The sequence below is a fragment of the Mercenaria mercenaria genome, unplaced genomic scaffold (genome assembly GCF_021730395.1).
Source record: "Mercenaria mercenaria strain notata unplaced genomic scaffold, MADL_Memer_1 contig_3284, whole genome shotgun sequence".
Classification (NCBI taxonomy): Eukaryota; Metazoa; Mollusca; class Bivalvia; order Venerida; family Veneridae; genus Mercenaria; species Mercenaria mercenaria.
Window position 1 is genome coordinate 1 of NW_026461408.1, and position 64,540 is coordinate 64,540.

The window sequence follows — 64,540 nt, forward strand, 5'->3', positions numbered from 1 at the left end:
ATCTCATCAAGATGATGTGCAGAACTCATGTGTCAGCCATGACAGATGAATGTCAAGGTCACAACTTAGGGTCAAAGTTTTGAGCCTTCCATTTTGTGTCCGCATTGTATCTCCTAAATCCCTTGAAGGATCTTCATGAAACTTGGGTTAAATGATCATCTCATTAAGAGGATGTGCAGAACTTATGAGTCAGCCATATTGAGTCTAAGTCAAGGTCACAACTCGGGGTCAAAGGTTTGAGTCTTCCACTTTGTGTCCGCTCTGTATCTCCTAATCCTTTTGAATGATTCATATGAAACCTGGGTCAGTTATCACCTCATCAAGACGATGTGCATGAGTCAGTCATACAGGCTAAATGTCAAGGTCACACCTTAGGGTCTAAGGTTTGAGCCTTCAATTTCGTGTCCAGTCTGTATCTCCTAAAACCCTTCAAGGATTTTCATCAAACTTGGGTCTCATGATCACCTCATCAAGAACTCATGAGTCAGCCATGTCTATTCAAGGTCAATGTCACAACTCATGGTCAAAGGTTTGAGCTTTGTATCTTCTAAACCCCTTGAAAGATTTTCATTTAACTTCGGTCAAATAATCACTTCATCAGGATGATGTGCATATTTTATGAGTCAGCCATGTCTGTGCAAGGTCAAGGTCACATCTCAGGGTCAAAGGTTTACCCTTTCATCATCCATAACAATGGCGGGGGATTTAGCTGTCTTTCAGACTGTCTAGTCTTATTATCAACTTTACCTTTCTACTGATTCAGAAACAGTATTGCCTATTGGTTAAGGTCGCTGACTTTGAATTCTGCATGTGAAGAAGCCATCCAGTTTGCATACAGAAGGCTGGTGTCTTCATTCAGAATCAAAAAGGATGGAAAGTTGCCATAGATATAATAAGTACAGTTATGAAATAAATACATATAAGTACATAGACAATAGGAAAAATGGGTTAAATGTATATAAAATTTAGTAAATAACTATGTAGTTTACCGACGCAAGGAATATATCTGTCTTTTAGACATATCATGTTTATATTGGCAAGAAACATTATTTAAAGTATTGAATAGGAGAGAACGTGTTTGTACACAAATCCGTTGTAATTCTATTTTTAAACTGATAAGACAAAGATCGGGTGGGCAGACGCCGAGCGTCCATGTTTTTTTTGTTAACAGTGATGTTTTTCTAACGGCTTGAACTTTCTTAAAACACAAATGATATCATTAATTTTTTGAACAATGGAATGGGTATAAAACAACCACTTTATTGATAACTTCTAATTATTATTTTGAAATAAAATGGATTAATTATGAACGCTTAATTAACTTACAGTGTTTTTTTCTAAAAGTTTGGTGCATCGCTACGCCGCTATTAAAATCGTATGTCATTTGAAACGGTTATTCATTTTAAAAAGATATTTGAATAAGAAAATATGAAAATCGTAAGCATTTCAAAACTTTTTGAATTTGTAAAATCCATAAATTGACTAAAGTTATTAAAAATTAAAAATTCCGATCCCATATACAAACGATGTAATAATATTTTGTTTTGCCCACCACCAGATAAACAGGAGTTGATGCGTGACGTCAGGGCGATCTCTCCTATACCCAAGCTAATAACATTATCTGTCGCTCTAAATAAAGTAAACAGACCTGAAATTAATATCACTGCAGCACGGTATTTTCATAACAAATTCATTGTGTATAGCAAATCTTGCGCCTTATATTGTCAAAATGCCCTTTGTTTCAATCACCTTAAACTAGCTATGACCATTTTCAATTTTGAGAAAAGTCCTATCATCGTTTAAGAGTTTTCTATTTCCTTTCTCACTGACAAGATGCTTCCATGGCAGAATGGCTAGGTCATAGACTTATGTATTGCTCACGAGTGTAATCAAACAAGTATGATAGTAAACCAATTCCTACATTGTTTACATATGGCCTATACGTACAAGGTAGCAAAGATCAAGACTGAAATAGCCACTGCTAAAAGCAGCTGAAGTGCTGATTGCTTTTAAAGAAAAAATTATTGTAAAAGACATCGACAGTCTATTGGATGTATTTTCTGTCTTAATGTCATTGCCATCGTTTCAACCAAAGACAATTTACTTATTTCAGGTCTTAGCTGATATGTGACAGTCGACTACATGACTCTGCGACATGACCTTTTTTTAAACCCCATCGGTTCATTTACCGACGCAGGAAGTCATCTATTTCAACCTAATAATTGCTCTTTTGATTTACTAGATGAAGGCCGAATAGTTCTCTATTCATTGTTTAAGGTTCAAGTGTAATATCGTTCCGAAAACAAATTGGCACATTACTTAACCACAGTCATTCACTTTAGAAACTATGAAAACCGTAGACCCATTTTGCTAAAGTAATAGATATTTGACGAAATGGTCTACAGAAATAATAAAAGCATATGTGCTCACCGACGGGGGCATACAGAGACAATATAATGATTTTATGCAAGAATTAAATATATATGCAAAATAAGTTTTAAAGTTAATTTACATATTTTTATTACCAGTTTACAGTTTACAGTTTTATTTAGCAAATCAGCAAATCAATGCCTTTGGCAAATATAATATAGGAGAGCATTATCGAGGTACGACTGCCTAAAGATATACATATATTCAACACTCTTACATCAGCAAAACATAAAATATACTAGTGTTATTTAAAATAATATATATAATAAAAGGATGTACGTCTGCCATAAATCACATCAAAAGATAATAGGTAAGGGTAACCTCTCGGAAGCACAAAGCACTAAAAACACAGCCCCAGAGCCACGCATTTGCAAAGGCCCACAACAAAAAGAAGCTATATTGGAAAAAATATTGGAAAATTATTTCAGACTAATTGCTTAAAATACCCAACCAAGTACATATTAATTTATGCTAAATATAGAAAGAGGGGAAGGAAATGATAAGGGGCAAAATGGGGCAGGGGGAAACCCGAAGATGAAAGTTGAACAAGGACGCATAAGCAAAGGGAAAACCACGTTCCTTAATAACAGTCATACTACAACGTAAACCACAATAGAGCAAACACTCATGTACCAAAGATAAACACACAACCACACCCTACTAAATAACATAAATAAACGAACAAGCAGCACATAAGAAAACAGTAGGGCACCAAGCATACAAACGCACTCACACAAGTAGGAAAGAAAAACAAATCATATAACATCTTAGGATTTCGGCGGCAAAAACAAGGGGGAGCAACGAAAACTTACATAAAGTGGGAGGGGGTGGGGGCAAAAAGTAGCGTAATTGCAAGGGGAAAGGAGGGGTTAATAGGGGGAGTGAGGAAGAGGGAAAAACGCTTACAACAAACAATAAAACATACGCAAAAGACAATACAAGGGAGACAAAAATAAACAGTTGAAAATAGGGACACCGCCTTGGAAAGGTCAGCAACCTTTATAAAGGAAACTGAGTTTAAACGCGTTTAGGGCATGCCAACCTCGCACTTACCCTGTCTTCAACAAGTAAGACAACACAATATAAATAAAATCCAAGTGAAATGTTGCTATGGTCTTTGGAAGATATAAGTGATACACTATTATACTAAATACAGAATTTGACAGAAAGCGATAAGATTTGATAAGATATATAAATTAGCAGTATTGGTAAGAAAAAAAAATGAGAAAATACAGTAAGCAAAGTTTGCTAATAATTTCTTTAATGTCGAAAAATTAGTAAAATTAATTTTCAAATGAATCAAGCGCGAAAACATGTTTGGCATTAAGAAGTTCCAAATAAAGTCAATGGCGCCTAGTGTATTCTGTATGGCGTTTAGTGTATTCTGAAATATTAGAGTTCGATTATAATTAAAGTTTGAAGCTTATTTGAATCCTTCCTTTTGATTCTGCTATCACTGGTATCATAAGAGGTCTGATTAAGACCCCAGAGGGGGGTCTCGATCTCACGACTTCCGATTAGGCGACCCACATCTTAACAACTAGCCCAGTTGCAGTATTGGTGTTCTCGATAAATGTAGTTACCTCCAAACCTTAGATATACTTTTCAGTAGGCAAAATACAAACATTATCTTTATTTCAATTACAGGTATTAGATATGATAAATTATCACATCCATAAAGGAGAGGATCCAAATAAAATAAAGTCTACAGAAACAGAAAAAACAGTACTTCATTATGCCGCTGAACACCAATATAATACCGTCGCTGAAACGCTGCTAGAACAGGAAATGAACGGACTTGCTAAGGATATATCTAAAAAAACGGCTTTAGGTCTTGCAATAAGGAACAAGTCTGATGACACGAGTGCTGTCATTGCTAGAAATATGAAACCACTTGAGTAAGCCAAAACTGTTTAAATTTTTTCCTGTAATTTTCTTCAGATACACATCATGTTAACATCATGTTGTTATTACCACTGTAATACATAACTTTCTGTCATCTACACGTCTGAATCCTTTTAAACTGAAATTGCTGAACTTTCGATGTCCGTTTTGTCTGTCAACACTTTTCTTCTTTAAATGTCTTTATTCTTTTTAGAAAAATCCCTACAAACAAGATCGAACATTACAGTGTTGATATTTTAAGGATACCAGCACTATATTATGCGATGTTATGTTTAGGAAAAAGACATTTAATTTAGATTAAATAATCTTATCTCGAGCCCACGACGTCTTATATCGAGCGCATGACATCTTGTCTTGTGTGTTCGACATTTTATCTCGTGCGAGCATATAATCTTCTGCGCATAACAATTTATCTCTTCCCTTGAATAATGCACAAACGGGAACATAGGGTCTCCTCCATCATCAAAAGCTGGAAAGCCGCTATATGATTAAAATTGTGTCAGTGCGACGTAATTCTCAACATCCGTCTGTTTAATTTTTGCTGCTCCGCATTGGGAAAATGCTACATGCAGTGTGATGATATTTGTGAGCACAACCTTTGTCTAACCCCCTCAGTTAAGTGTGACATTTACCTTACAGACAGAGGTCCTATGTTCGCTCGCGAGAATTGATCTCACTGAGTAAAGCATAAAGTATTTTCAAAATATACGACGAAGTTAATATCTGAACAAAAATTAGCCGGACAGATGGACGGACGGACGGACGGACGCACGCATGCACGCACGTACGCACGCTTGCATGCACTCACGCATGGATAATTCCCTGTATCTATATGACACGAAAAATGTTGTTTCTTTGTCTTGAGTTTTTCAGTTATGTAACGGCGGGCAGTTGACCAAACCAGTCTTTCTGCATGCTGTACCAGTACAAACATGTTCTCCGCTAAGTAACTGCCAACTTCCCCTCATGAACCAGAGGTGGAGGACGAATGATTTCAGACACTGTTATCATATCGTCACGGAGAACGTACGCCTTGCTCAGGGCTCAAACTCACGAACCCGCGATCCGCATATCTGCGTTCTTACTACTGAGCGAAGCGAGCTGGCTCGAGATCCTTCTTTAACGTTCTCCAGCTTTTACATTCTTCAGCTATTAAAATTTTCAAACAATTTTCTTTTCGTAAAAAAAATAAAAAATTGGTATATTTTAAATGACTTTGATTGCTTACATGACGGCACATGTTTGCCAGATTAAACAAGATCTGGAAACAGAATTGTTATAAACTACATTCATGAAATATTTTTATCAAAACCAATTAAGAATTGAGGAAAATGAAGTACATTTAAAGGGGAATATTCAGTGCATTCCTGCCTTTTTTAAGTATAAAGAAAATTCTTACGAAACCATACTCGGTTGTATGTAAGAACGCACTTTGACGTCACATTTTGTTCGTCGGATAGGGGACAAAATCAGTGATTAAAAAGAATAGTAGATGGTAAAAGTTCTAATTTTTTTGAAATCTTATTAAACATAATTTTTTCTTGAATATATAAAATTTTGGGGAAAACATTTCGAGCGGTTTTTCCGTTAATAAAACAGTGTGCGATTTTTTCAATAAAACTAAAATTTTGAGAATGTCGTTTTTCTTCATTTTTTCCATCGTTTTGAAAACAAAAGTGACAAATGCCATCCAGCGCCATAGACCTTTGTATAACACACATAAAGATGTAACTTTCATTGCCGTAAATTGAAAAATAAACAAATGAGGAGAATATAAACCGATTTTTATCGCTTTTTAACGTGGCGCCAAAACAGACGTGCATGGTAATGTTTGCGACGTCATAGCTAAAAAGTTTCACTAGTAACCAAGAAAACAGTTACACATTCATGCCGAGGATAACTTCTACTTTAATATGATTCAAAATCATATGCAGGTTGTAAAAAAATTACAAAGTGCTATGCCACATTAATTGTTCTAAATGACCAGTTAGATTGTCAAAAATAAATCATTACTGAATAGAACTTTTACATTTCTGTGCAATGAATTGTGTTATTAAATGAGCTTAAACTGATTTTTTTTTTCATCTTTGTTTATATAATGTTCTACTTAAGTAGCCAGATATTTCTCCTGCTATTCTTGCATTAATGGTTTCAAGTTTGTTTTTTGCTCAGCAGAGGGCTTTTATATTTGGTATGTAGCATCATCTAATAGTCATCTACCAAGTTTGTTCAAATTATTCTCCTAGGGTCAAATATGGCCCTGTTCTGTGGATAACATATTTACATAGACTTATGCAGGGAAAACTTTGAAAATCTTTTTATCCAAAACCGCAAGGCATAGAGCCGCAATATTTGGCATGTGACATTATCTAATAATACTATAAAAAGATTGTTCAAATTATGTACCAGGGGTGAAAAGAGGCCCTGTCCCGGGATTCTAAGTTTTACATAGACTTATATAGGCAAAAAAATTGAAAAATCTTTTTTTCTGAAACCAAAAGACCTAGGCCTTTAATATTTGGTGTGTAGCATTGTCTTTTAGTTCCCTACCAAAATTGTTCAAATAATGCCCCTGGGATGAAAAGAGTCCCCGCCCCGGGAGTCTCGAGTTTCGCAAAGACTTAAATAGGAAAAAAAGTTAATATCATTTTGTCTGAAACCACAAAACCTAGGCCTTCGATGTTTTGTATGTAGCACTGCCTTGTGGTTTTCTACCACGATTGTTGAAATTATGCCCAGAAATTACAAATAGAAAGTTGTCGTATAACCTGCATTGTGTCAATGTGATGTAAGTCCTTTAAGAGTCTATGTAAACCATGTTATCCACATTAAAAAGAGGCCCCGCTCCTGGGGTCCCAAGTTTTACATGAACATATATAGGAATCGTTTTTAAATCTTCTTGTCTTAGACAGTAAGGCCTAGGCTACTATACTAATTTTTGGTATGTTGCATTTCCTAGTGGTCCTTTACCAAATTTGTTCAGATTATGTCTCTGAGCTAAAAAGATGCCCTGTCCTGGGGGTCCTAACGTTACATAGGAAATCTATCTTTTAAATCTTCTTGACTGAATGTTCAAGGTAAAGGCTTTTGATATTCAGTTTTTATATGAGTTATATAGGAAAAAATACTTCAAAAATTATCTGATCATATTTCCTAGACTGTTTAATTAGAGTTACCTTATGACCCCAAGTAATTGATTGGGGGATATTTGACTGTAAACTTGAAGTACAGACCTACATTCTTATTACTTTTTTTTAAGAAACAGCCTTGAAATTTGGATGCCATGACTGTACAGTTTCGCACACCGATCTTAAAACTGACTTTCAGTGACCATGAATGTGACCTATTGACCTACTTTCTTGTATTTTTTAAGATACAGTCTTGAAATTTGGACGACATCTACAGTTTGCACACCGATCTTAAAACTAATTTTCAGTGACCTTGGATGTAACCTACTGACTTACTTAGTTGTTTTCTAAGCTACAGCAAAAGGATTTGGACCACCTGTAGTATTTTTTACAGACTAATTTTGTATTATCTCTTGCATAATCTTTACCTAGATCCACTCTCCTAATTTTCCTGTTTTTAAAGTTCAAACAAACAACTCTACTCAGTTGAGCGATATAGGGCTATCATGGTCATCTTGTTAATATATGTAGAAAATTATTTACATATAACTGGATATTCAGTTGATATGTCAGTCACATCCCTTTAAAATGAAATATGATTACAAAAGAGGACCAATGGCGTTGAATCTGGGAGAATAAAGTGAAGTACCAAATTAATGTAAAACTCGGTAATGCTCAGCCAGAGTCATTTTTTGAAAAGGAAATGACAATATTTATACACAACAGCATGTATATATTCACTGGGTGATTTTGATTTCTTTTTCTGTGTGAAAAATATAACATCTAGTACTTAAACTGCATGTACGTTTTTCTCAGTTTGATTGATACCTTCCCTAGCACAATGGATTTCTAATTCATATAGACATCTGGGACTATGCTAGTTACAGTAAGAATGAAAGAGATATCAAATACAGAGAGTGTTTGAGGGAAAGGGTGGGGTAGAATTCGTCATATTTCGTACAGATATGCTTATTTATATCCAAATTTAGATACTAAACATGTTATACTAACAAGTTTATATGCTGAAATTTAGCTATTAACAATGCAATTCTTGTTTGTTTTAGGCTGCAGACAGTTTATTGAAGTCATATCCTACTATTATACTTAAATTAATTAAAAACTGCTAAATGAATGCTAATTCATATTGCTTTCCACAACAGTATCCCAATTAATGACACTTCCATATTTTATTTGTAGCAGGCTTCCAGTATTAGATTTTTGAAACGCTGTACTCTTACTTATTAAAAGTGTTCTAGTTGTAGTGACGATGTTTAATTGAAAGGAAAATCAACATCAACTCTAATTTTCTCACCATATTTGTGTTTCTTACATTATAATTTGCATTCATTGCAGCAGGATCCTTTGCTACACCATGTCAATTTTGATTTATAAATACAGTATCTTTGAGTAATTGATACTATGTTTAAGTTGAATGTCTTAAGCATGTATTTGGATAAATATACTATTTCTTTTAAAGAATGACCGCATTTTAACATTTAACAATTACATATTTAAAAAGACAATTTTCTACCTAATAACTGCATTTCAAATTTAGGGATTTCATGTATAAAACAAAATCAATATCTCATTAAAACTTTAAAGAAAACTTATGAATACAAGCCTTTACCATTTATAGATATAAGTTTCCGTGTCTTAGTCAGGAAAATAGGTTTATCTGAAGTCTAGATTGAATATATAAGGGTATACTTACTTAATGGCTGCCACATTGATGGCCGAAAAAATGTTTCCAATGTATCTCTTAAAATGTATTACATAAGCTTTCATAAAAACATAACTTTTCGAAATAAAGGGAAAAATTACAACTCACCACAGACTACAAGTTTAGGGCAATTTTCGTTCTACCACCAGACGACACTTTAAGAGTAATTTATAGTTTTACAAGCCGATCATTAGGAGAAACATAAAGTAACCTTCTATAAACAAAACAAATCCAAATAAACAAATAAAAGTGCATGACTGTTAAATTTTAGGATATCATTTATCAAAACTGATTATGGCAGTGTTATGCATTTTACACAGTATTACCAAGTGAGGCGGCAACACTCATTTGTTTCATACATAAAAAATGTTACTGATCATAAGATTTTTTTTTAAATTGTGATATTTTACAAGACAGTTTTGTTTTGTTACCTAAACATAAAATATCCTATTTCTACAAATGGGCCAAAATCCAACGTGTTAACAGAACTTCTACCTAATTTTAGTAAAACAAGGTAGTTAGAAACTGTCTAAATGAGCATATATAAAGGTTTTTAAACGCGCTTATTACTGTTATAGTTTTGCAAAGAAAATCCTTTATCAAACACGAGCAGGATTGATAATACCTGTACAGGCTAAACATCCCTCTAATCGCTTACAAAGGCGACTCTTGGATGTTGATTTGAAAATTCTTTGCTTATAAAATTAAGCATGTAACTTAATATCACTTAAGATAAGTTAATGTATTATTTATTGTATGTGTGCAAATTGTCTAACTTATTATTTCATACTACGATTAAAATTTTCTGTCCGGAAATAGGTATGTTCTGTTAATTAAACTAGAACTTGTATTTTATCATGAAAGCAGAAAAGGAAAAATTTTGTCACTCATTGTATATCAATTTAAGCGCTAGAGTCCTTTTTCAGTAAATTTATTTTCTTTCAGATTAAGAATATTGTTTGGTACAATGTGGGAGGGAGATCAGAATGAGAAGCAAGTGGGAAAAGAGTTCAACTTAAATGAGGAATTGCTTAAAAATGATTGCGATTTCACGGTAATGCTATTTTCTTTGTATACATATTTCACAAATAATTTGTCACTGTTAATATAAAGTTTTCAAAAAGATACGTGCTGTGGTAACATGAGCATTGTCATCTCAATAAGTTACATATAAAACATATGAGATGTTTGATTGTTTAGGAGACAATACGGGTTGTTTTCGATAGTCTGCAAAAGCCCTCAAAGAATGGTCCAGATCAGTACGATGTTAAACCTTTGATAGAAGATGACCAAGGTAGAATGCCAGATGCGTGTGATTTCAACTACAGTCATCAAACTGGTTTCCAAAACATAGCGGAAAAGGGTCTTAAGGTAAATTAAAGTGGAAAAATGTTTTCAAATAAACTAAACAGATATGAATACTAAACGAATTTGCGATTTCAAAATAACAGTTTAGAGGATAATAGTTTCAACACACATATAAAATCACGAATACGTTTCTGAAATTATGTACTTAGTAGTATTTATGTAGCGACAATACATTGAATGGACATAAGGAATGCAGCCAGTCGAGCCTTTCATCATCAGTATATGATTGTAAATTTGATTACAGAATGTTGTAAGTCATCCAATGTTTAGATTGTTGATCAACTATAAGTGGAAGACTTGGGCAAGAAGGAATATTGCGTGAGTTCAATACTTATATACATATTTGTATCGACGGCACTTAAACACGGATCAAGTGATAGTCAAGCATCCTCATTGAGCCTAAAAAAATGATAATAATAATAAACGTTTGCATATGGCAATAAGGACAATAGAATAAGGCCTAAAATTGTTTGTTTCCGGTATCCCGACCTACCCTAAATTTTGGGCCAGGCCCTAAATGTTTTTTATGGCCTTGGAGAAATTATTTACAACTTTTTAACAATGTGTTGCAAAACTGCGTTTTGCATGCTTTAAACATGGTCAGTGGCGTTAGAAATCAACTTACTGATGCTCTAAAGACATAACCCCTTATTTGTATTCATTTTGTGACACAAAAGTAATTTCCGAAAAGTCCCACTCAATAAAAGAATAAAAAAAAATTAAAAAAATACCGATCTACCTACTCTAGTTTTGTTGAGCATATTACCGGAAATAAACAATTTTTTGTTAGGCCTATTTTTTACAGTATGCTTTCTTGAGAAATGTATTCAGAAGAGATACGCTCTTGTCAATATCAGTTAATGGGTGAGACGGATGAGAAATGAACTAAAAAAAGAGAAACAAGCCATAAAAATACTCTAGCTAGGGTTAGATTAGCTCGTTCAGACTACTTTATTCATTTATACTATTTATAAACAGTAATGGATTTATAAGACTCCGCAAATATTATAACATTACCAGTTTCCTGAGAATACTGCAGAATTTTTATCTATTTTAAGGTAATGTTTTTGATAGTTCGATTTATGTTTTTTAACCATTTTGGTAAAATGGTTAGCCTGTGAAAGATGGTTAGAAATATCGATTCAACTTTTAATTTACATAAAAAAGTTTAACCATAAAACATTCTTAAGAGAGAATGGTTTATGTTTCATTCTGTTTTATTTCTTAATGGAAATGCTAGCGATAATGGTCACATTACCAATGGTTCGAAAATCAGCATTCAACCTGAACAAAATGTTTGATTATTTTAATCTTACTGAATGTCTTTTTCCTGATGTAAATTTGCAAATGACAATAAGCATGTTCCGATTGCAATAAGCGAGGCATGTCCAAGTTCGCAGCCCATATTAATTTGAAGGAATGAACTATATATTTACAACTACAGTAATAATTATATATCTTTGCAAGCGTTTGGCATAATTTGCGCTATTGTGATATTGTTTGTAACATATGAGAAACAAAATCTTCGAAAAGGTCATTTGAATGCATAAATGCAACTATGAAACAAAATAGCAGTCTCGGTTTCATTAGGCAGGTAATTTATTCGCCTGACCATTATAACCATAAATCGAGATGCCACAAAGTTCAAACAAAGTTCAAAGGTGCTGAGACTGACAACACAAAATATAATTTCTTGCGCAATTCAAATAGTTCGCCACGTTTATCAGTTTTGCTATAGAGTTGTATAAAGATTGTTAAACTAACCTGTTACAATAAATATGTTTGCTTTAACATGTTATTATAATGTTTTATTTTCTAACGGTAAATACTTGAAAGATAATATTAGCAAATATTATATAATAATGGCAAATTAATTCGCCCCTATGAATGAAATGTCTGTATGAATGGAACTTTTTCGTAACTCAACACTGTTGACCGTTTCGTTATTGGTTACGACTCCGGTCTATAAATAGCTAATCAAACAAACGCATGGTTCCGAGAAACAATTGTCGATATGAGTTATACTGCGCATTAGACGACCTGACATAGTATGGAAAATATGAAATATGACGTCATCAAAATGGCGACCAAGGTTGAAAATTTAACTTTGCGTAAATCATTATTTATTTATGTTACACAGCAAAATTTAATCTTATTCTCTCTGGTTTTCCATCATAGAATATGTGTTGTCAATGTAATAACACTATTGAAGTATATAAACAATTATATAATGTGAAATAATAAAAATATATCTTACCCCGCCCACTAGATTTCAACAGATTATTTTCTAGTTGAATATATTTGTTTGATATATGCTATTCTATCAAAATATACGAATATCATCATATTTCAATAGTGCTGTAGCTGTTTAAGTGTGCTTTATGTCTCTGCTACACATGAACACTGTACCTATTTGCTGACCCACCATTTGTATCGCGTTGAACTCCACAATGACTTTAAACATTCGTACTTGATCAAATGCAATGATTAGAACTCTTACCTTTCTTCTAAAGTCTCTTTCCTGAGAGATATGCTTTATCTTGATAGAAGACTTTCAAAAGTTAGGATTAATAGTTTCCATGGGATCTCAAAACTTTATTGAACAATAATGGAGCCTTTAAACAATAAACTTTCCATAGTCCATAGTTTGGATTGTTACCTTTATTTTAGAATATCTCGGTCATTTTAGTCCCGTTTGTGATCACAGAAGGAAACCTTTTATGATGGGTATCACGATTGTGTGATCGTCTGGCATTCTGAGAACTCCTGAATGTTCTGTGATAATTTTGTCAATTTTTAAGGGCTAGCACGACATTTAATAACATTTTTGGAGAATTTTCAAAACGGTTCTACGACAGAATTTTTGCTATCAAAAGTGTCTTTCTTGAAATCAGCTAGCAGAGAAAGAACATATGGCGACCATTTACAAAGTGTCTTGAAATATAGACAACCTAATTAGAGAACGGTTAGTATTAGCTAACTGATTCTAATGGGCAAAGGGTAGTCTACATAAATATATAACCCGTGTAAGAAGTATTTTAGTTCTATACTTCTTGATGTTTAATGTATAATACACCGGCTGCAACCTGTAAATGTTATTAGCTATAACCACGAACAGTTGCAGTAGGTTTGCGGATGTATACGTATATGTAAGAGTCAGGCACATATATTCTGTGACGAGTTGGGAACGCGACTGTCCTTGACAAATTGTCATTCTTCGTTTCTGCGGAAGGACCAACAATCATCCAACGCAGATATCATGCAATGTAATAGGTATGGAGTTCCAAATTGGTCTTGATTATCAGAAGTAACTGAGTACCAGCCTGAGGGATAAGTATCATTTTTCCCTAAAGAATTTAGCTGTAGAGGAAAGTTCTTGTATGTTAACCTTTTCGTCCAAAACCTGAATTGCTTGTCTGGAGCATGTATTCGTTTCGTCGATAATAGTTTGGCATATTTTGTGTTTATTGCCGGATTTAGCGTAAGATTTTTTCATCGCTGTTTGTAATTTTTCACCCCTCTTTCAACAGTTAGTATTTGCTATTGCCTGTCTTGACAAAAAAAAACAAACAATCTTTTTCTTTGCCCGAAGGGAGCATATTATTTTATGTCGCCGGTGTCCGTCTGTCCGTCTGTCCGTAAGCTATTCCGTGTCCGCTCTGTAACTCTTGAACCCCTTGAAGGATTTCGAAGAAATTGACACTAATGTTCACAAATATGACTCTTGTTTCATGTCCGCTCTGTAACTCTTGAACTGCTTGAAGGATTTTAAAGCCACTTGGCACAAATGTTCACCACATCGAGACGACATGCCAAGTGCATGTTTCGGGTGGCTAGTCTAGGTCACAATTATGGGTCACGTGTCATACATTCGGGCGTATATTGCTCCGCATTGTGGTGCTCTTGTTTCCTAAAAGAATCATTATAACACTTCTAGTTAATACTAGGGGCGTTTGTTTATTTTCAGTCATTTTTGACTCTATTGCTTTTGCAACAATAATCGTTTCTTATCTGATTTTAGCGCGATCCAATGTGTCCCTACTGACGCGGCTCTATCGCATTCTAGAATGGTAGAAAAGACTGTTGCATAAGCGCTAGGGCACATTTTACCACTGTATGTTTAATATATCATACCCGTACATAGTTTCCATATCGTGCAAAGTTGTGCTACTGGAGCTTAGAGTTGTTGTGACCAGACATTTGATACATATTTACAAGTAAAAAACAATACAGAGACGATATTAACGAACATATGTTAAAACATTGTCAAGAAAATGTTAGAAGCAAATTTATTGATGTTTTTCATACAGCGGCTTAAACATTTCTGAAATGATTGCAAATGCTCCACAGACATCATGTCGGTTTTCACTCAATGCTGTGTATATTTTACGGAAGAGAGATATTTCATGGTAAAAGGGTTTGGCGACGACACATCAATTTGAATGGGTCAATAGCGAAGACACATGAATGTCAGACTAACGGCAACGAAAAGTAGAAAGAAACTTATAAATGTGAAAGATAAATTATATATAGTTATACTCCTTTATTCTATAGTTATGTGTCCAGCTATGTTAAATGGCAAGAGAAGAGGTCACTAGAAAGAAAATAGTGCACTCATTCAGATAGATACATGTAGAATTATATTACAGTGTATTGATATACAATTTTGAAGGGTCGTCAGTACAAGTCCCTGCGAGATAATTGTGCTTTTGATTATAAGTTTGTCTAATCTATTATTACTGTTTTCAATTATGTAAGATTATTATTATTATACTATTATCAACAGGTTTCTATTTTTGATTTACATTTAATTACAGAGCAACATCGGAATTACTTCATCAAAGTTTTTCCTTTATTTTACGTCTCTTTAAAGATGTACTATGCTCACCTTGTACATAAATATTACATCATTGCATATTGATCAAAATCTAGAAAATTCCCATTAAACATCTTTACCTTGGCTAAATATATAAACTAACTGCAATCATAATGAAATGTCTGTAAAATAACAACATTTGTTTCAAACAAACTTCCAGAGTTTTAGTAGCGTAATATATTTACACATTAATTAGCATGTAGTATTTAAACCTTACATACCACCTTTCATACTCACAAACATGGTTATTTTATAAGGGCCTGTATAAAACGCAGACGAATAACGCAGACCATATAGTTATAGAGGGAAAACGCAGACGACTTTTTGGAAAACGCAGACAGGCTAATAAAACAATATTTAATTGCATGAAAGAGGTGTTTTTACAAAGGAAGTTCAACAAAATGATAATAATCGATAAAATTATTAATTCATTTGTTTATATATTAACCGAGAAAAGACATACAAAGATTCGAGGGAATTTTAAGGGGGCAATATGGACATGGACTTCGTTTTCTCCTGAAGCAACGTTGTATATTGTATTTCGAATGCAAAAATAAATAGAAATCTAGCGTTTATTTTAATAATTTAAAAAAAGAAAAACAAAACATGAAATATGAATTATTAATAACACAGGCCTATGTTTGAATGCACAAATATTAATCAAATGAACTTGCGGAAAATATATATAATTTCTAGTCAGTTTGTTATCGTCTGCGTTCTCCTTAAATAACTATATTGTCTGCGGTTTCTAACAACATAAAAACATCTACTTACTCACTTACTTACTTATATATGCATAGATTCTATCGTCAGCGTTTTCTCTATATAAATATTTTGTCTGCGTTTTCTAACTTACATGAAACATTGACTTACTAACTTATTTACTGATATATGCACATCATCTGTGTTTTCACTATGTAACTATTGTCTGCATTTTTAACTGACATAAAACATTTAGTTACTAACTAACTTACTTACTAACTTACTGATATATGCACTATATTGTCTGCGTTTTTTAAGTTACATAAAAACACTTACTTACTTACTGACTTACTTACTGATATATGTACATACTCTATCGTCTGCGTTTTCACTATGTAACTATATTGTCTGCGTTTTCTAACTTACATAAAAACATTTACTTACTTACTTACTTATATCATATATGTGCACATACTCTATCGTCTGCGTTTTCACTATGTAACTATATCGTCTGCGTTTTCTAACTTACATGAAACATTTACTTACTCACTTACTTACTTACTTACTTACTTATATATGCACATACTCTATCGTCTGCGTTTTCACTATGTAACTATATCGTCTGCGTTTTCTAACATACATAAAAACATTTACTTACTCACTCACTTACTCACTTACTCACTTACTTACTTATATATGCACATAGTCTAGGCCTATCGTCTGCGTTTTTACTATGTAACTATATTGTCTGCGTTTTTTAACTTACATAAAAAACATTTACTTACTCACTTACTTACTTACTAATATATGCACATACTCTATCGTCTGCGTTTTCACTATGTAACTATATCGTCTGCGTTTTCTAACATACATGAAAACATTTACTTACGCACTTACCTACTGACCTATATATGAACATACTCTATCGTCTGCGTTTTCCCTATATAACTATATTGTCTGCGTTTTCTAACATACATAAAAAACATTTACTTACTCACTCACTTACTTACTTACTTATATATGCACATAGTCTAGGCCTATCGTCTGCGTTTTCACTATGTACCTATATCGTCTGCGTTTTCTAACTTACATTAAACATTTACTTACTCACTTATTTACTTACCTATATATGAATATACTCTATCGTCTGCGTTTTCCCTATATAACTATTGTCTGCGTTTTCTAACATACATAAAAAAACATTTACTTACTCACTTACTTACTTATTTACTTACTTATATATGCACATACTCTATCGTCTGCGTTTTCACTATGTAACTATATCGTCTGCGTTTTCTAACATACATAAAAACATTTTCTTACTCACTCACTTACTTACTTACTTACTTATATATTCACATAGTCTTCGTCTGCGTTTTCCCTATATAACTATATTGTCTGCGTTCTCTAACATACATAAAAACATTTACTTACGCACTTGCCTACCTACCTATATATGAACATACTATCGTCTGCGTTTTCCCTATATAACTATATTGTCTGCGTTTTCTAACATACGACCGCCAAACTATATTGTCTGCGTTATATGGTGTCTGCGTTTTCACATACATACTACGACTCTGCCGTCTGCATTTTCTATAAATAAACGTATTTGTCTGCGTTTCCTAACTTATAATCGCCAATAATACAGTGTCTGCGTTTTCATCTCACATACGTAATTCAAACTTTTTTTGTCTGCGGACTATCAGCATTTTCTAAGTATCATCATCGTCATAATCATCATCGCCATAGTTAAAACATCATAACTATGACTTCTGCGTCCTTTGCATTGAAAATATCTGCTTATGTCATTAAAGCAAATGAAACACGTTGTAACTGCGAATTTGATCTTACCATTACATTTATGCACAATACAAAAAGAATGGGAAAAGAAACTGATTTTCTCTTAAATGCGCAGTCATCTTTTTTTATATTGTTGTTGTTGTTGTTGCAGGTGGTGGTGGTATATAATGTGATAGGATCAAATTTAAAAAAATCGGTAGCCCTTTCACGAAGCACAGAGCACCAAAAAAAAAAAAAAACCACACACATCCGGTACTTATCTGAAAATAAATGTCACACTTTTCTTGAATATCACATTTAAATATGTGCACAATTTTCAAAGTAATCGCATATCTATTTTAAAAGTGTTTTCTAATAAAATTTATTTATTCATGATTTTATAAAATCAACTGTCTCCTCTTCTCACTTATTGGTACAATATAAAGTAGACCGACTTTCCAATAAACAATGACTCCTGTTTATTTGGACCCTACTGTGAAAGTCATTGTCCCCCAAGATCTGAAAAAAGGTGCGAATGGCCTGAAGATAATGGGATTACGAAGAATAACATATAATAATTAGATGTATCCTACTAATTCATAATTGATTTTTTTAACAGAACAGAATCTATTTATTCCAGACTTATGCATACTCTGCGGAAAAATGTACAGAAGACACCAGTAAAGTTATTGAATAGTATAATAATCATTTTTAAAAAAAAGTAAAAACTTACTAGAAAAACGGAATATGAAGAAAAAAATTGTCCCGGCAGATATCTGATTTATCTGTAAAATAAATCTAGTACATTTGAAAAATATGTCATCCAAATTACTATATATTTATGGTATTGATCAAAGTCTGTTTTTCTTTCAATGATATTCAGATTAAGACTACCCACGTTTATATTAGCTAGAAGTGAAATGGTGAAATGAACTTTTACACTTTTTTTTGCGACGGGACGGTCGCTAATCGTTTCTGCTAAATTTCAAATTGGTAAAAAAGTAAAAACAAACAACCAAAGACTCAAATATAGATATATTATTTCAATAAGATAAATGGCAGTATGGCAGTTTGTTTTTGAAGTATAGTATGATTATTTGATACAAAACATAATTCAATAAATAAATATATAAATGATATGTAGAGTGGGTATCCTATAGACTATAGTATTCATTTTCCGCTTCTTTTTTATTTCTTTTTATTAATTTATTATTATTTTTGTCAAGTCAAAAAAGTCAAGCGCTATTACATTTTTAATCAGTCAAAACCTTTATTACTTTGATATTACCGGTATAGCTCTTTTATGGATCGAGACACAAGCGCGTGCCACTGTGTTTCCATCATCTCCGTTCTTTAATGAGGTGATAAAAGGATTAGCGCATTTTTGTGATTATATATGATCACGGCTACTGTTCATTCCATACGTTATTCATTATTATGTTATGTTTAAACAAAAAAATACGGAACACAAATGAATCCAAATCATACGAATCACTGACAAAATAATAATTTTTAAGCACGTGCGTACAAATATATGAATATTCAAGCCAATATCAAACGTTTTTTTTTTCTGTTATAAATGAAAACAGAAATGCATGACATATATATTTGCATTAATTATCAGGTTGCAAAACTTCACAAAAGCTTCGATAAAGAAAGTTACTCAATACGAGTTTGAAGTTATGAAAATAAGCCAATTATATATATTGTAATTACTGGGTGATCAAAGGCATCAATAATAATAATACAACAAGTTTGTTGCTTGATCTGTTAACATTCTACTATTGAATTTAATGACTTGGAAAAGAGATGTTCTGTTCTTCTGATCTGAAATGCAGTTAAGGAATAAATTATGATAAACATATTCTTCTTTTGAAATGACGGTCTAATTTATCAAGGAAGTTGTAAGAATTAAAGAAATGCTGAAATCTTTTATGTTTACCGCTAACTTATTGATTTAATTTCTTAATAACTCTACACAATATCGAGTATCTAATTAAAAAGCAAAAATAAGACCTATGTAAAATTGACGTTTATGCCAAATAAGTATAGAATACATTTTATATTTGTAGTTCTTTATTTTGGTAAATACCAATTCAAAATGTCTAATTTACTTTGATAGTAACGTGTTGAAATGCATTGCATCAGCTGCGTTATAGTTTCTCCTATATGTTGTATATTGTCTGCGTTTTCACACTACCCGTCTGCGTTTTCCCTCTATATCTATATTGTCTGCGTTATTCGTCTGCGTTTTAATCCGTGCCAGTTGTTGCCATTTTATAATTCTGATAGCGATAATTGTTCATAGATTCAAATATGAAATTTTGGCATAATATATCTTTAATATTGTAAAAATGACGTTCCTTTTATTCAGAATAACATAATGCTAATAATTATGTATGGGGACGATGTAAACTACAATAAACTTCACTTTCAGCAATAAAAACAAACAACTGTATCAATCATTTGATAACGATGACATATTCAATTCTTAAAAAATGGCTGCCATTTCGATGACGTCATAACTCGGTCCAGTCGCAGAATTCACACTGGCGACATGGCTTAGAATGAACTTCAGACATTACGGAACAGATTGGTATATGTCGCCATTAATCTTTTTTTTCCAATCGCACGGGACCTAAAGTATGGCTCTAAGCGAATACACTATAGGTTCACGTTCGTAAACAGGGGTTCACGTTCGTAAACGCAGGTTCACACCCAAAATTCATATTTGATTTTTTAATCCTATGTCGACAGTTAACCATGGTTTACATTTGACAAACTACGTTTCTAGAATAAACTATGAATTTCGGTCGTTATCCTAAGTGGTTTGATTGGATTACGTTTTCTGAACCTGACTCTTTTGTAAGATATTAGTTTGTGCGGTTTCAGGTTCCCAAGTGAGAATTTTGTGCCGTTTGTCTCACTGATTAGGTTATCCGTAATGAAGCAAACACAATGTATTTTTTCACAATCTGTTGTTTGTAATATCCTTCACAAGTTAATCAAGATGGTTCATCACAACAATTCTCTATGCTCGCCTTAGTTTAATATGGAAATGCCATAATATCTACGATTATGCAAACATCTTTCTCGCACAGATTTCATCCAGTGTTTTGTGGCAGCTAGCCTTTCTAACCAGCTTTGCAGTCTTCTATCGTATGTCCAGCCGCTAAATATAATTTACTACTCCCGCTGTCTTATAAAATAGTTTTATCTATACCATAAATATTCAGTAGAGCTGGTATTTCACTGATATTGGTTTAACTCATGACTCGGTATATTTGTTTTAAGTAATGTTTCTGTAATTAAACACAAACTACATTTACTAGATTACTTGCATATACACATATATAACATTTTTTTATTTATAGGCGGAATTTTGTTCTGCATATCCTGAGCTTGATCTCGTTGACAGTAACAGTTGCTCTTGCGGGGACCGCTTCTGATGTAAAGGCATACGACACAAGTTCACAGCGGGCACGTGCATTTTTTGAAGTGGTCTTATTTTGTTTTGTTATCAAAACTATTCTTCTTGAAATTTTCCAAGTTGTTAGGTAAGCTGATTTTTGTTAAACATGGTTCAGCAGTTATAACTGTAGACTATGTTTGTGATTTGCAAACGATCGATACAAATTCTTGATAGTGAATATGATACGATATTTAAGCTATTGTGCGCGTTTGAAATACATTACGTTACGGCTTTTAATTGGTTAACACCCACTTAGAATGAATAATAACCTTTGTCTGGTTTAGGTAAACGTAAAGCATGTTGCATATAAATTGAAACAGTCTTTGTTAAGATTATATATTATAGTTAAATGTGTATACGCCAATGACGCGTAATGTCATAACGTCAGTCATAGATTGCGTTCATTTTGATCAAAGGAAAGCAAATCAAAAATACACTTTATGGACTGTAATGTGTCCATACTGATGAAAAGGGTAAACTTACTGAGGGAACAGGTATTGAAATCGTATGGATTTGATATAAACGGGCTTTATATACCAAAGTTAATGCAGTGTTTTGTTGGCACAAGAATAAATAGACAAAGTAAAATATAGTTTTAATTTCTGCCATGCTTCGGTAGTACAAAACAGTGTACCCAGTCAGGACAGTCCCTAACACACGCAATGGAAACAGAAGACACGTGATGTATAAACAACACGTCTGAGGAGATATGAAAAATTGATCAAACCGTAAAGACATGCAGTGAATACTCTGCTAGGATGGTATATCAGGAATAAACGCCATATAAGGCGAACTACCAATATCAAATTAAAAATCTTCTCTTTTATTAAAAAAAACAACAACTTTGAAATCTGTTTATAACTTCGGCCTTTTAGCTAGGGGTCTAGATCTTTCATGCAACATAGTATTCACTTATTGCAAATGTTTGCACCAGTTCACTCAAATAATTGACTGGACACGAAAAATGATATAAAATCTCTGATCTCTAAATGAGATGTAGATAGTTGATGTTTAAAATGCACTTGACACGTAGTCTTTTTATAGGGAATATTTCGATCAACTTACTTGCATATCCATGCATGCATAAAAAGGTAAAGTGCGAATAAGAAAAGTAAGCTTGTAGTGTAGTTTTGTTATTTAAAATAGTGGTATAAGTCTTAAACGCGACACGTTGTCTTTTTTATTGAAAATATACAGTTATGTACATTTTTATGCATGAATAGATATATTTAACAGCGGAAAAGGAAAATGATTTTAAATCTTTGCCCTCTGTGCATGGCATATTAGCAAGGAGTCTGAATTTTATACTCGGCATGCAGTCTTGCTATGATGGCTATTGTGTCATTTCAAAATACGATGATAATCAACAAAGTTATGACCAAACACACGAACACACACACACGAACAGTGTTAACTCTCTATTCCTCCTTGATATAATGGCTTTTATTATATACCTATAAAAATTCTGTAAAAAACTGGATTGTATTTCACAATTAAATTTGAACAGACAGACATAAATCCCGTATTGTACCTTCCGTATTGTATGCTGCCGGGCTATTTTCATTAATATGCATGACCAGGCAAATTTCTATAAATAGCGCACATAAAAACTTCACTAAGTTCCATTTAATATCGATAAACATTGAAGATTTCGTTCAAGAACAAAACAAGAATCAAAATGGTAATGGTATATAATATAAGGGTCATTATAACAGTAGCTAGATCTGGGTCTTTGTATTCGGCTCTCGTGGATTTTGCAAGGTCGGATCACACTCGGCGCTTGCGCGCCTCGTGAGATCCGATCTGGCAAAATCCACTCGAGCCGAATACTGCATCCCAGATCAAGCTACTGTTATAATAACCCTATTGTATTGGGGGCGGGGGGTGAGGGCGGAATCTTAACATCAGCTGATTTGATCTTTCAAGACACCTCCTGTTTGCGTCCTGCTTCTTTTTTGCTTGCAACGGTAAGCTCCTAATTTATTAAACTCATTGCCACTATTTTAACTTGTTAAAACCTGGGGACATTCCACTAATGTACAATTCTTAAAACAAATATTTAGTATTCATGGCTCAGTTTAACTGATTCTGCTTTAATTTTCCTGTAATATTTACGGATTGTTATTTTCCTAAAGACATCCGGTATTAACTTAATTTTCGTATATTTTGAGATAGGAATCCTGCTGTCTTTCTAAAACGACTTTTGACTAGAGAATAAAGTTTTACTCAATTTCACTCGATAACTTCGGTTACTTCAAAAGTAGAAATATAACTATACGCACATTTCAGTATGACACAAAGATAGAGATGTTTTAATTTTGTTAGAAATTAGAATACATCTGTTGTCCACAAAACGAGCTTATTTGACTGAATTAATTAGAATAGCTTTTTAATATAAATACGGTGGTATTTTGTCCTAATCATCCTTTAAACTTGGTCGGGTAAAATAAAGCAGAGCTAGTTACAACATCCCACATAGTTGTTTAAGCGCCTCTTTGTGTGTAGACAAACGGGTTCCATCTTATATGTTCTATTTACTATCTACAGTAACTCGTTTACATATCAGAAATAACGTTAGTATACATGCGCGGCGGTCATTTTGGATTCAGTTTATATTATGATCTCAGTATGTTATTAATGGAAACGATCATTATAGACCTACTTTCAAATTGAGCTCATGTTTTATGATAGAAAATGAGATTCTCCCGAAAGTATACAGAGCTGACTTGTTTATTCAATTTAGGATGTGATCGCGGACATTGAAGGTCAGGTCTTCAGCCCTGGGCGGGGAGATTACTTGAAGTATAAGAAAAAATATATTCCATAAGAATCAGATTAAATAATACATATGTAATAAATATTTATTATATACATATATAATTTCTGTAAATATTCGGCTTGTATGTCACAATTAAAATATGAGCAGGCATAAAATATCTGTATTGTACCTTTTACATTCCGTATTGTACCTTCCGTATTGTATGCTGCCGGACTACTTTCATTAAAATGCACAACCTGAAACAGTTCTATAAATAGCGCACATAAAATCTTCACTCAGTTCCATTTTAATATCGATAAACATTGAAGATTCCGTTCAATAACAAAACAAAAAACAATAAAGGTAGAGGAATATGATAAAGGGTCATTATAAGAGGTAGATCTTTCTAGGCATACAATACCTTGCAGAAAACACGCGTACGGGGCTCGAATCCGACTCGGGGACCAACTAAGAATCTGACCTATATTCGAATTATATCAACAATTTTAAAGTAGTCACTGCATTAAACTTTTATCATGTGTCTTATCCCACTAATTTACAAGTCAGTTGATGAAAAGAATCCTTTGACCCATCGAAAGTGAACGGTCCTTTGTATTGGACAATAGATAAAAAGATTCTATGTCAATTTAAAACAAGTAACGACAAAGTACAGGATCTGCTTTGTCTAGGCACGCAATACCTAGCGGAACTATTTCGGACAATACATGAAAAGAATCCTTTGTCCCATTGAAATTCAATGGTCCTTTTGTTTCGTGACAGAGAGCTGGCTTTTTTTCGAACAAAAGATGAAAAGATTCCTTTTTTGGCAAAAAGAGAAGATTTTGTTCTATCTGAATTAGAGACTTTTGTAGGGCGTTATAAAGTTATTTTAGAACCCAGTTGCTGTTTCTACATATTTTTGCGATTGCTTTTTACTGTTGTGTGTACTATACATCGAAATAATGAGAATGATGTTATTTTACAATTCAGTTGTATGTTTTGATGCTAACGTAAAGACTAAAGAATAGGTAAACCCTCAAAACGGATCGTTTTTAACTCTGTGGCACCCTTTTACGATATCCAATTGACAATAGTTAACCTTAATCGATAGAATGAGTCATAACCTTCAAAATAAACACGGAGTTCTCGATTAGTTTTTCAATCATTTTCAAGTTTTGGCGTTTTATTGTTTTATTTATTTTTTTTTTTTTTTTCGAATCAAAATTTCAATTCAAAATAACAAATATCGGACGATTCAAAAGAGTCTGCGTTTTAACATCCATTTTCTATGATCGTTTGAGGACCTTGTGGTAGTGAAAAAACTGAATGGACAAAAAAACTGCTATCATCACGTTAGACTCAGGCTCCGCTGTCATAATGGTGTTTTGACAATGGCAACCTTTCTATGATGAATTTCAGCGTCAACTTCCCGGGATAGAATTGGTATACGGTATTTCAAACTACTTAAACGATTCCCAGTATATCCATGTCAATCAAAGGAACCTGCTGGTGTTTGACGACTTGATGATTGAAGCTTAATGCGATCAAATAATTTCTGATCTGTCGTATATCTCACCCAAAATTACAGACAACAAGTAGCCATATTGGCAAGAAGAACTTACCCTTTGTCCAGTAATAGCTTTATAAAATGATTTGAACTAGCGATATCAAGGCCTCGTGGCGGCTAACTAGTAATATACATAAAATAGAACACACCAGAACAACACCATTTACGCGAGTACATTTTTGAGGTAGACAATTAAAAAAAATGATAAAACTAATATATGTTGTATATACACAAAAAAGACTATCTCAGTGGCAAAGGAAACTTACCTGACAAAAGTTATGATAATAAAAAGGAGGAGGGGGAGAGACGGAGGGTGATAAGTTGATGATGATGATGAGAATGATGATGATGATGATGATGAATCAATAGAAAATTGGAATATAAACAGTGACACTAACTCTATATTAGAAACGACCTTTGCTCATGGGACCTCCTGGTAAACGTACAGAAGTTGAGCTTAAAGACGAGCGATAACGTCGTAAAATATGGGATAAACATCTCAAACAACTATACAGAAAAATGCTCTCTTTTGGAGAAGCTTACCGTCGCACTGCTAATGACAAATTGCCTCAATTAAGAAAGAAACTTAGACAAAATTATACCAGAGTTCTACCTGACTTTTATGAACTACAAGAAGATCCTTATCAGCAGGAGATTCTAAGTCGGCTAAGAAACTTAGGGGTCAACACGACATGACTGTCAAAGAATCTGTTCGACAAGCCGTTGTACTTTAAAAGATCTATTTGATGCGTTGCGGCCCGATCATTTAAAAAAAAAAACGAAACAAACAGTAAAAATGGTTACAGCATGTCCCGGACCTAGGGAGTTGGTATCAACATTTTAAAGAGTTTAGGGACGGGTACATACGCCCCGATAATATGGGTCGTTACAAAGTGGATAGTGGAGTTCTTCTAAAAATGGATAATGTAAAAAAAAAAGAACAATAAAAGGGAAGCAATTAAACAAGAGCAATTAAACAAGGACAAAAAGGGGAAAACTTCCCGTCGTAAACCTGTTGAAACCCGAAGCTCAAGCGGTTGATATTACTATGTCGAAATAAGAGTCATAAAATCACAGCGATCTGAATTGACATGGAAATGAAATAGAAAGAACTATGACCTATGATTTGAACATCTACAACGTAAGAAATATCGCGAAAGCATGACACAAAATTATGTCAAGAAACTACTAGCTAGAACACATGTAGATTTTAAAATGAATAACTATGAACTTAATGAGATGCCAAAATATTACCGTGTGACGATTTGTGCTGCGGATCAACTTTAGATATGTAGAGGACAATTCGATACTTCAAACACAAACATGAGCCAAGGATCCAGAAAACATTGGGTGGATTTTATTTCCCTAGGAGAGGATACGACGATTTTTTCCATTCACAGGTTAAGAGACCGGAGTACTACAAAGGTTATTTTGACCAAGTGGTAATGAGACCTTATTGGATGAATTTCAGTCAAATTCAGAATACAGATTCAGACACATGCGGGCTGCATTGCGTATATGATACCACAGACCGATTCTCGGGAAGAGAAATGAAAAACCGTTTGATGTGCAATGCAAGAAAATAAATGCTGACTTTATTTTGTCTTACTTTAGTTGATACATGTACGCTAAATTAGTAATACAAGTTAAGTAAAAGATGTAAAGAAAAATATGGCTTTATTATTTATAACACATACATTTAAATCTAATTTATTAAACATGTAAACTGAAGCGTCGGTAGGTGTGGTGGTGATGTCCAAAAGTAAAACGACATATTTGTTTATTTTATTCTATTACACGAAAAACGTTTCAAAAAAGTGATATTATGTTTCTCAATAAGCGTCACTTGCAAATACAAATGAATTGTTTCAATGATATCTACAGATTTTGTAAACTAGTACAATAAGATTATTTTAATTAATTTTCTGATTGACTTGAAGTCAATCGTATTGATTTCTTGACTACCCCTTTAATCACATCTATGACACAAAAGCGCCTTTTCCTCATTAGCAGGAATATAAAACATCCAGTCACTTTCACTGATCGGCTAAATATTCAATTTCATCTTGTAAAAACGAATCATGTCGATAAAAGCGCTAACTGTTTTATGCTGTCGGAAGAAAAAATTGTGCTGTTACTTTACCAAGAGCCACTTTATACGGCTCATAGTCTAACATATAATACAACGGTATGTGCGGTCTTTGTACACAGTCAGAAAATAATTTTCCACAAAGGTCCGATGGTAACACATTCATGATCTATTCTTCTAAAAAACTGTCTTTTCAGCCTATACATTGTCTTTCACACAGATTTCGTGTAATTGTTCAAAACAACGTAACAACGAGTTAAAGTAAGACACGTTTTAAAACGATGTAATATACCAGTTTCTGTTAGTATGATGATCACACAACATAGCTAGTACATCTACATTGATATTTTAGGTTCATCAAGTTTTGGATTCATACCGGTGTTACACAATAGGAATTGCCTTCAAACTATATTCACACCACTTGAGTTGGATATTAGGATGATATTTACTTATATATTTTCGGAGCATATATATATCCATAAAGAGTAACTCATATCAAAGAGACACCCCTTGGCTCGCATAAAGCAAAATCTAAATCTTCCAAATAATGATTGTCACTCTAATTCATATGCATGTCCATATATAGATCACAAATATGAGAGATGGGGACTCCACACATATATCCGACCTGTTTTTTATAGTTTGATGATTCAATAGGAATATATTACGTTATAAATAGTTTTAACCAAGTCTGTGCCAATACATTTAAATGCGCTTCACAAATAAATACTCTGTCGTGTACTTGACTCATTATTTTTTATTTCATTGGTGAAGGAATTCACCATTGTCTCGAATATTTCTGTGTTACTTTTCATGCTGTATGTGACACTGATCCAACGGACTATTGTTTATTGTAATATATACATCCCGAAGAGCCCCATTTTTAAAGCAAGGCTGATGTAAAAAGCGAGTGATTTCATTGGCTGGCTAGACATTGACGTTCCTGTTTGGAACAGCTTTGAATCAAACTATCGCACAAATGACTCGTTTTCTGCGCATGTATTTTCATTCGATTTATCACTATATCTTAATCAGAACGTTATTGCTAGATATCGTATGTTTATGTTCACTTTCTATTATGATACAGTATCTTTCTATTTGACTCAGCATATCTGATTGTATTACGTAACATATTATTCTGTTTTTGGATAATGTCATTTGTTTATGAATTTAGCAAAATGATATCTATAGATATGAATGTAAAACTATCAAAATGGCTGTTTCTCTGTGTCGGCAGTTTCCATAGTTATGTGATTTCAATTTGCCTATAAAATAATTTGACAAATTAGCATAATAGTAAATTTTACATCATTAAATAGATCACACATTTCCCTATCACTTTTGAAACTTATTGATCATAAGGTTGGGTTGTGTCATTAAGTTACAGTAAACATATGTATGTCCCTAACATTTATCATGGCATCCAGAGGTCTTACCGATAATTGATGATCAGTAAAAACACACAGGCATACAGGGCAGATAAATTAATAAGTAACTTAGAAATGTTTTGAAAAATTGATAGCAGTAATTAATCTCTTGTCGAAAATAGTTCAGCTATCGGTCATGTTAAAAGAAACGTTCAGCTCTCGGTCACATTACAAAAATGGCATTGAATTTCGATGGGACAAAGGATGCCTTTCATCTGTTGTTCGGAAAAGTCCAGCTCTCTGTCAAGATAAAAAAGGACCACTGAATTTCAATGGAACAAAGGAATCTTTTCATGTGTTGTCCAAACTAGTTCTATCTATTATTCAATACAAATGACCATTCACTTTCGGTGGGATAAAATATTCTTTTAATCTATTGTTCGAAATTGTTCGGCTAAGTATTGTGTGCCCAGACAAAGCGGCACTCGTACTTTATGGTCAACAGTTTTGAATAGACAAAGAATCTTTTCATCTATTGTTCAATACAAAGGACCATTCAATTTGAATAAGAATAGACTTCTTGTAGGATACATGTATAGTGTGGTACAGGTGAATGGTGGAATTTAGAATAACTGACGATGAGTGACACACACATCTGACGCTTTCTAAAATAGTGTTGATCATGCGCATTCAGGACTAGCACATCTTTTACTGGAATCATTTTGTCACTGGTCTCAGAACAGGATAACGTATTAATTACTTATTTCAAATAGTATCCAAAATACGTTTTCGCAAATAAATTTGATTATTTATCCGTATAAATAGATACCTCTATATAATTACAATGTAGTTATTATTAATGTATCTTATTTTTACTGTATATTTTGTCTGATACATAATGTTATCTCCCAATCTAGGGCTAAGAACCTGACCTTCAATATGCGCAACCGCGCCCTAGATTGGTATACGAGTCAGGTTCGTATGCTTTGGGGAGAATCTCATTTTCTTTTTATAGATCATTCTGAAAACAAAAATTTGCGAAGTCATTCTAAAAAAAATGATGATATCATTCTAAACATAGACTCAAAATGACCGCCGCGCTCCTGATGTGACGTCATGCTCACGCATGCGCAGTCCTGGCGCCAAAGAATTCAACTACTACTCCAGATAAACCTTCTTTAGTATTGACCATTTTATTACATGCCTCTATGTACTAAAACTTTTACAGAAAACAGAAACCATACGCGTACGGAAGAACATTTTATTAGCGACTTACTTATAGGAAGTTATGACTTACTTTCTCGAAATTACGACCTGGTATTGCCTCCTTGTCCTCAAACTTTCAACGTACGTCTGTTAAATATCAAAAAAAGAATTGAAAAGGTTTATATTACTATAAATGTTTTGCATTCATTATAAAAAAGATTAAACCACTCCTTCTCATCATTGATTTAGAGATATCGGTATCTTTACGTTTGCAGATAAAGCCGTAAGAGATCTTTCTTCAAACTAAACATTTGAAACACAATGGATAAAACTTAGAACATCTTGAACACTGTCATTCTATTCATTTATATTTTTGCAGGCATGGATTTAAAATTTACTTCAAAGAGCGTCTCAATTGGCTGGATCTGGCTTCAGCATTACTCCTGGTCATTGTTATTCCTGTTCGTTACATTAATATAGAGGCGCATTGGTATATTTTTGCTCTCGCCTATCTACTTTGGGTGATCAAAGTCTTTAAATATGTCGTACTTTTCAGGTAGGTAAAAGAATTGCTCTCACTATCAATTTGTGGATAGTTCATCATATATAATGAACGTATTGTAGTTTACTGAAAAGAGAACTATTAAAAAGAGTTTATAATTCGGTTATCATAACAATAGCTTGATCTAGAGTGTTTTATCAACTCAAGTGGATTTTGTCAGACCTGATTCACTCGAGTACTGCTGGCGCCAAGTCCCAGATCAAGCTACATCTGTGATGACTATTTCATTATATGCCTCCCTGTACTAAGTTTGTTACAGGAAACAGAAACCATTACGCGCCCAGAGGAACATTACTCACATTTGTGTGTTATTTGTTTACGCGAATTTTTGTATATACTATCTTAAAAATTCGACTTACTTAGTGGCCATTGGGCGTGAGGGGTGTTGCATATTTCATTTCCTCTCCTGAACAGTCTCAATTAAACGGAGTCTGTTTTATGGTGTTTGGTAGTTTTCTATGCTTCAAAAGGTCTTTTTTCAGATTTTATTTACTGATTCAAAATTTCGACTTACAAACTCAAAATCACCACTTTGTATTTTGCCTCCTTATCCTAAAAATTTCAAATTACGTCTGTCTGTCAGATATTACTTGGCACAAATGTTTCCCATGATTAGACGACTTGCCATGTACAAAACCCGCTTGTCCTTAGCTGAAAGGTCAAGATCACACTTGAAAGTCAAAGACCAAAAGGGCTTTTCTTCCTGTCTAGTCTGTAATTCAAGAATCATTGAAGGGATTTTAACCATGAGTGTCATGCGCAAGAACCAGGTCCCAAGTCTAAGGTCAATGTCACACTTAGAGGCCAATTATTTAATGATCAAATTCAAAAATGACTTTGTCCGGAACATTTCTTCTTCATGCATGGAGAGATCTCGGGGCTTTGAATTCTTCATGTGAGGAAGCCATCCAGCTGGCTTACGGAAGGTCGGTAAATAATGCACGGAGGGGCACCTGGGGTCTTCCACCACCATTAAAGTTGGAAAGTCGCCATATGACCTATCATGTGTCGGTGCGACGTTAAATCAGAAAAAAAGATGTTCACTACCATGAGGCACCCTTGTTTTAAGAATGACTTCCCTTTGTTTTACTATGAATAGCTTATATTGTAACTTTTTTTAATACTGGCGAAGGGAAAAATCGAGACCACTTTTTTGTGGTACAGCATGCATGTTATATCCAATTTTAGGTGTTTGTACCTATCTCTACCTGATAAACTGTAGACCTATATCAAATAGATTTTTAGCTCCTCTATTCCTTGAATTTGGGGGCTATTCTACTCGCCCCGGCGTCGACGTCGGCCGCGGTGTGACCTTTCTTGGTTAAATGTTTTCGACAACCTTTGTTTTTCTGTCATATCTTTTTCTTCGTTACTTTTACTTATTTCTTACTGTAACATCACATAAACATTGTCAAGTATACAAACAAAGTATGTGTAGGGACTGAGCCCATTATACCAAAGGTCAAGGTCGCCAAGGATTTATACTTAGGTTATTTTTAAGGTTAAAGATTTTCGGCAACCTTTGTTTTTCTGTCATATCTTTGTTACTAAGCTTATATCTTACTGTAACTTTATACAAATATTGTTCAGTATAAAAAAGTATGTGTAGGGGCTGAGCCCATTATACCCAAGGTCAAGGTCACAAAGTTGTTTTACTGGGAATTATTTTCATGTTAAATGTTTCCGAAAGCTTCGTTTATAGACATATCTTTGGTACTCTAAAAGATAATGACTTGAAATTAAAAATATTTCTTTATGATCATCATCTGCATGTGTGGTTACAAACCCCATAACTCTAACTGTATTTTTGATAGAATTATGCCCCATTTGTACTTAAAGTTGTTTTTTTTCGCAATCTTCGCTTATTGGATATAACTTTTATGCATTATAAGATAAAGACTTGAAACTTTATATGAGCCGCGCCATGATAAAACCAACATAGTGGCTTTGCGATCAGCGCAGTCTGGTCAGGATCCATGCTGTTCGCTAACAGTTTCTCCAATTCCAGTTAGCTTTAAAAGCGAACAGCATGGAGCCTGACCAGACTGCGCGGATGCGCAGGCTTGTCTGGATCCATACTGGTCGCAAACCCACTATGTTGGCTTTCTCATGGCACGGCTCATATGTATCTTTATCATCATCATCTGCATATGTGGTAACAATCCCTATAACTCTGATTTGTATATTTGACCAAATTATGCCTCTTTCATACTTAGATTTTTTAACAAACTTCGTTTTCTGGACATAACTTTGGTATTATATAAGATAATGACTTAAACTCAAAATATATCTTTACCATCATCAGCTGCATGTGTGGTAACAATCCCAATAACTCTAATTTGTGTTCTTGACAGAATCATGCCCCTTGGTGTATCTTTCATTTTAAAGTATATTCATCTTACTGTCAAATTCCCGAATAGTGGAGCGCACTGTCTTACAGACAGCTCTTGTTTTAGGATTTACTTCTATTTATGTGACCCTACGACAACTTCTTAATAAACAATCGAAATAGATTTACCGTCATCGTTTTCATTTTAAAATGATGTATATTTTTGACTCCCAAGTTCCCGTTTGATCGTCTAGAATTTTGCAAAGAAAGCATGACATACAAGGGAAAAAAAACTTTCCTACGAAAGGTGTTACATTCAGCCAGTATAAAATATGAAATTGAATTTGACCATTGGCCTCTAAGTGTGACATGTGCCTTAGACTAGAGACCTGGTTCTTGCGCGTGACACTCATGGTGGTGAATATTTGTGCCAAGTAATATCAAAATCCCTTTAGGATTGTTGAGTTACAAACTGGACAGGAAAAAAAACCCTTTTGGTCTTTGCCTTTCAAGTGTGATCTTGACATTTCAGCCAAGGGTCCGCAAGTTTTGCACATGAGACGTCGTCTCATAATGGGGAACATGTGTGCCAAGTAATATTAAAATCCCTTCATGAATGGCGGAGTTATGGACCGGACACGAAATGGCGGACGGACGGACAGATGACAGAATGCCGGAATGACGGACGGAAAAGCACATTCTTGTAGTCCCCGAAACTGGTTTTCAATCAGTAAGGGGCTTATAAGGACTAGAATATATAACAACACTGAAATGTCTACAATGATGAACCTTCTAGAGAAATTAGATAGATGTTAAAAGGAAAATGTATTTATGGTTTTTGAATCAAACTAAACCTGCAGCATTTGCGTTTATGTCGTTTTGGGCGACCTGTCGTTTTCTACTTTTTCTGCATTACTGTTACACACAATTCTGACATAAAATATTTTATTTACATATACATGTATTTTGGCATTATTAAAAGTTGTCGAGCAATACAACAGATTAAGATTTGATAAGTACAAATTGCAAAAGAGTACTATACAAAAAGGATTTTCTATATTTTAGCAGGATGATTTGTGTCAATTCTGGATTCTATGTTATTGTGAAGGGGAATTTTCAAGAAATGAAATTTTTAATACAATTAATATTTTACAATTTAATTATACTCCTTCCCTTTTTTGGCATGAGTTATCAATAAATCTTACGCTTTAATCATGATACAACAAATATAAACAATGTACTTGTTATTTAAGTGCTTTTTTATATCAACTTCGAGTCACTTAATATGAGGTATTGTTTAAATATTATCCAAACGTTATGATCATCCGAGAACTGGTACACTTTTGAAGATGTGTTTTCGATTAATTCTATAAGATTTTCCTGTGAAATATAATTTGATAACATATAGAACTTATTTAACATAACTTTTTTTCATAATACAAAGATCACCAGAATAACAACAATAACAATAACCCTGGCCTTTTATCTAAAATTTCAAATATCCGAGTATTAATACACATTTCTTAAAATATAAATTTCTACTTTTCTTAGTTTGAATTGTTAGGTAATAGCATTGGATAAAAATATAGATTACTGGTTGGTTATTTTGTGAAAAAAAGAAAACAACAAAAAAAAGAAAAAGAAACTTTTCTCTTATTTTCTTCAAGATGTTACCATGGCAACGATGATACATGGTCGAATTTCAAAGCAAAGATGTATATGTTAAGATTATACCTGCATCAGATCAAGGCAAACATCATATAAGTACGATATATTTTCAAGAAACATTGGGAAAATATCATAAAACTATCAGTAATTAAAGCAAATCTGGGATTACCTTCCATTTACCCCACCCACTAAAATGATAAAAGAGCAAGAGTCATACTATAAAAATGATATCAATGCACATAAAACAAATGATATTTACACCTTAAACTAAAAAAGTGTAAATGTCACCGAAACTATAAATACGAGAAGTGAAAGTACACAGCAGCATCAGTTTTTTAGTCATTTTTTCGCATTATTTTGAAGAACATTTTTCATTTTTTTAATAAATGTACAAATAATTGAGAGAAATTGACTTGCATGGGTGGCAAAATGTGTTTGCTATATTTTGTGAACATCAAGATTAAAAACTATTCGAATTTTCATAAAATTATGACTAAAAATGATAGATAGTGCTTTTTCATAATTTTGGCGGCCATCTTGGACGCCATCTTGGATTTCTAAAAACGTACCATGATGCGGCAACTCCACCCAAAATTTTCTGACACTTCAGACATTTATCTAAACATTGATATAAAAATTAGCCGGTAGACTTTTTTGCACATGCGAGGCCCCCAGGGACTGTAGTAATAACCAGCAACACGACCTAAAAAGTTATGATTAGCGTTAACAAATAATTTAACGATTAACGCGACAATATTAGCGTTTACTAGTTATTGAACAGTCGGAATACTTGGACATATTTGAACTCTTAATTCCCAGTAACTGTTAACAACTGTGCAACACCCCTCACGATCCTTATAATGGCTTAAACGGAGTTGTATTATCCAGAAACATAGACACCATAATATCACTGAAAGAAAAGTTAAGAAAACACTGATTCCTAGTTTGTGCAGACATTTTTCAACCGCGATATTGGGTGGGGGGGGGGGGGGGATTTTTACCAAAAATAGAGTATAATAATGTGTCACTGAAAAATCGGGCGGCCAAATGCTACCAATGGGAAACCACCGTCACCCTGGGAAAATTGTTGGAAATGACCAGTTCCCATATGAATAAGAAATTAGTCATTTCCTGTGGGAAAGTTAATATTTCAATCACAATATCTAGAATTATATTACTTAAAATTGGTTTGAATAAGGTAGACGTGACATTACATTTAGTACCCTTTTCAAATATTTTAATTTGCAAATAAGTCAAATCCTTTTCTGTTGATTTTTTACTGTTATTTTATATAGCAAAATTGGAAGTTATGCAGAATCCCTGAGAACAATTTTCTTGAGAGACATTATTCCCTTCGGCATACTGTTTTGTGTCGTAAACCTTGCATTTGGGGGTACATTTTTCCTTGTTTTGAAAGGCGATGGTAGCTTGAACACTCATACTGATACAAGGTAATCATTCTTGACAACTTCTATCGTCCATTTTAAATTCCGTTAATAATGGTTCAGTTAAGCTTGTTTTGTAAAAGGTCGTTTCTCAGGTTGCGGTGACTTTAACTTATTCAAACTATGACCTCAAATACATATTACATAACAGTGGCATAAAGGTTGCATGTGAATTTTCTGCCTAAAATATGAGAACCCAACACAACTAAAGCTTGTCCGTGCAAATAAATAAATCGGCGTGTCAGTCAAGTGAAGTGCGATTGTTTGTTATAAAACGGAAAAAAATCAAGTTGGGTTCTGTTTGATTTTCGGAGTCATTATGGTTTTGAACTGTATTTTTAATTCCGATCGTTGATATTCTGTCCGCATAACCTGCTACAGAATGCAGTTGTTTTTATGTTAAGTTTTCACTTTTTCTATTTTATATATGAGATTTGATGAGCAGATGCCGAAAATTATCAATGCATTGCAGAAATATGATACTTGATTTGATATCCACCTTGTGATATTTATGTTTTTACTTTTTCTGCACAGCTCTCTTTGGGGGATCTGGTATGTTGGTTTGAGGACTATGATGGAGGCCCAGCCAATTGTAGAATACACTGGATCTAATGGATACAGGTAAAGCTAGATAGTCACACTTATTGACTTCAATAAGTTAAATTTGTAATATACAGATACATATTTCCACTAAGTAAGTACCGTTTTATTTCAAATTGACGTTTATCGCAATTTCATAATAGATCAAAGGTAGAGGCAAAGGAGAATTCCACACCTAATACCCAATACTAGGCCCTGTAGTTATGTTAAGAAATGCATGAAATCACCACGAATAACCCTTAAAAATGCCACTCATGTATACTAATAGATATTTACCTACGCTCATTTTTACACTAGAGAATTTGAATACTCTCACTAGCGTATTATACAAGAGAAATATCAAATCATTCATAGCAGAAACGTTTATAATGATTGATAAATACATAGCTAGCACCCATGTTATTGCATTGTAAATAAAACATTAGCAAATTAGATATCAAGTTACATTTTTACTGATGTTTTATTTTATGTCTCTCCATTATAATGTATGTTATTTGAAGGAAAATAGGCAATCACCTCTTTTAGTTCTTCTGATTGATGAGATATACGGGAGGTTGACACAGATTGGTCGTTTAAGATAACAAGAATATATTTGACTGTACAGAGTTTGTCTTTTGGACAGTTTATGACTTGTGGAATAGAAATTGTCATAACGTTCAAACACCATCATAGTTTACCTTTATCTAAATAAAATTGTACAAATAATTCAGATATAAAACATTGTTTTGTTACATAACGGCATAAATATTTTGCTAATAATTCAATAAAGTGTTTACCAGTACATATACATTTGGACAAATTGTCATGAGTTATAGATATGCGTTATCAGCTATTTACTTTTTCAGGCCAGTTGGAACGGTGGTCATGCTAATTTTCATCTCTATGACAATTGTTGTTTTGCTGAACATCCTCATTGCTCAGCTTAGCGATACGTACCAGAAAATTCAGGCTGACGCTGAGAAGTCTGTATTAGTAAACAGGGCTTGGACTATCGCACGTTTGGAGAGAAATACCTTATGTTACCCACCCAAGTGTCAATGTGGTCTATGTTGTCTTAACGAGTGTCTGAAAAGGATTTTGCCGTCGTGTCTTGAAACTTGTCTTCAAGAAGAGGTGAGACGCTTTGTTCTGGAAGGAACTGATGTGTAGAGAAAGAGACATTTAGTTTTTTATTGTTTCACCCAGGTTGGTTTAATAGAACCGAAGATTCTAGATACGTTTTAAGATAAATGAAATAAATGGCCGAATGTTTGTGTAGATTAGTAAGAAATAGGTTTACTTTTCTTCTACGTACATTGCGTTTAACTTATCATCTAAGGCTTCAAAGTTTGACAGCCATAAATGTATCCAATTTTGCAAGTATCTTACATATTTTTAGGGGCAAAAAAAATGCGAACAGTTTTTACCAAATGCAGACTTGAAGCCACTACAGTTTAATGAAACAGAAGAAATCAGACGTTCGTTAGCGAGAATAGAAAATAAACAAGTTAAGACTGATCTTAAAGTGCAGACACTTAATTCAAGAGTTCGAAAGATGCTGGAATCATCACAAGAGAAATCCACTGCATGAATAAGGAATATGAACGTAATAATTCAGTATAATCGATTTCATGTCAAAAATACAAGAAGATATTTCTCCTTGATTGTTTTTATTATGACTAAAATATACCGCCAACGCCTTTGTAAAAAAATGTATAGTAATCCATTTAAACTATAAACGATTATTTTACGAAAGTACATTAAATATTATCATTTATTATAGTTATTTTAAGCTTTCAGTTTGTAAATGTTTAACTACGCTGATCATCAAGAATGCGGCCTACTGGTGATTATTTAGAATTGTTGTAAGCTAGTGTCGAATTGTATATTTCATACGATTCTAAAAGATTATGATTCTACTTTAACGCTGACCATCTGTTTCTATACAACATTGTATTTATTTTATATTTCAGATAAATCTTAAGCCCTGGACGTTGCTCATCATAGTGAACCGGATGTTGGCCAAGATAACATGATAACCTTGAGTTATATTACAGAAGCTGTTGCTAGTATGTTTCCTTAAATTTAATACTTTAGAGGATACGGGAAAGAGATAGCAAATCCGGTTACTGAACACTGTGACGGACACGGAATTCAAATAATGTGTAAATTCGTATGCTGCTATAACAAAATATTTCTAAAACGAAAAACAGTCATTTAACTTTATTTTTCTAGCTGAAGTGCAGATAGAAATATCTGACTCTAGGGTAACTTTGCGGTAACTCGACAGAGCCTCGTTATCACCTACACAGTAACCATCCGCATCTTTAACCAGTGAAAGATTCTTATGTTAGAAATCTGCTTTAAATCGCCAAAACGTTTACATAACCGTTCCTGAAAAGCTTGTGTGTAAGTTGCCTCCATATCTCAGTGGTTTGATCTTCGGAGTTGAACAACGTTTATCTTCTCTCGTCGCGAATTCAAGCCCAGTCGGATTCACTATTTTTAATTTACCTGTTTTTTTTTTCAGTTTTGGTTTCTGATCACTTTTAACACATTTCTTCTTATTACTTGTTTCTTACACAAATGTGTATTTTGTGTATAATTTGATAAGAATAAGAAACATTGTCATCCAGTATGTACCATGACGGAAATTCTGACAATGACCGATTTATACAAATCTAAATGATGTACTTTTCATTTTTTATATGCTTTTACATAAATGGGTTGCAGATAGTCTATACAATGTATAATATTTGTTTTCTAATCTACTTGATTTATTAAACCTGTGTGTTTGCGATGTGTTTTTTGGTTGTTGTTGTTGGTGTTGTTGTTTTGGGGGGGGTTTTTCGGGGTTTTTTGTTGTTGTTTTTTTTTTTTTTTTTTTTTTTTTTGTTAGATGTAATTTTGACTTCGATAAATAATTTCGTTAAAAAAATATATCTGTCCACACAAACAATAAACTTTAAGGATTTGTATGTTTTATAACGTCTAAAGGTACAACTATATATAGACACATATTTTGTATATAAATAATATACAAAAAAAAAAGTCATTAAATTAGTATTTCCATTATTTGCTGAACCTATATGGATTAGATGATGGATGGACTATATCTGATATTTTTTCCGGGGTGGAAATCACTCATATTTAAATGTCTAAATTCCTTTGATTGAAATGTGGCTGCTGACTGAAATACTGTTGAAAAACGGCGTTAAACCTTAAACAAGCAAACAATTAAAATGTGGCTGCCACACTTTCTCTTATGAACATAAAATATATTATTTTCCTGTTAAATCCATTGTTTTGCAACTGTTTTCTCATGTATTTGTCATAGGTTTGACTATTTGATTAATATAGTAGGAAGTACTATAAAGTGCACTGTTTTGCTTTTCTCCCTTTGTGACATTGACTTCATAATTTCATCTATAATATTGATAATAGCATTATTCTAACTATTCATTTGTGTGTAGTCTCAGTTTGGACAGCAACATTTTCTGTTTTAACACGAAATTAAGGATGAGAATTAGGCCTTGAGAAGCTAAACTCAAACAACACCAAATCATAGAAAGAAAGGCTTGTTTGACATGAAAATTGAACAACATGTAAAACAGGTATATTACTTTACGAAACAAGTGTCAGTATACTGATATAAACATTGAATTCCGGAAAAGGACTGCTTAAAGGGGCTCCACTTCCGGACAGTTAAACGCCTTTAAAAACTCACCATTTTCAAAGAACAAATACACATGTTCGTTTTGATGCATTTGCAATAGTGTGCGAGTGGTGAAATTTCGCATAACAAGGTCGAACACAGTTTTCAGCAATTGTTTATCTTTATTTCTTTACAAATGGTATTCATTTTCAAAGGGAGACAACTTTTTCCGATTATTTTAAGTACAAATGGCATTCATTTTCAAAGTGAAACAACTTTTTCCGATTATTTTAAGTAATCGTCGAGAAAACGTCGTTTCCCTTTGAAAATGAATGCCTTTTGTAAAGAAATAAAGATAAACAATTGCTGAAAACTGTGTTCCACCCTGTTATGTGAAATTACACCACTCGCACGCTATTGCAAATGCATCAAAACGAACATGTGTAACAGTTTTTTGAAAATGGTGAGTTTTTAAAGGCGTTTGACTGTCCGGAAGTGGGGCCCGTATAGGCAGTCATTTTCTAGAATTCAATGTTTATATCAGTATACCAACACTTGTTTCATAAAGTAATATACATGTTTTACATGCTGTTCAATTTTCGTGTCAAACAAGTCTTTCTTTCTATGATTTGGTGTTGTTTGAGTTTTGCCTCTCAAGGCCTACTTCGTAACCTTAAGAGTCTTATGGAACTTTAAGCTTGTATTTTCTTTTACATTTTTAGTATTCAAACCAGCCGTCATATCGTTTGCAAGCATATAATCTGACTCACCTATTTTATATACGAATAAATTGTGAATTAATGTTAATTCTGTATGTGGAAACTTTGACGGTGGCAATGTTAAAATTATTCTGTGTCTGCACATTCTTACAGTATAGCAGACTTGTCCTGCTCAATCGATTGTCGAAATTCAAAATATATTTACTGGACAGGTGTCAATACCGCTAATAGAATATTATTCTGACAAAAATGACCGTTCTTGAAAGTGTTTGCTTACATAAAACATAAGCCTATAGTCCATTCGGTCGGTCAGTAGGCCACTTGGTTTCCAATAAATATCTAGCGACCGCTTGGCCTCAAAATAATCAAATTTCATAATTATTATGGGCACATATTAATAATGACCTATGTAGTTTCGGGGATCAGAACTTCAAAGGTCAAGATCAAAGTAATCTTGAGTCTGACAATATTCTTTGCTTAATATGTAAAGACAGCTTTTGCATACAGTCAACTTTATAGGATAACTGCCTGTGGACATTAGATGTTCCTTATCATTTCGGAGGTAAGTAAGATCAAAGGTAAATGTCAATATCTCGAGACTGCAAACGGTTTCGAGCTAAAATAAAACGTGTAGGCCTACAGTCTCCAACTTTCATAAGACGATAACCTTTAATCAGTAAATTTTATGTCATTTCGAGGGTCAGTATGTCTAAAGTCAAGGTTACAGTGACTTCGATACTGGTAACTGTCTCCGTTCAATTTGACCAACCGTTGTCAAACTCCATAGGATGTTTGCCTATGGTCAGTAGATGACTCTTATTATGTTCGGTATCAGTAGGTTAAAGGCCAAGGTTAAAGTGACCGTCATAGCGTAATATCGACCGACAAGACTATCAAATAATTTATATTGATTAAAACAATAAAATGTTATTTATTTTTGTATCAGTTTGAACAGTACCAGTGAAGGTCATTGAGCGTAGATTACAAGGCCTCAGATGTGTACGTGCGCAAAGAATACTGCGCCGTCCTCGAACAGCAGGACAAATTAGTTTATGTCAACGACTGTAAACAATTAACTAACATTATTTTTTGTATTATTTACCATATAGTTAATGAAACCAAGAAAAAAAAATCCTCTCTGTTTTGCACCAAAATCTGATTCGAAATATGAAGATGTAATTTTTTTGGCTGCCGCATTGACAGAACCGTACATACTATGAAATTTACAAATCTAGAGTTTACATGAACATCTTTTTGGCATTTCATATTAATTTATAAGAACGTTCTAAGTTATCAACATATTTTTTTCAAAACTGACAAAGGCAAAGTAGATTGTTCACAGTGTAATGACGTTTCAGTTTGTAGCGGATGTACAAAGTGTGAGCAGTTCAGCTGTGAGTTAAATCATCATTATGTATTTATTTTATGTGTTATTTTCTAGGTAGAACATTCAAATGATTCTTAGAACTACCAATTTTGTTTACATGTTTAGATAGATGTTGATATTTACCTTTATCTAACGGAAGAATATATTATACATTAACATTTGGTCTAAATGACTTTGTTTGCTATTTTAACTGATCAGATATTGCAACGTTCTCAACAAAAATTGGTTTTGTTGACCTTACTTATTTTGCTATTGTGTTTGATTGAACTTTCATTATTTTCTCAGAAATGTTAGTAGTGTGTTTTCCTGGTCAGCAGATAGTTTTTATTTACAACAGCAAAGTGTTTTGTCTATTAGATTTGACCTGAATTATATTGTTTATTTCAATATTAATCATATATTTACGAAAATACCAAGAAGTGATTGCTTCTGTATCTGTTGTTAATGGTTATACATGTACATTTTTGATGTTTTTATTGACATATTTTTAAAACTGCTATGAACACTTTGAAATAGTTTTAAACATGGTATTACGTTGCCGTTCTTGACAAAGGGATAAATATTGAGTGAAAATGCTAAGAAAAAGAGATCGAATTAGAGGAAAGGAAAACATTTTACAGAAAGGGAGAAGGATAACTAAACAACACGTCAGAGAGAGGATGTTAAAGGGTTAAATGCGCAACATTCGCTGGTTTACCACCGAGAGTTTGCAGGAGGTTTTCTGTAATGCTTTGTTCTTGTCAATTAATTCTACTGGTCAAAAAATAAATTATTGTGTGTTTGTAGCAGTTGATACCTTTTGCATATTGAGAAAAAGCAGACGACAGCGATTATTACTTTGTCTTTGTACATTTTTCAATTAATTTCATGTTATTTTTGCTTTATCATAACTGTTACATTCTTAGTATAGTTCATCCTGTAAATAAATCTGATCAGATATTGCAAAGTTCTCAACAGAAATTGGTTTTGTTGACCTTAATTAGTTTGCTATTGTGTTTGATTGAACTTTTATTATTTGCTCAGAAATGTTAGTAGTTTGTTTTCCTGGTCAGCAAATAGTTTTTATTTACAACAGCAAAGTGTTTTGTCTATTAGATTTGACTTGCATTATATTGTTTTCAGTACTAATCATTTATTTACGAAAATACCAAGAAGTGATTGCTTCTATATCTGTTGTTCATGGTTATACATGTACATTATTGACGTTTTTATTGACATATTTTTAAAACTGATATGAGCACTTAACATGGTATTACGTTGCCGTTCTTGACAAAGGGATAAATATTAAGTGAAAATGCTAAGAAAAAGAGATCGAATTAGAGGAAAGGAAAACATTTTACAGAAAGGGAGAAGGATAACTAAACAACACCTCAGAGAGAGGATGTTAAAGGGTTAAATGCGCAACATTCGCTGGTTTACCACTGAGAGTTTGCAGGAGGTTTTCTGTAATGCTTTGTTCTTGTCAATTAATTCTACTGGTCAAAAAATAAATTATTGTGTGTTTGTAGCAGTTGATACCTTTTGCATATTGAGAAAAAGCAGACGACAGCGATTATTACTATGTCTTTGTACATTTTTCAATTAATTTCATGTTATTTTTGCTTTATCATAACTGTTACATTCTTAGTATAGTTCATCCTGTAAATAAATCTGATCAGATATTGCAAAGTTCTCAACAGAAATTGGTTTTGTTGACCTTAATTAGTTTGCTATTGTGTTTGATTGAACTTTTATTATTTGCTCAGAAATGTTAGTAGTTTGTTTTCCTGGTCAGCAAATAGTTTTTATTTACAACAGCAAAGTGTTTTGTCTATTAGATTTGACTTGCATTATATTGTTTTCAGTACTAATCATTTATTTACGAAAATACCAAGAAGTGATTGCTTCTATATCTGTTGTTCATGGTTATACATGTACATTATTGACGTTTTTATTGACATATTTTTAAAACTGATATGAGCACTTAACATGGTATTACGTTGCCGTTCTTGACAAAGGGATAAATATTAAGTGAAAATGCTAAGAAAAAGAGATCGAATTAGAGGAAAGGAAAACATTTTACAGAAAGGGAGAAGGATAACTAAACAACACCTCAGAGAGAGGATGTTAAAGGGTTAAATGCGCAACATTCGCTGGTTTACCACTGAGAGTTTGCAGGAGGTTTTCTGTAATGCTTTGTTCTTGTCAATTAAATTCTACTGGTCAAAAAATAAATTATTGTGTGTTTGTAGCAGTTGATACCTTTTGCATATTGAGAAAAAGCAGACGACAGCGATTATTACTATGTCTTTGTACATTTTTCAATTAATTTCATGTTATTTTTGCTTTATCATAACTGTTACATTCTTAGTATAGTTCATCCTGTAAATAAATCTGATCAGATATTGCAAAGTTCTCAACAGAAATTGGTATTACGTTGCCGTTCTTGACAAAGGGATAAATATTGAGTGAAAATGCTAAGAAAAAGAGATCGAATTAGAGGAAAGGAAAATATTTTACAGAAAGGGAGAAGGATGACTAAACAACAACTCAGAGAGAGGATGTTAAATGGTTAAATGCGCAACATTCGCTGGTTTACCACTGAGAGGTTTTCTGTTATGCTTTGTTCTTGTCAATTAATTCTACTGGTCAAAAAGTAAATTATTGTGTGTTTGTAGCAGTTGATACCTTTTGCATATTGAGAAAAAGCAGACGACAGCATTGTCTTGGTATATTTTTCAATTAATTCCATGTTATTTTTGCTTTATCATAACTGTTACATTCTTAGTATAGTTCATCCTGTAAATAAATATCTGCGTGTGTTACCAAATATGCTTACTTTCTTAATCTATGCACCCGACAAAGAGGCGTGTCATTTTACACTAATGCAGTAAAACCATACAGTCTGCTGTGAATTGTATTTATTTTATTTATTGTGTTGGGTTTAACGTCGCACCGACACAATTATAGGTCATATGGCGACTTTCCAGCTTTGATGGTGGAGGAAGACCCCAGGTGCCCCTCTGTGCATTATTTCGTCACGAGCGGGCACCTGGGTAGAACTACCGACCTTTCGTAAGCCAGCTGGATGGCTTCCTCATATGAAGAAATCAACGCCCCGGGTGAGGCTCGAACCCACATCGATGAGACGCAAGTGATTTGAAGTCAGCGACCTTAACCACTCGGCCACGTAGGCCCCTGCTGTGAATTGTCATATCCGAAAGTCATACTGCGTTACTGGTTATCATCGATTTTTTCCCCTTTTTGTTAACTGGATTAATCGATTCAAAAGAACTTGAGAATATTTTCTTGCAATAATATTTATAAATGTGATACCCTTTTTTCTTGCGTTTACGTTTTCTCCACTTTTAAAAACCAGGACTATTATTCCAACACCCAAAGATTTTCGATACTTGCCCGAAAGTTATGTTTTGTTAAATGGCAAATGAAGAATTAATATTTCGTCGAATGAATATCTATAAAACACTTCTTTTACTGGCTCATTGAGAATAATATTAATTGTGAGCAAATGTCAGGTGCTAATTAATAATTATGTGATGTTTGTTGATTCTTGTTATACTACTTTTTGAATTTATATGCATTTTCAACTTTTTTACAAAATCAAGGGGGAAATCACTGCTTTTATTGGGTCAAGGGAGATGTGTGCAAAGAACATGTGCTAATTAATATATTTTAATGTTTGGTGATTCTAGCTCAAATACATTTTTGAATTATAAGCATTTTCAATTTTTGTTTACAAATCAAGGAGAAAGACTGCTTTTACTGAGTCAAGGGGAATATTATTAAATTTGAGCAAAGCTTATGCTAATTAATAATTATGTAAGGCTTGGTGATTCTAGCCAAAATGGTTTTTAAATTATAAGCATTTTCAATTTTGGATGGACGGACGGAAGGACGCACAGATGAAAAACCATTACGGACAACGCCAATATAACAGCGGGGGGTAAGAACATTTTTACAAAGTATTATGAAGATCAAGTAGGAAATTTGGCCTCTAGAGCGTTAAAAAGGTTTTTCTGTGACCTAGATTTATTATTAGAAATAAACTTACTGGCAAAGTTCTTTTGAAGATGAGGTCGAAAATGTAGCTATTAGAGTGTTAACAATGCTTCTTCCAATTACTTGACATAGTGATTTAGTTTAAAACCTCAGTTATTGTCTGGGATCTTATTGAGGGTAACATTCTTACAAAGTTTCATTTTTGGCTAATATTGTGACCTTCACATTTATAACAATCTAATTGTTGATGACTGACGACGACGACAACGGACCTAAGACGATCACAATAGCTCACATTAAGCATTTGGTGCTCTGCTGAATTAAAACAAAGATCTATTTGACCTTTTCAAGCGCCAAATTATGAAAAGTGCAGCACTAAATTATATTGCATTTCATAAAAAAAAAAAAAAAAAAAAAAAAAAAAAAATCACAGTATCTTTATTTTCATAGAAAATCTCACTGAAATTGAGAGTGTTAATTAGTCGCTAAAATATATCCATATTATAACATGACTCGTTCTTTCAACCTCGGGCCATAGTTTTGACTATTGACAATCAACTTGACCAAGTCATTTAGTAAGTGTATACTATATCAGGCATCATTTTGAGAAAATACAAACCGACACTGTTTTGTATTAAGTTGTATAGCACCATTTATATTATTTCAAATACTTTTCAACACTGCTAAAACTTATATATATAATTGGATATGTTCTGGGCTTCTGTGCCCGCTAAGGGAAAATATAATTCTAAGACGGACAGAGCAAAACTCATAAGAATATTTGTTTTATCATTTTAACATGTATGTCCAGGGATATAAATTACATCACTCACGCTAATGCTGTGAGTAAATCAATCATTATTTAAGTTTAGACTTTGTGTTTTGACAGCATTCTCATCCATCAGAGGTTCGTCAAAATCCCGGGGAACCACGGTAGACCTCTGGTATGCGAGAATGTTTGACAGCAAATCTGTACATTTTTTTTCTTGGTGTAAATACAACATTTCGATAATGTAGATAACCCTATGGCTGTACCCGTCTGGTTTTTACATGGACTGTAAGTTTGATTCTTTAAGATATTCTAAAATGACACTAACACATACCTTTTAAAATCGTAGAAAAATATTCAAAAACTAAAAACGGTCAGCTTGAAAAAGACACTTTTTATTATTTTGATTCTGAATGTGTGATGTTCATGATTTTACGAACTTGCCGCTTGCTAAGTCGTGCCCTTAAAAGTTAGCTCCTTGGTGCTCTGACTTCAGACAAGTTGTTGAGTGCATTGGTGCAATTATACCTTAGATTTACTCTATTTCTATATTTTACTTTATATAATTTGGTATTTTGTCACTAATTGGTGTTAGAGCCTTTCTCAGTGGGGAGTTATTTTATTTACACTGTCTAATTTGTTGAAAATAGAGAATGTTCGAGGTTTGCATGTCACAAACGCGTTTAAACCCCTAGATTCGTTTATATAGGTTACTGACCGTTCCAAGGCGATGCCCCTATTTTCAACTTGTTTTTTGTTTGTTTCTTATTTTATGTTACGTATATTGTCTTGTTTGTTGTTGGTTCTTCTAGCCCCCTTGTATTTACGCCCCTCTCCTTTTGCTATGAGTGAGGTTAGGTGCCCACCATAATTTTGGACCGCGGCCATCCCTGGGTAGTGTTTCAGTCCGCTGTTTCTTCCTGCTTGTTTGCTCTGCTTGTGGTGCGTGCGTACGCGTGCATGTGCACATAATTCTGGCCGCCGGCCGTCCCTGGGCGGTGCTCCACTCTGTTGTTTTTCCCTTCTTGTTTTCTCTGCGTGTGTGTGTCTGCGTGCCTGCCTGCGTGCGTGCCTACGTGCGTGTGATTGTCTTGGGCGCTGCCTCACTGTATTGCTTTTTTCCCGTTTATCTGTTTGTTTGCTGTGTTTGTGTGTCTGTTTCTGTTAGTTGTGTGTGTATTTGTCTTGTGTACGTCTGTGTTTGTGGTTTTGTGGTTTGCGGTGTAGGAGACTGCGTTTTAGAGCGTAGCTTTCCCTGTTGAATATTCATTCTTGCTTTTTTCTACTTTCCCCAACACCCGAGTCCCCACCCTTTTATCTACCTCCTTACCCCCATAAAAAAATCCTAATATGTAAAGCGAAGAACCTCTTTTTTTAACATATCCATTTTCCATTACTCTTATCTTCAAATATTTTAGTTCAGCTTCAAACAAGGTTGATAGGTTGGTCCTGGTGTGTAATGCTGTCAAAATTCTAGTCTCAAGTGATGACTACACCTAACCCCTGACTAACTACGAAAGAAACGTTCTAAATTCCGGCCTGATAATTTCGAGACAAGAATAATTTCACTTTACAATGATACTCCCCTTAATTCAACTATCAAACCAAAACACAAGACAACTTACATTTCAAATTCAATTTGCAATTTTTAAATGAAGAACATAGAAATTAGGTGATCGGATAAATACATATTGCTTTCTACGTAAGGAAGCAAGAAAATTTTTTTACAATTACGCAAATATAACACCTCGCGAACATACCCAAATTCCAAAATCGCTAAATTTTAACCCAGCGAAAATATGTGCTTTTACAGTATTTTCGGTTTGAGAGAGTCATCGAATTTTTCTTGCATACCAGACGGGGATTTCCGGTATTTTTAACGGTGCTGGAAAAATCTCTTGCTATAAATGACGTATTACGAACTATACATATAAGTAGAAGATTTATCTAGTAATTTATCTTTTATCTCAAAAAATGGAATAAAAATCAAATACCTTGACAGTTCCTGATTCAAAACATGTTATTTTATCAAAAATTCATAACGTTACGCTGCAACTGATAAACAAACGTCATGGCGGCATTCCTTTTTACGGACGTTGGTTTCCCGCGTTTGGTTTATATACGCTGCTATAAGAAATAGTTCTAAAAAGAAAGCTGTTCGATTGAATTTTATTTTATTTCTTGAAATCGGTATGCAAGAAAAATATTCTGTCACTGGATACCGGTATATGTGCAGATGGGAATATATATCCGGCTCTCGGGTAACTGTTTGAGTGGTTACTTGGCAGGAGCCTCGTTACCGCCTAAACAGTTACCCTCGAGGTCGGAAATTCACATCTGCACCTACAGCCAGTGAACGAATCTTATAATATATGACATGATGAGGATGATGCTTAAGAGTTTCACGACCGACACCAACACGTTGGCGCTTTAAATTACGTCAACGTCACCTACGTTGGCGTGTTGAAACCAAAACAAAAGTAACCATACTTCAATAACTGGTCATTTGTTTTATCTTTTTAAGGTGTAATGACTTACACGGATAATCGATTTTTTCGAATGCCGACAATCGAATATTTCATAAATATATATCTTTACATGTTCAACCCATTGATTGTTTGACTGATTGGGTTTAACGCATTTTTTCAACATTATTTCAGTTAAACAAATGGATGTAAGTAACAAAACCAGTATTCTTGATTATGCAACTATGCTGACTTGTACAATGGCTTACGTATATAACCGACAAATTATCCACACGATTAACACATAGGTATTAGACGAATGACACTAAGCCTTCTATCCATGTTCCCCTCGCCAGGGCATCAAACATCTGACATTTTTATTCATATGCGTCAGTGTGGAATAGTATCTAGAAATATGTGAAAATAAAAGACAAAAAATTCAGGACCGTTTGATACATGACTGTGTCATTCTGTATTACTTTTCCATTGCATTGATATAGCATGGTCAGCATTAGGAATGACAAACGGTGTTCACTCAACAATTGCAGTCTATAAACAGATTGTTTTTTGTGTGTAAAGAGGGTTTTGGATAATTCTCTAGTTTGCCACAAAATATTGGCAACAAAGTTGTTTTATATTCCTGAAAGCACTAACTACCACACAGCGGCCAATACCCCACTGCACTCATTATGTGACTTTTAATTTAAGGGGTTTTAGAGCAAACATAATTTTCAGTTTTAAGGTCATTGTGGCCTTGATTTTGGACCTACTGATCCCCAGACACAACAGGCATCTACCGAACGTAGGGAATCATCCTATGAAATTTGAACAGATAACTGTAGACCAACACGTTCTTAACTTATTGAGCGGGGTCATTTTCAGTTTCAAGGTCACTGTGACCATGAACATTGACTTACTGAAGCCCAAAAACTTATAGATTATCTACTGACTATAGGCAATCCTCCCAGGAAGTTTGATAACTGTAGGCGAACGCGTTCTTTAGTTACAGAGTTTAAATTGTTTACAGTCTCAAGGTTACTTTGACATTGACTTTTGATCTATTAACCCCCAAAATGACAGAGGTCATCTACTTACTATAGGAAATCATCCTTTAAAGTTGGAAGAGTGTAGACCAAAGCATTCATTAGTTTTTAAGTATAACCCTTTTGAGTCTCAAAAACATTATGTCCTACAGCTCCCAAACCAATATGGATCATTTACTGACAACAGACAATCTTGCTTCGAATTTTGACGACTGTTAGACAATATTTCCGTCAGTTATCGATTAGCTCAATGTCACCGCGACCTTGACATATGAGCGACCCACATCACAATTAATACGGTTCATTTGCCGGTCACGAGCAGCTTGTTGCAGTTCTTGCTTCAAAGCATAGTTATTTGGAGTCAAACAGTATGTAACCTTAACACTACAGAGACGCCATTTTTATCTGATCTTCATGAAAGCTTCAACTTCGAGTCAGAGAGGATTTCGTTACGAAATCTATATCAGTTTTGAATATCGATCGTCTGAGGTCAAAGGCAAGATCAATAAGTCAAATCGTAGGAAAATCTTGGTAACACCATAGAGATCATTCTGGTCAGAATATTAATCTCTATGTAGGCTATTTTAGTTTTAAAATTGGGTAATATGGGACCAAAAACTAACTCACCTCATGAATATAATATTTTACTGCTCTACGTAGTTACCGAGAATTTAAAGATATTATTCTTGTTAAAAATATTTCTCCTGATCCAATCCTTCCTAATTATTATGACAATTCTTTTTACTTAAAGAAATAAAAGGAGATGCACTGATAGCATGTTAAGAAAAGAGACATTATCATAATATTGTTACAATAAATCTCGCTTATAAGGAACAGCTTGGGACCTCTAAAAATTGTTCCTTATTACCGAGGTTCCTTATATCCGTATAGCGGACAAGTTCCTTGTAAGCGAGGTTTGTATAACGAACACAAGTTGTGTAGCGAACACTACTTGACTGACGTTTGAAAAGGGTTATGTGTTCACACTCCGGGCCGACCATGAATCTTTATGTGAGAAAGTTGCGAGTCTAGTAGAGGTCATTTCCTGGAGAGATGGTAAGGAAAATTGCCTGCATGTGTATGACTGAAATAGTGTTGAAACACGGCGTTTAACCTAAACTGAGCCAAAATGTACGTCGGTAACAATGACTGTTATTTGTGTTTATTTTAATTTTTTTGTCGTTTTTTTTCTATTTGCTTTTTAAGAGAGCGCTACATTATGACTATAAGATATGTTGCAGTTACTTTCCTTGCCCATATGAACAGGCATCAATACTTATATAAAATAAATGTTCAAATTTTTATTATTACAAAAATGTGTGGTGTTTATGACTTACAATGTATTACAACTAGACAACGGCGCCATACATACAGATTAAAGTGTAAAGTATACCTATAGTTTTGCTATTGTCCATTTTAGCACCTGCTATGATATTTACAATTGGAAATTTGATAAACTGGATGGTTTGCCGTTGTTAATCACGCGTAATTAGCACATTCATTTAGGATAGTATGACCTTGACTGATTTCATTCACAATTGTTAACATGAAATAACTAATACTTTTAGCTCTCTGTAGCTCTCGTAAATATAAGTCTACTATAGTATTTGGTAAATGTTAATGTTATGTTGATATTATATATTTTCTTTTTAGCGTATCCGTGAATATCATAGAAATGAAATAATTTGTGTTTAGGTTATTCGTGTGCATGAAAGCGCGTGACGTTACTCTGACGTCATCAGGCCCTTGGATTGTCCGGTTTTCAGTATTTTTGTACTTTATGTCTGTTCGCTATAACCGAGGTGTTTCCCATTGAATTTCGTACTTTGGGAGTGGAAAAAGTGTTCCTTATAACCGGGTGTTCCTTATAACCGAGTTCCCCATAACCGAGGATTTTTACGTTGAATAAAGAAGGAATTAGATCGGGGAATTGAAAACTGTTTCTTATAGCCGAGTGTTCCTTTTCCGAGTTCCTTATAAGTGAGGTTTACTGTAATTGTACGACATTTTATGACGCTTTTATGAATTTTCTATCTGATGGCATAAATAGTATAATGTATAAAACCTGGAATCATTGGTTGAGAGTATCCTGTGCCTAGCTGTGACACAATCCGGACTTGTTAAGTATGATATATAGAGGATATTTTGTTAAGTAAGATACATAGAGGATATTACACGAGTGTTTTTTTTTCATATTGAATTTTTAAACAAGTTGAATAAAATATTAAAATGCGAGGCTCTGCCGAGCATTTTATCAGTTTTATTTAACGAGTTTAGATTTAGGATTTTATGTAAGATGATATCTCGTGGTATAGGAAAGCTAACTCTTAATTACGCAAAATGTCTGTCCTTTTGTATTTGTTTATGCCATTGCATTTATTCGTTTCACTTTTTATATCGACAGAGCTCTTAAACAGCCGAGCTTTGATGTCCTCTGGCAGCCCTTGTCAACCAACTTGTTCAATTAATTTTCCTTTTAATCTATTCTATTCAACTGTAGTTTCTGGATATACACAGGTTATCTAATCTACAGTGCTTCTTATCTTCAGCGATATCAAATACTGAAGTCAACTAAAATGTAGTTTAAAATACTGACTCTTAATTCAATTGGAGGAAAACGCTGATTTAAAACAGTTTTGATAATTAAGTGGTGTAGTTCAAACACTAGCATAAAATTATCAGAATAAACTACAAACCTTATTCATTTTCAAAACATAGTAAACAAAACATTAGTTTTAAATATTTGACAATTAAAAAAGATTTCAGATTAAATAACACCGAAAGGATTGACAGTCAACTGATAAGGCCCGCCCTACATTTTCCAAATGCAAACACCATTTTATTACTACTTGATACATATTTTAAATGCAGATTTTTTACTACATATGTCTGCTCAATATATTACTTACTGAGTAATAATTTGCTTTGGAATACTCAGGTGTTTTTTCATGGAATAGATACTTTATCTATGTATGTTTATAAAAGGAAAGAAAAATAACCTTATCCAAATAGAATCCTACTTTAAAATCTAAAGTAACACAATATGTGAATATGTGAATATATGCAACAGTTTTGCCCATCACTAAAATTCAATTGCTTATCTTGCCAGTAGTCTGTTTTACATGTATGAGTGATTGAACTTTTAAAAAAAAATTATAGTATTCATAAAAGTGTTGTGACTTAAATTTATATTTGTCGGACAATGAGAAAGTTATAGACTTTTAAAATACATAAATATCACAGTTGTTTTGTTTTCAAGGCGATGTAAAAAAAATAGCAAGTTTTAATATAACATACTTTCAATATGGGTCTTATTTCGAGACATAATGGTAAAGATCAAACAAATACAATCTTTTTCATTTCTAGGAGTATTTGATGGATACTTACATTTTTCAAGAGTGCAGCTACATTTCTAAACTTCAATATGGCTGCTGCTATTTCTAGAAATTAACATTTTTTTCATATCTTTTCGGCATTGATCGGATATTGAAAAGAAAATTCAGGAACTTCTATTAATAAAAACTCAGACTGTTTCAAGTAAGATTTGTTTTCAACGATTCCTCCACATTAGGGTCCAACTTTATTCAACTTGAGCAAACAAGCATAATACAAAAGTTAAGAAATTATGACATGCAAAATATCTAAAAATAACTGGCAAATAAAACACTGAGCGCAAATGAACTCGGTATGATCTCCAACACGAATATGTCGAACATTTCTTGCTATCTCGGATAATGTTTCAAATCCCGTCAAAAGTCCTTTTTATTGTTTGTAATTCAACTCCGTTTAATTCGAATTTGATACATTTCTACTTCTTTTGTGTCGAAGTAAATTTGAAGCCCCCGCAGTGTGTGCAAGTAAAACAAAACCTAAATGGAATCATAGTCATGTGATGCAAACAGAAGAATATCGACTTTAAATAAGAAGTATTTCGATTTGCTATACGTACGGATAACGTATTTCTACTGGTGCACACACACATATTACTCTAAAGCATTACCGGTTCCTTTAAATTCGAGATGACATGAAAACTTCACGCAAATTAGGAATATCTTTATCATAAAACCATTTGCTATATATGTGCAGCGCACGTGATACTTTTTTCTGTTATCTTTTTATCTACAGGTTAGGCTTTTTGAAGAACTTTCTGATACCTGGTACTTCGTTGTATGCTGGTGGCCGTCCTGAAACTTGACCATGTGCTGGCATTATGGCAAACACACTTGTACCAACATTACGTGCATCCATTGACGCTTGTCTGTGGCTTACACTTGATGGTTCCGCAGATTGTCGGATACTCACAGAACTAGAGGTGTTGATCTTAACATTTACTTTGTTACTCTGATTTTCAGCGACTTGCAATATTATAAAGAAGACAATAAACAGCAGTAAAAGGATTCCAGGCGTTAAACAAAGATAGAAAGAATAACCGAGCTGAGACGTAGAGTACTGACTGGCGTGTATCAAACATCCTACGAAGCTGAAAAAAGCTGAAAAGTTGAAAACATTAAGTAAGTATTTTTCTTTGTATAAATTACAACAAACTTGGCCATTTCATTTGTTGACTACGCTGACGAGTGATCCTTATTTAAAGCTCCACTCCGATATATGCAATGATTATTGCACGCACAATTTTAACCGGGTTGTGACAAGTAGAATAGCTGTCACTATTCAAATTAATACAACATTAACTTAAAGTTAATTAACCGAGTGTAATTATGGTTCTTATTTGACTTAAACATATGGTTGTGTAAATATTCAGTTTGTAATAAATTGTGATAATAAAAAAGTTACATAACAAGAAGTTGTCGAAAAGTCGAGTATGCGTTCTTAAGTGCAGCGTTTTTACAGGCTGTCGTAACATTAACAAATAACACACTATGGAGTAAATAAAGAACTGTTAGAACACATTTTAAAGGAATAATTGATAAAAATGATAAAACTGCAAACTTTTTAAATAATAACGTGTCTATTCTTTCAAAGAACAGTTACCAGAAGCACCGTAGCACATCATTAAAACCGTAAATATCCCTGCACACCAGTCATCGCAGCAGCATGGTACATACAATATGCATTTGAGAGGCACAAATATGAAACTAAATGCTGTCACTTCAAATATATAAACAACTTCATCTTTTATCCCTGAAAGTTTAATTCATAGATTCGTTTTACGGTCAAAAGTAAATCGTTTTCTACGTAAACATTTAAATGAGCTTAAATGGTTGGGTAGTGATCATAGCTATTGTAGAAACGATATTTATAACATTTTATCGACATAATTTAAACAAAAAGAAGTTAGACAGATTAATGAGTAGTAAAATGTGTTACTGCAGCAGTATTCTGTATTTTGATAGAAAATGAAATGGATCTATAGCAAAAGAAAAAATAATCAACAATAATTACCATGCCAGGTTACATCCCGTTCGTCGTGATAAATATATTTGTTTGTTTCTGAAGCCCAGTGATTAGTGAAAAGACCTGCTGGAGTTAAAGCTAGCGTACTCAGTAAGAACAAGACCGCAAGTAAGCCAGAGCAGAAGTAAAGTGTTGTATAATCATCCCGTAGATCTTCATCTAGTGAATCTATGTCTGACATATCCAGAGCCATGGTTTTATCTATCAGTATTTAACAGACACGTGCTCGATCTAGAGAAAACAGGAATATATTCACTTACATTAGTATTTAATCACAGATCAACCAGGCGTACGATGCTACAAGCAAATCATTGCTCGAGCTATTTAAAGGGACTGGCCCCGTGAGTGTTCGACAACAAACAAAAGCATTTTTCAGACTATCTCGAAATAAATGCTAAACTGTATATCGTAAGATGGGTTTAAAACATAATTACTGACAAACTGTATGTTACTGAAGCACATGAGAAACTGTTGTTTTTACAACATTTTACGCTGAAAATCAAAAAGCGTTGGTAACGCTGTACTCCTGATAAACTGTCGCGATTATGTATAACCATCTATCTTTTGTAGTTAGAGTTCACTAACACTAATTCCACTATAGCATTATTGGTTACGGCGATGGAAAAATGTCTTTATTGCTGCGGTGGCCCGGGGGTTCGATTCACGGGGCGGTCATCTTATTTCCTTGATTTGCAATTTTAAATAAATATTTTATGAACAAAAACTCATATTCTTTTGTTCATGATATGACCGACAAAACTTCAATTTGAAAGAATGGAAAGATTATTTTTAGCCAAATCTGGAGGTTAGTGCCATTAAGGTACACAGTTATCCCATCATATAGAAATATTTATGAAGCGACGTTCTGGTATAATTTAAGATTTGAAGGATTTTTTTCTGATCTAGAAGATACATGTGGTTTTGGATAATTACATTAAAACTGAAAATCATCTGCAAAAAAAAATATCATTCATTGTTCAGTATTATATATATTTCTAAAGCTAAATATCATAAAGTGCCTAACCCATCTTTCCATTATATCAACAGAGTTTGTAAAGTATTCATACGGAGTAGATAGTTGGTTGTAAAAAGTATCGAAATGTCCTTAAAGTTGAATGTATATTTGAATATGAAAGGGTCTAGTTGGAAAAGATCACAAAAATACTTTTTACAAACACTTCTTTAATGTTTCATTATTATTATTATTATTATTATTATTATTATTATGTAAATATTATTTCATGTTTTTCTTTATATAAAATTATAAGTTGTAAGGTCTGATTCAAAGGTAATGGCACTGTGTCCATGGCGCATAATTTTATAGTTATATTGTCATGAAAATTGAATTATCTTGGATGCTAACTCAATTTTGACTTTGCTATTGATTGAGATATAATCAGCCCTTCAGCCCTGAGCTGATGAGATCGCCAGATGATTGCCTACAAATGAGCACTCACTTATGCGCCTAATGATTTTAATTCCTCACAATCATTGTGATTTTTTATATAGCACAACCATCTATGCCCCTATGATTAACTTCAGTGGAAGAGATACATAGCCTGCTTAGAAATAACAAAACTTCCACATATCCGATTACACATTTTCTTATCCCGTAAGTTGCACACTTTGTAGATTTGTGCAATTTGTACGAAAGACCCGTGGTGACATTTCAACTTCATTATTTCACGATTTCTGCTTCCTGATTTCACGATTTCCACTTCATGAATTCACGATTTCACGATTTCCACTTCATGAATTCACGATTTCACGAATTCACGATTTCACGAAAAAACTTCACGATTTCTTGATTTCACGATTTCATGATTTCACGATTTCTTGATTTCACGATTTCAACTTCATTATTTCACGATTTCTGCTTCCTGATTTCACGATTTCCACTTCATGAATTCACGATTTCACGATTTCCACTTCATGAATTCACGATTTCACGAATTCACGAAAAAACTTCACGATTTCTTGATTTCACGATTTCATGATTTCACGATTTCTTGATTTCACGATTTCCACTTCACGAATTCACAATTTCACGATTTCCACTTCATGAATTCACGATTTCCACTTCACGAATTCACGATTTCACAATTTCCACTTCATGAATTCACGATTTCCACTTCATGAATTCACGATTTCCACTTCACGAGTTCACGATTTCACAATTTCCACTTCATGAATTCACGATTTCCACTTCATGAATTCACGATTTCCACTTCACGAATTCTCGATTTCACAATTTCCACTTCATGAATTCACGATTTCACGATTTCCACTTCACGAATTCACGATTTCCACTTCACGAATTCACGATTTCACAATTTCCACTTCATGAATTCACGATTTCACGATTTCTACTTCACGATTTCACGATTTCCACTTCACGAATTCACGATTTCACAATTTCAACTTTATGAATTCACGATTTCATCATTGTGAAATCGTGAATTCGTGAAGTGGAAATCGTGAAATCGTGAATTCATGAAGTGGAAATTGTGAAATCGAGAATTCGTGAAGTGGAAATCGTGAAAAATTCGTGAAGTGGAAATCGTGAAATCGTGAATTCATGAAGTGGAAATCGTGAATTCAGGAAGCAGAAATCGTGAAATCGTGAATTCATGAAGTGGAAATCGTGAAATCAAGAAATCGTGAAATCATGAAATCAAGAAATCGTGAAGTTTTTTCGTGAAATCGTGAATTCGTGAAATCGTGAATTCATGAAGTGGAAATCGTGAAATCGTGAATTCATGAAGTGGAAATCGTGAAATCAGGAAGCAGAAATCGTGAATTCGTGAATTCATGAAGTGGAAATCGTGAAAACAGGAAGCAGAAATCGTGAAATAATGAAGTTGAAATGTCACCACGGGTCTTTCGTAAATTTGAGCTTTTTTTGAATGCTTATTTTTCCGTAACTTTGCTTTGTATAACAAGACATGCTTAGATATTTCGACAGGCTGGCATCTGTCTTCGTATAGGTACTGACAAAATAACATGTAGGTGATACTCTATTTTGGAACGTTTCTTATTTTTCTCCTGATATTAGTACCATTACAACATATCCAATAAGGGCAGTAATTCGGTCGGAAAAAAATGCTTCCATGGTGTAGTCTAAAAAAGTCCCTTATTTTTCCATTTTTTGCGCAAATTCGTTTGGGACGAGTGCTTTTATCCCACAAATTCACTGCTAGAATACATCCTGCATAATACCACAGTCACACATACGGCGCGGATAGCTACGTTTAGCTACGGATAGAAACGTAGTAATTAATACGGGTTACTACGTTAAGGTACGGCTCAGGTACGGATCGATACGAATCGATACGGATTACTACGTTTCTATCCGTGGCTAGACGTAGCTATCCGCGCCGTATGTGTGACTGGGGTATTAGATGAAACAGTGTTTATGATTATGCTCGAACTATGGCAAGTTTTTACATCGAAACGGAAAGTAGGGTTTATTAGGCAAAGAAGAGCAAATATGCGCCATTTTTAATGGGAGCACTGTAGGACCACATTCGTAACAGATCGCATTTGTAACAGATTTCGTACGTATGCGATCGCATTCGTAACAGGTAAAATGTGTTACGAATGTGTTTGTCCAACATGGGGGTTGACATGAGAAGCACATATGTATCATGTTGAGTTTTATACTGCAAATGTTCAATCAGTTGGTTATCATTGCAACATCATTAAATGATTGCCATAAGCACCATCACAAGTTAGCGTGGTCGTCGTCGACGTCAAAAACTTCATAAAATTATTTGAGCCGCATCATGAGAAAATGGGCCTTCGGAAATCTTCGAGGCTTTGCAACCAGTGTGGGCCCAGATCAGTGCAGCCAACACGGTTCGCTGTTATCTCAAAGAAGGCTTATTCTACCTGAATATAAAGTTTTCTGATCCTAATTCAGATGCATAAATGCCAGATCACCATATACAATTTGTCATGGACGGAGTCGTTAGCCTTAAGTCTAGGAGGGTCCGACCTTGTGCATGCTGCGAACTAATGTATATGAGATTTTATGAAAATACACCTTAGGTTTTAATTACCCTCACGACCTCATCCCACTGAGCTTGCTTGTAAGGATATAGGCCTTCGTTTATTATAATCCTGCCGTGAAATAGCGGAGTTTGTGCGTTCGTGCAGTTATATATAGGTTCTTGTCCTTGGTATAACTTGCCCATGCATTGTCAGATTTTCAAATTATTTGGTACAAATGATCAGCACGGATAGAAGGTTTGTTGCGATCATGATCCGTGTTGCTATATCCAAGATCATGGTCACAGCTTTGAACTTAGATAAATTTGTTTTGTTATTTTGCTGTAATATATACGTTTGTGTCCGGATCATAACTCGCTTTAGTCAGATTTCCAAATACCTTGGTACAAATAACCACCATTTATTGACAATCTGTAGTGATCATGTTACACCTATTACTGCAAACGACTCAAATTTTGGCACCCTGTAGAATGGTTTTGAAGAATATTATGTTTGTTTGTTGGATTCAGAGCGCCTGTTTTCAACAGTATTTAGGTAATACAGTTTAGGGCAGTTAATCTTACCATTGATCCTACAACGGACCAGTCCAAGATAATGATGATGATTATGATGATGATGATAATGATAATGATGATAAAAATGTCAAAAATATCAAAATAAGTACAACAGTATCTTTATGTTAGTAACAGACAACTTCCGAGCTTGAAACAGCACCGGTAGGCGGAAATCGCAACAGATACGCGTAGTTATCACCCAGTCTCGAACGTGAATCCCTCGACACTCTAGTCGATGGTTAGTTCCTCCCATTAATATTAATTGAAATTATACCCTGGCTCATATACGAGTTTACACTCATACGTTTACGGGTCTGGTAAAACGCACCGATACACGTAAAGTCTTAACTGGGTGGATGAGAGACACAATATCTCTGGAAATTCCGGCCCTGACTGGGAATTCAACAGGTTCCGCCGGTTTCGTAATCTGCAAAACTATCCACTGCACCACCCTCACCGACGGAGTTACTTGTGCCGCTCCTATAGAGATACAAAATAAAAGTGTTTCCATACGAATGCAGACACCAAGCCAGGCAAGAAAACTCTCTTAGTAAATATAATCTAATAAAGTTCACGTCGGGGTTTTGAATAGGACATATTTCATTTGATGTATCCATTGTCGTCGGTATAATTTTTTTTTTTTTTTTTTTTTTTTTATGTTCAAAGCAATGCGAATTGACAAAGATAAACAAAACGAAAACGAAAAACCTATCTTGCAGCGAACCCGCGCACGCCGACGACATCAGGATCAGAACAATAGCCATGAGCAGTCTTCGAATAGTCAAACTAGTAGTCACTATTTAAAAGTATACATACATGTATATATACCCGGTGTTCCACGAAAACAAGCTTTTACAAGACTTTCTATGTTGAGACTGCCTTGATCTTGTTTTAGTGCATTTTATTTGTTGTTGAAGCGATACAACCTATAAAAGTTGAACAGGGGTTGCACGTGGTGTGCATCTTCCCCTTTAATCATACATATTCATATATTCATGCATTCAGTAAAAATAAAATATTACAAACCAAAACCGATATGGGAAATTTATAAGTGACATGTACATGTAGTACCATGCTACTATGAACAGACCAGTCATGAAAACGGTATTCTTTCCAAGTTTAATAGCCAGATAACAAACCAGTACCAAGATATTAACCTGACCGGAAATATCCCTCTAATCAGCAAGAGGGTCGTCATCGCCCACTATCGCTAACAAGAGTAATACTACACTATACATGTTATTAAATCTGCGATTTTTGCCATTTCAGGGGCCATAACTCTAAGACAAATAGCGTGATGTGGCTAGTCTTCGAGGAAAAAAGCAAGATCTTAATGATATATAATTTCAGTGCAAGTTTGGTCATAACTCCAAGACAAATGGTGCCATTTAGCTGTTTTCGCAGGGAACCGAGATGTTATAGATATATAACTTCTATACAAGTTTGGTCAAAATGAAGTAATAAATAATTATGGTCTCTATTGTGTTCACAAGACTAAAATAAGCAAATTTTGCTATTTCAGCCATTACTCCGAGACAAATGGCGCGATATGGCTGTTTTAAGGTAGTTCTGCACGTTAGGATGAAAATTTTTTCTACAATGTAGAATTTGATTAAACTCTGATTTTTCAAAACTTCCGAATATACTAAGAAAATTCAGCAAATAAAAAAGATGGGGTCGTGTGCTTGATTTTTTGCTAGACTGGTTTGAAATATTTCGACCTCACGCAAGTTTTCATAATGGGAGTCTATGGGGAAAACGCAATTTTCATAACATTTTCGCGAATAGAAAGTTTTCTACAATGTAGATTTTAATGAAACTTCTCTCAGTCGTAAATACACATATGGCCTATAATATGGTGAAATAAAATGTATAGGTCCATATGCTTATTTTTGAGATATCTGGCTATGATTACAGTGAACCGCCTATTTCAAGCTAATTTTAAGACATTATTTTGAATTATTTAACATGTAAGATTTTTTAAATATCATATTTTAACTTAAGAAAGATAGTAACAGTGCCATTTTAATACATTTACTCCCGGGTTGCCCTTAACTCACTCATTAACTGACTTCCGGTTCCGTACGCCGAATCCGGGCATTATTCTACGTTTTCTGGTTAAATGACGTTACGCCATCACTTCCGGTTTATCAAACGTGCAGAACTACCTTAAAGGAAGTGAGATCCTTCATAAGTTCAATAAAAATCAAATAATAAATGTAATCTCCATTGTGTTGACAAGGATAAATCAGCATTTTTTGTCTTGCCAATTCAGGGGCCATAACTCCAAGTAAAATGGTGCAAAACGGTTGTTTTTGAAAGGAACCGAGCTCTTATAGATATATAAGTTGTGTGCAAGTGTAATAAAAATAAACAAAAAATGTGGTCTTTATCGCGTTCACAAGGCTAAAATCAGTAATTATTTCCATCTCTGGGGCAATAACTCCAAGACGAATAGCGTGATATGGCTGGTTTTTGAAAGGAACCGAGATATCATAGATATATACACGTTCTGTGCAAGTTTTGTCAAAATCAAATAATAAATGTTGTCTCTATCGTATTCACAAGAAAAATGTGAACGGACAGACGGTCGAACGACGGACGACGTACAAAGAATGATCACAATAGCTCACTTTGTCACTTCGTACAAGTGAGCTAAAACATGTTACAAATGTGTTTCAGATGTAAAAATGCACTTTTTTGTTCATTTTTCCGATTGAAAATGACATGTGACAAATGTGATCAGATGTCACATAAAAAATCGGCATCGGTCACATTTGTCTCAAAAATTGTTACAAATGTGCTTGATTACTGTTACATATGCGATCTAATTTGTAACACCTGTTACAAATGCGATCTGTTACGAATGTGGTCCTACAGAGCACTGACCACAACTGACTGGCATTTACATCTATTCAATCCCTTTTTTCTTTTTGATTGTTTCGTTAATTTATGCCAGAACGTTTATGAAAAATAGGCGTAGGAAAAAGTGGTTCTATAAAGATACGTAAAGACGACATGAAGGTGTCGTTTTTTTATATGAGACAAAGGAGGATTCGAATAATTGACCTTCAACCAATATTAACAGCTTTTCGTACTCTCACACCTAAAATAAATCTTCAAAACCCAGTCCTTTTCCTCCCGCATTTGTCATAAAAATTTCGCTGGTAAAGCCATTTTTTTTCGAACCAATTTAAGTATATGTATCTTTAAGATATAGTAAAGCGGAAAAACTAAATATATATACTCGTATGTACAAACTTAACAATTTCCGCACATCATAAGTTTAACATCTCTTGAATATTTTTATGATAATTTCAAAGAATAGTTATAATAGACCAAGGTATTTGGATATGAACTTCTCTTGTTTCTTTTTCATTATATACGTCTGTCATTATTGCTTGATCAACTTTCGTATCACAAATACTTTATTTTAAATTTAATCTAAAATCATACTTACTTTTACTAAAATCCCTTCTTGAATGTATTAGTCTATCAGAAAGAAAACGTAAGAGATCGTATATACTCAGTGCTGCTTTGGTTCGACCGTAACGTTCCTAAAACAGCACT

At 33.8% G+C, this 64,540-nt stretch overlaps 2 protein-coding genes and 1 long non-coding RNA gene across 3 annotated transcripts; 2 read left to right on the top strand and 1 right to left on the bottom strand.

Annotated features, from left to right (window-relative positions):
• Positions 1-4,077: 4,077 nt before the first annotated feature.
• On the top strand, positions 4,078-30,930 carry LOC128552908 (uncharacterized; the record flags this gene model as incomplete). Its single annotated transcript, XM_053533983.1, has 6 exons — positions 4,078-4,328; positions 10,129-10,237; positions 10,384-10,554; positions 10,796-10,869; positions 21,286-21,468; positions 30,750-30,930. Coding segments are annotated over 6 exons (969 nt in total), but the record flags the coding sequence as incomplete, so codon positions are not given.
• A 6,894-nt stretch (positions 30,931-37,824) lies between these two features.
• Positions 37,825-39,740, top strand: LOC128552907 (uncharacterized). The gene is made up of 3 exons (XR_008369202.1): positions 37,825-38,087; positions 38,353-38,559; positions 38,927-39,740. It is a non-coding gene; the product is annotated as an uncharacterized LOC128552907 (long non-coding RNA).
• A 14,338-nt stretch (positions 39,741-54,078) lies between these two features.
• On the bottom strand, positions 54,079-64,489 carry LOC128552909 (uncharacterized). Its single transcript, XM_053533984.1, has 4 exons — positions 64,431-64,489; positions 56,394-56,636; positions 55,983-56,132; positions 54,079-55,480 (listed from the first exon to the last, which is right to left on the bottom strand). Exons 2-4 carry the CDS (start codon positions 56,596-56,598, stop codon positions 55,110-55,112), a joined length of 726 nt encoding a protein of 241 aa, XP_053389959.1. The 5' UTR covers positions 56,599-56,636; positions 64,431-64,489; the 3' UTR covers positions 54,079-55,109.
• Positions 64,490-64,540: the final 51 nt, after the last annotated feature.

Bases quoted from the DNA above. Each gene is read 5' to 3' on its own strand.
- LOC128552909 (XM_053533984.1), bottom strand. From the start codon at position 56,598: ATGGCTCTGGATATGTCAGACATAGATTCACTAGATGAAGATCTACGG. The intron at 56,133-56,393 runs GTAATTATTGTT...TTAAACTTTCAG, and splicing joins ACGGGATGTAACCTGGCATG to GGATAAAAGATGAAGTTGTT. The intron at 55,481-55,982 runs GTAACTGTTCTT...TCAACTTTTCAG, and splicing joins GATGTGCTACGGTGCTTCTG to CTTTTTTCAGCTTCGTAGGA.